General features: G+C 37.7%; 3 protein-coding genes across 5 annotated transcripts in view; all 3 read right to left on the reverse strand.

The window, feature by feature from the left end:
- Nucleotides 1-2,417, reverse strand: part of LOC133798755 (ATP synthase gamma chain 1, chloroplastic-like) — a 3,496-nt gene extending 1,079 nt beyond the window's left edge. The window contains exons 1-3 of one of the 2 annotated variants that reach the window (XM_062237223.1): nucleotides 1,919-2,417; nucleotides 1,577-1,649; nucleotides 1-509 (exon numbers count right to left, since the gene is read on the reverse strand). The exon at nucleotides 1-509 is cut by the window's left edge and continues 1,079 nt beyond it. In XM_062237223.1, coding sequence (XP_062093207.1) covers nucleotides 1-204 — 204 coding nt within the window. In that variant the 5' untranslated portion in view covers nucleotides 205-509; nucleotides 1,577-1,649; nucleotides 1,919-2,417. Of the gene's footprint in view, nucleotides 510-1,576; nucleotides 1,662-1,918 lie in introns of both variants that reach the window. The other variant, XM_062237224.1, reaches the window with a different exon arrangement.
- Nucleotides 2,418-11,275: 8,858 nt separating this feature from the next.
- LOC133798756 (transcription factor-like protein DPB) lies at nucleotides 11,276-15,882 on the reverse strand. Of its 2 annotated transcripts, none has more exons than XM_062237225.1 (10): nucleotides 15,783-15,882; nucleotides 15,395-15,651; nucleotides 14,981-15,060; nucleotides 14,729-14,772; nucleotides 13,110-13,172; nucleotides 12,806-12,952; nucleotides 12,628-12,696; nucleotides 12,363-12,461; nucleotides 12,176-12,246; nucleotides 11,276-11,904 (listed from the first exon to the last, which is right to left on the reverse strand). In XM_062237225.1, the coding sequence occupies exons 2-10, from the start codon at nucleotides 15,616-15,618 to the stop codon at nucleotides 11,655-11,657; spliced, it is 1,047 nt and encodes a 348-aa protein (XP_062093209.1). In that variant the 5' UTR covers nucleotides 15,619-15,651; nucleotides 15,783-15,882; the 3' UTR covers nucleotides 11,276-11,654. The 2 variants fall into 2 exon arrangements, with proteins under 2 accessions (XP_062093209.1, XP_062093210.1); XM_062237226.1 differs by having other exon boundaries at nucleotides 15,837-15,853.
- Nucleotides 15,883-59,251: 43,369 nt separating this feature from the next.
- LOC133798757 (uncharacterized) lies at nucleotides 59,252-60,249 on the reverse strand. The gene is made up of 3 exons (XM_062237227.1): nucleotides 59,980-60,249; nucleotides 59,795-59,890; nucleotides 59,252-59,685 (listed from the first exon to the last, which is right to left on the reverse strand). Exons 1-3 carry the CDS (start codon nucleotides 60,206-60,208, stop codon nucleotides 59,621-59,623), a joined length of 390 nt encoding a protein of 129 aa, XP_062093211.1. The 5' UTR covers nucleotides 60,209-60,249; the 3' UTR covers nucleotides 59,252-59,620.
- Nucleotides 60,250-72,089: the final 11,840 nt, after the last annotated feature.

The following is a 72,089-nucleotide window of genomic DNA, read 5'->3' on the forward strand; positions in this document are numbered from 1 at the left end:
TTCGGTTATCTTCTGGATATTCTTTATCGAATCAATTCGCTCTCTCAACTCTCGTATGCCACAATGAACTTTTGGGAATGAAGAAGATCGAGAGCCACCATTATGGAGAGGAATGGGAAACAAAAGAGGTTTTGGGTTTTGCAAAAATGTACTAGAAATGGAAGGTTTTGCACTGGACCAGATGGAGACATTGGATAAAGACATGGATTTTAATATGAATAATAAATAATAGTGAATAAGAACTGTGTAATGAAGAAATTTTTGTGGTCTTAGGATTTCTTTTTGGATATCTGCAAAACCAATTGCCTAAAACATTGCAAATAGCTTGAGAAGAAAAGGAGTGTCTTGAACGTTGAAAACCCAGGAGTTATATGAGTACTGGATTTGATTTCTGAGAGGAACCTAAGATGGCTTACGAAGATAAACAAACTTCAACTAAGACACGCTCCGAGATATCTTTGTGCAACAAAACTTGATAGGTTCATCATCCTCAAAGCAATCATTAGATTCTACAAAAAATATATACAATTAATCAGTACTAATTGCAGGGACGTCCTTGCAAGTTTTTTTTGGCTCATGATCTGGCATAAAATCCCAATATTGTACAAACAGGGCATGACTTCCTTAGTCAAAACAAGATCAACATATGTTACAAGATCTTCTTACACTATCCAAGCTTGTTTACTATTATCTACAACTGTTAACGCCACTATGAGAATAATTGATACTTGGCAGTTTATTGAGGGAAAATAATAAAATGCCAAAGAGTTTCGACTTTAGGATGTAAACAATTTATCCAGTAAATTACATAATAATTTACCATTTAAATGGGCCAAAAATGATTAAGGATAAAAATTAAATGGCATCACAATATTTAAGCAGTTTATTCCATGAACACAAATATGCAAATAGATAACAAAAAAAAATCACGAGAAATATGAAGTGAATTGAAAGCCATTTATCATAACTAGAAATAAGGTATCACCAGGTCTGACGCTAATAATATCATAGTTAAACTCAACTCAAGAAAGGTTCTTGATCAAAATCTACACTAGCATACAAGTTGATTCTATACAACTCAAGAATTATTCAAGAAACTACAAAAAGAAGTTTCAGAGACTTGTACACTATACAAAACCTTCCAAAGATCATGTGAAGCAACACCTAGTTGGTTGTTCATTTGTTTGAAACAAAAGTTGATTATGAGCCTCGTGTTAAAAAAAAAAACTGAATTGGGATTTCGTAGCAGTAACATTTTCAATTAGGATGGAGAGCCACATATACTTCAGAATTAGAGAAGTACCAAAATCACTTACATTCTTGATATAAAAAACTAACCTTCATAGAATATCTTTCTGAGTATCCAATTTCATATAAATTATAAAATTAATTTTGGTTTAAAATAATTGTTTTGTTTTAATTCAATATTGAGCGTGCAAACAAGCTAAACATACAATAACATAGTATTAGCAAGTAATATAAACATAGTATCCACCATCCAACACACCAATCTTAAAGCATAGCATAATAATGTACTTTAACTTAATAAGTAAAAATTGTAGTAAAAAAAGCTAACCAAAACAATATCAGTAAAGTCCAATAGCCCCTTCGAACAATGGAACGAGACACTCCAAAATATTGAGATATACCTGAAAAGTTCACTAGTAAACCAATATCAGTGGTGAGTTTGATAATTTGAGAACAGAAAATGTAAAAGAAACTTAGTCAATATCAAGTTTCAGTATGACACTTATATCAGTTTAAGACACCTTAAATATCATAATAATAATTATAACACATTTATTTTAACAAAATATAAGAAAGAGCTTGCTTTTGCTTAGTGTTCCTGTTAACATTGAAACTTAAAGAGAACAGAACATAAAAGCCGAAATGAATAAGACTATGAAAGATTCAGCACCGTTGGAGATAGTACAGAGGGAAACCACCGCGAGCGACGATGAGAGAAGACCGAGCACGAACTAGACCACCGTGGTGAACGCGAGAGGGAGAGAGAAGGGGCTGCTGAGTTTTAGGTTAGTCTGAACGAGAGAGAGAGAGAGAGGGTCACCCGTGCTTGGGTTGGGTATATATATATTTAGTGAGTGGGTTGGGTTTGAGTCAACAATACATTGATCGAATGAGGTTAGCTTAGAAAAGGAGGTAAAGATGGTGCTCGAAATTGGTGAAGATAAAACCCATCGTCATTGGTGGTGGTGATGATAGAGTTTGAGTTACGATGGAATGGAGGGGAGGGGAAGGGAGAGGACTGAGTAGGCTCTGATTGTTTCATCCATTGATGACATTGAGAGATGTTAGAACATGAATTCGGACATTTGAGCTTTTCAAACTCATTTTCAAAAATATCACTCTTCTAGAAAAATATCAGTTTATTATTTATGGACTCTCCCTGCCTCGCAGTGCCAGTATTATTCCATTTTTATTTATTATTGAATTTAATCTATATATATTCCATTTTTATTTATTATTGAATTTAATCTATAATGAGTTTGCTACGCATACCATTTCCAAAAAAAATAAAAAAAATTGTATAAGTCCGGCCCCGGGTGTGCACCTTTAAAGAATGTCATGGTTTAAACTTAAACACGTGACAAAATGCCATCCATCTCCATAGTGTGGCATGTTTGATGTAACTAAGTTTATATTATATTATTTCATTTGGAATTGGAACGTTAGATCTTCCCATTAGCCCTAAAGATTAAGACTATTTATATTTTAACTTGTTATATTATTTATTTAATTTATTAAAAATGCTAGTGTTAATACATAATAAATATCCTACCAAATATTATGTTACTCTAGTATTTCTAAAATTTATCACGTGAGGTGTTTTCGGACTACTTAATTGTCTTGGAATACGTGTTATGAGATACCTAGTTTTCGAGTAGATAACTAATGTTATTCGCAGCACGTTAAGTGTGAAGGTCGACTAGCTTCTCGATCAATAATTTTTGGGGCTAAGATATTTGTGTATGTGGCAAAACCTCAAATTCCTCGAAGGGACCAGTTTGTTGAGACTTTCAAATTATAACCTAGTCAAAAAGCAAGTATGCTCAGCTACCATTGACAACTTAGTCGTTGTACGAGGAGAGTAGTGGTCGGCTTTATACACTAAACAATTTAAAATGTCAAATACAGAATCACACTAGTAGAAGTGCGCCACTTAACACCTTCTAACCTCCTATCACACGTACATATGTAACTCTCCGACCAGCACTAGATAAGGCTACTCGGGAATGCGAGTAAGCCAATTTACTTCCTAAACACACAAAATCAATTATATTTCATGTACTCAATTTATTTTTCCTACTTTTCTTGATGTAAACATGTTATTAGGGAAAGTGATGTAATTAACTCTTATAAACAATGCTAATCATCCACAAATGCCTGTAAATAGGGTTGTGGAAGTCATTGCAAATGATATCACAACTTGAGCAAGCCAAAATATTGTCAAATTATAATTTTAAAAGGAATTTGAGATTTGCAAGTTCTTAATCAATACATTGATTTGTGGACTATGTCTCATTAACGGCTAAAACGCGTAAAAATCTCTTTGTTTAAACAATTTTAAATTCCATAATCTCGTTGACAAAAAACTAAATCCGCAAATTAATAAAAAAATTATTGATACATTTTACCCCTTTTATAGAAAATTTTGTTTATTATGCCCTTGCTTAAATTTATTTTATTTTTTTACATTTAATATAATTTTAATATGAATTTTTTAATTAATACATATATAAAAAAATCTTTTAATTCATTTATACGTATTTATATATAATCTAAAACTTTTTTTTACAAAATTATGGTTTTAACTAGAGTAATGATATCAATTGTTGACTTGCATTGTATCTCACCTTTTTTTATATATTAAAACACACATTATTATACATACTTATCTACGTAAGGGCTTTTTATTCACATGAAATTATATTAATAATTAATTTTTATAAATTGGGGTGCTTTTTTTTTAGGATAAAATGCCTAGTTTTAAGTGTTGTAAAGCTTTATTTTGCCCCAATTTTCTCTCAAAAATGAAGTATTCTATTACCAAATTGGTACTATTATTGTTAATATTTAATAGCCAAAAATATTCTCAATCAATAAATAGTCAAATAACCAAAATTTTAGAAGCATGCCTACTAAATCTCAAATTTTGTTTTGTAATTCTTACATTGACAATTGAGTAGATGATTATGTAGTTTTTTTTGTTTTTTTAACTGAAACTTGTAATCTTGTTTTAATTTGTAAGTTTATTAAAGTTTTTCTTGTTAACCATGCTACATTTTATATAGTTATTTATATTATTATTTTATTGATGTATTGTTAATGTTTTTTTTTTAAATCTAACTCTTTTTATAATTTTTCAATAATTTAATGTCTTTCTTTGATAATTTTCAAATTAAAATGTAAAAACAACCTAATAATCTTATTAAGCAAGCAAGTCAATTTGGAAAAGCAACTTAAAAGAAACAACCAAATCAATCTTAAAAATCTCAAACAACTCATAAAGCAATCTAATAAGCAATACATTAAGCAATTCATAAATCATAAAGCAAATGTTAATCACCTCGTAAAACTCTTTAAGCAACCATATATAGCAACTTATAAAACAGCATGTTAACCAATACTTAAAACTCCAAAACAACTCATAAAATAACCTATTAAACAATCATTCAAACTCCCAAGCAATTGTATACATAAACTTGTTAAGCAACATGATAACTCTACAAAATAGAGTTATTTTACCACTTTTTATGTGCTAATTGTTGCTTAATTCTTGAGTTTTTAATTGATTTATTAAGTTTTTAAGTAATTTTGAATTTATTAGATTTATTTTTATTTTTTATCTTTTTGTGTGTTTTTATAGTTATTTTGTTGTAATATATTGTAGTTTAATTATTTAAATTATTGTAGTTTAATTTGTGGTAAAAAAAAAAGTTATATTATTGAGCTTAAGTGTTAAATATAATTAAGTTATAATAAATATTTTCAAAAAATTAAATTGATTTATTTTATAATTGAAAATATTGTATTATAATTTATTTTATATTTATTTTGTAGGGAATTTAGGCTCTTGAAAAGCAATGAAAATGATGAAAAAATATGGCATTTTTGTGAAGAATAGCAAAAGAAATTGGTATTTTCCCAAACAATTTGGGCCCATAAGCACAAGGCCCAATGCCAAGCTTCACCAAGCATCTCACATGAGCTTCCTTCTCCCCAACGTGGCTGAAGCATTTCCCTCACATATGCCAATCACATATGCCAATCACCCCATTGCAGCCACCACACCCCATTGCAGCCACCACAAGCCGCCTGTCTCACAGCCACCACAAGCCGCCTGTCTCACAGCCACCCCACAGCCCCTTGAGCCCATAAATTGCCAAAATGTACCATTTATCCCCTACGACAAAAATGCCAATTTTTTACCCTTTTGTCTACACATTTTCACCACTATATCATCATTACACCCTATAATTTACCTCTACATACCATATTTATTTTATTTAATTAATCTAATCATTTTAATTAATTTAAATTGATTATTTTAATAATCTCACTTTGGCTATAAATATGGACTTTCAAGACCATTTTAGGGTGCTTAATTTTGGTTACTATCTTTTTTCTCCCATTTTCTCTCTACCATTCTATCTTCCATTTGGGTTTTTCAAGAGCATTTTGCAAGTATGTATGTTATTTATTTTGTAATTTCTATTCTAGTTATGTGCTTCTAATCTTTTTCATAAGATTATTAAGATCATGATGAAGCAACTTGTAACTAGGTAATATTTATGTTGTATGTTGATTTCCCTTGTAATGCAATAAGTTTATGGATTTTTCTTCTTCATATATTTCTTTCATCTTAAATATCTTGTATTTTAGATTGTTAGAACATATTTACACTTTGTTTTTCATTAGTGCATAAACATAATATTCTTTGTGTAAGATGTGTCATTAAATTGTACACATCCATGCTTAGAACAAAAATATTATGGTTTGCCTTATAAATAATGTTCATTGATTTATTTGTTATTTCATTAGATTGATTTACACTAAATACTTTGAGATTATAATTTTGAAAAGTGAAGAAAAATCCTATATTTTTATAAGTAATTTGTGCTTAAAATTATAAATCTTTTTTGGAAAATGATAGTTTGAATTATTTTAACTATCACTAAAACTTGGGAATCAATATACTAATAAATATTATTAAACATACATTTTGTGGATTCTAGTATCTTAATAATCTTTTCTTTTAACACTTATTGTCAAATCATTATTGGTTTATTTTCATTCTCTTAAATAGCTTTATTTTTCAATCTTTTATTTTATGTTCATAATATTAAAACTCATCAATCTTTGAAACTAGGTTAGAATTTATTACTTTTGATTTAAAATAGTTTTCTTTTTTATTTTAGACAACTCCTTTGGATTCGACCTCGTGCTTACACGAAAACTATTCTATAAATACGATTCGTGCGCTTGCGAGTTTAAATTTTAAAACATACCCGTTTTGGGTCCATCACAACACATAATCATCATAAGTAACATATAAAGCAATATGTTAAGCAACTCTTAAAACTCCTTAAACAACCATTGGAAATTCTTCAACAATCCATAAAACAACTTGATAAACAACCTATTAAGCAAAACTAGAAACTCCAATAAAACCCATAAAGCAACATGTGTAAGCAATATTTGAAACTCCTTAAGCAATTCTTAAAGCAACTTGATAAACAACCCAGTAAATCCATAAGGCAACATGTTAAGCAACTATTGAAACTTCTAAACAACCCTATATAGCAACATGTTAAAAGACCTTTGAAACTATAATGAATCCATAAAACAACATGTTAAACAACCCTTTAAACTCTTAAGCAATCCATAAAACAACATGTTAAGAAGCCTTTGAAACTCTATAGCAATCTTATATAATAACCCATAAAGCAACTCTTAATGAAACTCCACTCGACTTGGTGCTTCTTTATGGCAATGGAGGCTACGAGTTGTCATGAGTTGCATGAGGCTGTATTGGGATTGCATTGGGTTACATGGACTTACATTTGAGGTTGCAATGAGTTGCTAAAAGCATTACCACAAATTCAAATTGTTAATATTTTTTTCACAAAATTCTAAATATTTTATAAACAAAAATTGGTATTTTTTTATTATAAAGTCTTAATGATTTTTGGTAGTGTGTGTTGAGAAATGAAAAACAAAAACTTATGTGACTTTTCATTCTAGAGATTTTTTGTTTGATTGATGTTTGAAATAATTGATCTAAATTGCATCCAATGAATTGAGAAAAGACATCACACACATAGATAGAATAATCTTATTAGAATGAGACATACTTTTGAAATTTTTACAATCTTTGGAGGATATTTATATTTTTCGTTGAGCTATGAACATTAGGCAATATTTGAAGAATATTGTGGAAGTCACTAACTTTACTCACTTATTGCCTCTTGTTTTAGTTTGATTTTTATGATTTCTTTACTTTTTGAGGACAAACAAAATCTTAAATTTTAGGTTGTGATAACTCTATAAAAGTAGAGTTATTTGGCTCTTTTTGTGTATTAATTTAACTTTGTCCTCAAGCATTTTTAGTTTACTTTTGAATTTTAATTAGTTTTGAATAAATATTATTTTTAGTATTTTTAGATTAATTTTAACTAGTTTGTATATTTTTTTTAAAATAATTTTTTTTAGTTTTCATGAAATATTAATTTGCTCAAATTTGTGTATTTTGTAAGGGCTTAAATGCAAGTCTTGGAGACAAAATTGGGTCAAAATAGGAAGAAAAGTGATATCCACCCTTGCACCACACTTATTTTCCAATGTATCACCCGCCATCACTCAATCATTGCTCACCACATTCTTAAATATGTTCAATCAATTAAAAAAAAAGATATAAATATACATCACATGGAGATGGAGGATGGAGGGGGTCAACCTTTTAATCTGTTACGTTGCTCGGGTTTTTTTTAATAAAAAACCGTACAACAAAGAAGTGATGAAAAGGGAAGCTGTATTATTGCATAAAACTGTTATAAAAATGAAAAGAATAAAAAAAGACATAAAAATAGAAAATAAATGGTAAAAAAAAAATGTATTGGCTAATTTCCCTAAAAATTATGAGTTCGTCGCATAATGTAATAAAAGAAAAGCCATGCGGCAAATTCTCTTTTTGTATATGTAAAATTTTATCAACAAAATTATGAGATTATTTATATTTGGGATAATTGTAGCTAAATTAATTATGTAGTTTTATTTATTGCGGTTAACTATTTATGTAAAGAAAATTGCATTGAAAAGTATTTAAGTAGTATATTTTGTTACTGTAAACTACATATGTAAATAATTTGATGGCAAAATGCATAAATAATAGATTTTATTAGTATCCAAGTAATAGATTTTGTTGCTTAGTAACTCCTTAACTAACTATGATACTATAGATTTTTAATTAATTTTATATTTAAATTATTTTTACTTAAGTAATTAATTGTAATAAAATCTATTAATTAAGCACTTTTGCCGTCAATTTTTTTACTTAAGTAGTTAATTGTAATAAAATCTACTACTTAGATATTTTTACCGACAAAATTTGTACATCTATGTTAATTAGGTAAATGAAACTACATAAAAAGTTTAGCTACAATTATCCCTTTATATTTTCTCTTTTTTTTTTTTTGGTTTTGGCCTTTGAGTTTTTCTTGTTAAATTGTTTTTAAAGTTGTAATGGTTAAAATTGGGATAACCAAGTTTTCATTTATATATATAAAAAAAATTCTAATTGTCATATCTAATGTCTATAATCAAATATCCTTTTTAACATAAATAATTATTATCTTACCATATGAATGTCTAATTCTATGTACTTTTACATGCTTGGTTTAATAAAAATACAATTATATACTTGTGTATTACTATTAATTCAAACCTACACAATTTTTTTTCTTTTTAAAATAATTATGTTCATTTCTTATAGAATATGCTAGACACACTTAAATTGTATACATTTTTTTTTACACATAATTGATATATATTTAATTTTAGCAATAAATATTTTTAATTAGAGACTATATCACTTTTAATTGTGTAGATAAAATTATAAATGTCACCAATATAAATTAGCAACCACTATATATGTATGTTATTATACTTACTCATACTCTAATTAGTATAATAATTAATATATATTTATTTTCATAAAAAGTAAAGAAAAAATATTAATTGATTATAATTTTTCATTACATACACCATCACGGGGCGTGGTTAGCATGAACAAGGACTAGTATTAGAAAAAGAAAAAAAAAATTGAGCAAGAATCAACAACATAAGATGGTATTTCTAGAACCATTTGACAAATTTGGGAAATTTGAGTTTTTATGCTTGATGTATAGTCCCTTATAACAAAAAAAAAATACAATTTTATTTACACATCACATTTTCATGCTACTATTTCACTTATTTCAAAAAATGTCTCTCTCATTATTTCTTTCATCTCTCTTTCTAACTTTCTCTTCGACGACACGCCCCTCCATCACCACCCACCCACTCACCCACCTCCGTTTTTTTCTTAGTTTTCTCTTATCTCTTTCTCTTTTCCTCCTCTATTTCCCCTTCATTTTTCTTAACTCTTAAGACTATTTCCAATGCAATATGTAAATTGTGTGCCAAATTTATCACAAAAAATAAATTAATGTTATATTTGACCTAACATTTGCAATTATGTTCAAATGCACAAGGTGCAAATTAAAACAAAAAAGTCAATAATTTATTTAATATTTATTGAGAACATACAAAAATTAATTTTTTTTATTATCCAAATTATGTACTCCAAGAAATTTAACATTAAATAAATAAAAAATGATATATAGTTGGTCATTAATTGTCAACTACTAAATTATAATAATTAGTGGTAATATGGTAAATAAAAAAGTAGCATTTATTGATGTGCCAAATTTGGCTCATGCTATATTTTGTGCCAAATTTGGTATAATTTTTAGCATGTACCAAATTTGGCACACTTTTTGAAATACCATTGGAGTTATATTTTTTGTAAGATGTGCTAAATATAGTATGACACCGGCTTTTTGGCACTTCATTGGAGATGGTCAGATAAAAAAAAATTACCCATGATAGTTTTTTATGATCTAAAACTTAAACCCACTAAAAATTCAATTAAGACACTAGTTTATGTATTTCGAACAAATATTGGCATGATTTTTAGTTTTTTCATATCTGAAACGTAAAAATATGCAGAAAACTCGATCCACCTCGATATACATTGATGCCCAACTTGATGGGCACTTAAAAATCATGATTTTCATGAAAAAAATAATATGTCTTGATGAAATTCGACACACATTGATGGACCTCGATGAAACTCGATGGAATTCATAAAATGCATAACTTTTCACTCGGGTATCCGTTTGAGGTGTTTTTTTTTTTTTTTTAAATTTGGGTATTTTTTTGAGATCTACAAGTTTGACATATGTATATATACATCTGGAAATTTTAAAGCTTGAGAACACCCCAAAGTTTAAAAAAATACCCCAAGTTTTTTGAATTTGGTTATGTTTTTAAGCTTTAAACTTCACAAATATGTATATAAACATCTCAAACGTATGGATCTCGAAAAAAAATATCCAAATTAAAAAAAATCACCTCAAACGGACATCCGAGTGAAAAGTTATACATGTTCAATGAATTACATCGAGGTGGCATCGAATTTCATCGAGACATATCATTTTTTTCATAAAAATCTTGATTTGTAAGGCCTCATAGAACTGGGCATCAAAGTGGCATTGAATTTCATCAAGACATGTCGTTTTTTCTACAAAAGTCTTGATTGTAAGGCCTCATCAAGCTAGACATTGAGATCTATCGAGGTCATCAAGATTTTGCAAATTTCCGAGTGTTGTTCAAGGTCAGATGAGATGGTGTTAATGGAAGTCTACTTTCCACATTAATGTCAGACTTCATCCTCTTTTTTCACGCGAGTAGAAGGAAAGAGAGAGGAGAGAAATGAAAGAAAGAGAAAAAGAAAAGAATATAAGAGTGGTATTTAGGAAAGAATGACAAACAAACAATAGCTCTTCTTTTTTTTTTTGTCAAATGTGATGCATTTTTTTATTTAGCCCCCACATTATAAAAACTCAAATTTCCCAATCCTTTCTCCTCCCTACTTCCCTTCCAATATATAGTGTAAACACATCAATCACGATAACATACGATACGGAATCGATTTGGATAAATTCTGTGATTCTATTTATAATTGGACAATCTTCCAGAGAGAGACTAACATTATACCATTTCTACTACAATTGACACTAAAAAAGGCACAAGAGGAAGAGGGAGAGAGAAGGGAAGGGGAGGGGGGGTGGTTATAAAAATGACTTAAAACCAATATTACAAATAACAACATGATGGGCATCAACATGAAGCAAGGAATCTGCCACACCTACAACTGCAAGTCCAAATCAATTCAAGAGGGATCTGCTTGTCACCTAAACCTATATCAAAATTCTATGAGCTGGCCAATTTACTTCTTGGTAAATTACTCTACACAATATACAGAATCTAATATTATCAGCCAAGGCCAGGATGATCAAGCTTATAATTCTTTAGTGCTCATGTTTAACACGAGCTTTCAGAATCCCGGGAAGAGGGGGCGAGGTTGGATTCCTTACAGGTGTGTTTGACATTGAAGGCAGGGGGGGAATTTGCGTTTGATACATGCTCAGCCGGCTAGAACCCTCACCCCCATCTGCGGTAAAATTGTGTGCCATTTCATCATCATCCCCATGGGAAGATGTTTCACAGAATTTCATTGCTTTCAGGACATAATTATCATCATGGAGCTCAAAAGGTGTGCTGCACAGAGAAAACCAAACAAGTAGAAATTGTCATTCAGCAATGATTATTTTCTTTTCACAATAGTTCTATTAGGAAAAACCGTAGTTGCAAAACTGCTATTATTTTACTATCTAGTCTATATCCCACTAAACATAACTTGAATTACATATGCGATATAGCTAATCCTAGCATCCTCACAGCACAATGATATAAAGACAAGGCAAGTACATCTGATCAATACGTCAATGATAGCATATAATCAAGATAGCATGCTCACAGTATTCCTTACCTATTGAAATCAAAATGCACCAGCTGCATATCTTCTGATATTTCCACTTCAACAGTTGCATGAGGACGAGTCTGGAGTATCAATGGGTCATGACAAAAGAAAAGACGTCAGATTAAAGAAATGGAATATCCATGAAAGGCTCAACAACCTTATAGAAATCTATTTCTCAGAATGTAAGGAAACATACTTGCACAAGAATAAAAGGTAAAGCTACACCCCCACTTGGGGCATTCCCAGAGCTGTATAATTGTTCGTTACGCTGAATCAGGTTCTGAAGACCTACGTACTTGATGGGAGAAGATAAAAATTTAGAATACAGTAAAAATGATCACAATATCCTGTTCAGAATCTTTTCTAAACCATATATGCTTAAAAAATCATTTTCCCAGTTTTAGCCTGAGCAGAGATCTACAGTTTGCCAAAGCTACAAAAACAGATCAAGGCAAACATACTTGTTCCTCCAGTTCTTGCAAATATGCAGTTTTTTTCTCAATGCGATTTCTCAGACCAAGACGTTCTGTCTGCATCAAATATATTGAGGAGTCAGATTAGCTCAAAATTCAACGTAAACAGTTACATTATCTCAATCCACGCATTGCAAGAGATGCAGATTACAAGATGCTCTTAGACCTTTAATTCTTCAATATCATTGACGCTTGTGCGAGGGAGGCCTTTCCATTGTATTTCCTTTTTATCCTTTGATATTATATCCATTGCCATAAGAACATTTAGGGCATCATATACCCTTCGCCGGATGTTTTTCTCATCATATTGTTGCTGCCAATAAAATGTACCAAAAAGAAATTTCCAGATAAGTAGGTGTCCAATGAACCTGTTTCCAGTATACAAGTAATTTTGACTTTTGAACACAAATAAAGAATAAAAGAGCACAGATTAAAATAGATTCATTGGTGTCATTAAATAAAGGCAAAACCTGATCTGGTGTCGTAACACTACTGCCAGGGTCAGCAAACTCTGCTACTAGTTCATCAGCAACCTGGAAGGTGTTCAAAATGCTTAAATATATGGACATACAGTTAAATTAATAATAAGTACAGAAATGAGAAGAATGTTTCATCTCAAAAAAGAAAGAAATGAGAAGAATGTAACAAGAATCTCAGCAAGGCGAGGACAAGAGAATAATAACAGAATATAAAAAATTGACAACTTGCATGGCCATGGAGCTTTCTGAAAAGTCAAAAGAAGGCACACCAAGCATATAGGACCAATCACTGGTTGCATGGTACTCAACTCCCAGTTCAATAACATTTAGAATTTTATAACGCATTTAGATGACTCAACCCAAACGCAGAAACTAGTTTCCCATCACAATTTTCAGAAATTGTCATCAAAATCTAAATATCTTTTTTTTTAGAAAAAAAAAGAAACTGAACTTGTGTTACTATATGAAAAAATACGAGTCTGATAGAAAATCATACCAGCAAATTACAGCAAAAAAATCCACTCTAGCTAAATCAACAAATAAAACTCGTTTAAACTCTTTAATATTGAACAATTAAATTAGCTACCCAATATCTAACTTTATCCCATAGATGTCCTAGAGTACGTTAACATCCTCATAGAGTCTTCTATTCCGCTCTAACCAGATCACCCAACAGAGCCATTGTAGCTACACTCCATAACTTTTGATTCATTTTATCTTTGAAACAAAAGAAATCAAAAACTCAGAACAATGTTGCTGAAACACCCATTGCACCTTAAATTCTTTAAACAACATGTTCCATAACTGAGTAAAAGAATCAGTGTATTCCTCTTCATTCAATTGGTTGCCCCTTACCGTTATAAAGTGATTATTCTATTAATATCATCACGTCAGAAATTTACTTATTGGTTTTGTTTACTAAAAGAACAAGTGTTTTCCCCGTTTCAACTGATGGGTTCCCATAAAACCTTCAATTTTGTGTATATCAAAATTTAAAGATCACAATGATCAAAATACATAAACACAACTTTAATATGAAGTCAACAATTAACACTAAATGAGCAAAGAACAATATTCGATTAATCTTTAGATATTTGTCCAAACCTACACACGCATAAAACATTTATGAGCACACAATAAAACTAAAAAGTCATAAAAACCTAGACTCTTTGCCCTTAGCATTTTTTATGGCTCGTAGTGCATGCAACCCTATGGCCCTATGATCATGTTCGATACTCACTATATTCAATGGAAACCATCTTTAATGAGATTTTGTAAAGATTCCAAAACCATATACTTCAATCCCGTGTTGGAGTTCATATTTCTATCTAAAACATTTTTTTAACTACTTCTCGCCTATCTTTACAATAATTGAAAAATGCGAAACTATAGCAATTGCTATGTAGGTACCCTATCCTTACAATATTTGAAAAACACGAAACAATTGCAATTGCTATGTAGGTACCTAGGCAGAGCTACCACTCTAGGGTACAATCTAAAACATTATCTTCAATGGAAAGAATGCATACCGATATCAAAGAGAGAATAGCTTGTAAATTAACAATTAGAAATTGAGACAAAAATGATAACAATTTCAGAAGTCTCCTGACCTCATTATAAGTAGTCCTTCCCTTGCTTTCTACCTTCTCGCACACTGGACGCAACCAGCAAAAGAGCAACATGGGATCAGTAATGTATACACTAACTATATAGATAGATAGATAAATACATACATACATACATACATACATACATACGTATATATATACTTTAGAAGATTAGTTTCACATAATTACTATCAATCATCAACAGAAAGTATTTAATATTGAACTAAATAACATAAAATGGATCAATACACATACCTTTCATGCTGAATTGGCGGAGCCCTCTTCCACTCTTATCACCCCCAACAGCCCGTTGACCTCTCTTTTTCTTCTTGCTACTGTTTAAAACAATTCAAGAGTTTCAAGCAACACAATGGACGAACATCATTTACCATTCCTGAACTACTAGAATATCCAGACACAAAGAAAATTTTAAAATCAATGTTTCCATAAAAATGTGCATCATTAAAGCACAAAACTAAATAATAGATTTGTATCCCAGTGTAAAAATTCCAAGATGTAAAATCTAGAGCACAATTCCAATCATTAATGTAAAGTAAATCCATCAATATGAGCAATTGTCGTTGTGCCCTAACCCTCATGCACAAAAAAACCCCAACCAGAATTAAGCGCGGGATTTTGCAATTGAATGAGTGAAAGAAAAACACTGACCCAACGGCCCCTTGGGAACCGGCATCGTCACCATGAATATCGAGATGGTTCAATCTGAGGAAAGTGTTGTCGCTGGCGGGAGTAGCCATGGTCTGTTCGCTACGGCTAGAGGGGGAACCCACACTGCCACTCATGGACACCGACTGGCCGGAGACGGTGGTGGCTAGGCCAGGTAGGTCGTCGTCGTCGTCAGCTCGGGTGGTTGGCTGGGTTCGGTTGCCCATGTTGGTGGCGGTGAGTTAGGGAAACAACTACAACTGATTTTACAACCAAAATCTTAGATGGAAGATTGAATCAATCTGAATTAGCATTCACAGTTTGAACAGAATTCAGCTAAATTCTTAGTTTGAAGCCAATTTGGTAGGAAAAAGCAGGTGAATTTTCTTACTCGATTTTCCGTTGAACATTTTTTTCCTGGGAAAATGAAATTAGTCACACTTACCCAAACTCGTATGACCGTATTTGCTACTCTTTCCAAAAGCTAAGCTAAAAGTAATAATAAAAATAATGTCATGTAATAATTTTTCGAAGTAACATTTTCATGTAATAACGTTAGATTATTTTTTTGTGGTTTCATAATCTATTGTTTTAAATAAATATCAGGATTCTCTCAAAAAATAATATATATATATATGTATACTAGGGTTTTGTTTATTATTATTGATAATTGATAATAATAAATCTTAGTTTGTTACTAAAAAAATTCAGTCGGTATATTCACGAAAATAATAAATGTATTATAACTTATACTACTTTTATTTTAATGGTGTATTAAAATATATATATATATAAAGAAAGTATATTTAAAGTACTATAAATTTATATTTACATTCCAGACTAAATTTATAAAAAGATATTTATTTACAATTACATTTTATATATATTTTCTATATTAGGTATTAAATTGTGCTTTAATTTTACAACAAATAAATAAAATTGTACATCTCATACGAAGAATAGAGAATTAAATGACAACTTTTAATCATACAATATAAAATATCAATTAAAATTACAACAAACTTAATTTTATTAGGGTTATTTATCATAAAAATATTAAATATTTCATAATAATTGCACTTAAATAATAAATTATTTTTTTTGACGATAATAATATTAATTTTTTGTTAATAGTTTCACTTAAATACCAAATTAATTTTTTAAGGTAATAATACAAAAATTTGACTAACAGTTACACATAAATACCAATTTAATTTTTTCATAGTAATAATTTCTTAAACAAGTGTAATATTAACAAAGATTTGATATTATCACTATATAAAAAAATAATGTGGTACTTAAGTGCAATTTAACAAAGATTTTATATTAATGTCATAAAAGAAATAATTTTGTACTTACGTGTAATTATTAGTAAAAATTTGATATTAATGCTATAAAAAATTGATTTAATACTTTAGTATAATTATTATACAAAAAAAAAAATTAATAGTTTTGCCCCAAATATCTCATGGCAAACATCAAGGAATTGGACAACGTGCATATTCTATGATCCTATATTTTATTTATATGGGAATATATTTATTTCATACTTTGTATTTCATTGAAATATTGTTGTACCCTTTAATATAAAAAATTAATATTTGGTAAGTAGCTTATGTTGAATTGTAGTCAATTTTTATTTCATAATACCCAAAATAACCTCAATTATAACTACTTAAATAATTAAAATTGATATGTTTTTTTATTAAATTGATTTTAAAATTAAGAAATAATTTTTAATAAAAATAAAACAAATTAATAAATGATAAATAAATATTTTTATTTTCCTCTCTCAACCTTCGCTCTCTTGTCATTTCTTCTTCTTCTCATTCTATCTTATTCTTCACCGCCGAATATGTGGGGAGCTTAGATCTAAGTTTACATGGACTTGGTTATCACATGGGTGTTCATCGAGGGTGGGTTTGTTGGTATTTATAGATCAAATCAGAGATTATACGCAGCAGAACAACAATCGAAATTGTTAATTTAATCTCACTAGATATCTAGATCTACTTCTCACATACATATATTTATTGAATCAAAAATATGAATAGAAAATTGTCCTTCCTTGCTGCTATCTTTTTGTAAGGCAAAAATCATTTAGATTCCACACCAGGATCTTCCAAAATGTTCTCAATATTCAAATAACGAGTGTGGGCTCGCTATACAAAATAATAGGCAAAATCTATTTGTCAGATGCTCTTAACACATGAGATTTGATAAAGTTTAGACTAAGTTTTGAAGAACAGTGACCTATGCTTGTATCACTATTCTATTTCTCTCAGGGAGATTTCACGATCTGTTTTCTATCACCGAAAAGTATCGCTCTCAAAAAATTGATCTCATATATTTAATATATCCAATATATTAAAAATAAAATATTAGTTATTTAAAACCATTTAAAAATAACTAATCAGTTATCTGATTTTGTTTAAATAATAATATTTTAATCATACTACAATATCTCATTATTTATTTAATATTTAAATAACTAAAATTGTGAAACAAATAAACTTATAGAAGCTTCTTGTGTGTGTAGCACAGTGGTTGTGCAGTGCTACACGTGTACCACATGTCAAGGAAGGCATGTGATTTTTCCCAATTTTTCTTATTATTTAAATACCAAAATCCAAAAAATAAATTAATTATATTTTTGTTAAATCAAATAATTAATTAATTACACATAATTATACAATAATTATGTTTAGTGCATAGAAAAAAAATTACTTATCAAATAAGTCATTTTGCCCATTTTTGTATTTATCTTTGTCAGTGTTTGTTCGAGCCATTTTGAGGACCATGGACCTATAATATTAAGCTCCAATAAATTGAAACTAAATAATTAAACTCTTTAATTATAATAGTTAATTTATTAATTCTGATGTTTCTCCACTATAAATTCAGAATTGCACTATTTAAGTTATAGATAAACTTTTATAGAAATCTTATTTTAAGTCGTCCATTGATATAGCCATCTTACAATAGTTCAACCCTCTAATTAATTAGTTCATAAATTAGAATGGAATAATTACCATTTTACATTTCTAATTTACTTCTTATTCCTGAAGTACCATTAATTCACTAGTGAATAATTAATCTATAATCTAAATATAGATTTGAGCTCAAAATCATTCAGTTCCAGAACTAACCCTTAAGGGAACTAATATATGATTCGTTAGGAAAGATTAGATTGTGTATTGTTGATACATGTTCCCAGCCATCCATGATATTAAATCTCAAAAACAAAAGTCATTAGCCTCATTCTATGAAGAGACCTTAACGAATGAATCAAAAGATTTAATAAATATGAACAAGAGTTCATAAACACTTAGGATTTATGTTGATCTATAAATGATCATCAGTTATGATATGAATTACAAGTCTTTATTATTAAATGGTTTTTGGATAAAGACTTTTATTCATATCGGTCCATGTCATATATAATCATATTATATAAAAGCACATTTACCGAGATGTCTCACCACATCAATAATCCGAATATATATTATTTGTATCAACATGATACTAAGCAAACCGTACTTACAACCCCAATTAAAGAATTCTATAACTTCAATTTGTTGTTGTTGACTATTTTTATTCATTCACGTGATCTTAATTCTCTCGTACTAATACAAGATCACATCCTCAATAATGAATATGGAATTATTCTGATATTTACAAAATTATTCAAACAATAATTTAATAATCTAAATATAACAATAATAGACCATTGTATTTATTTATTCATCGAAATAATAAATATCTTTTACATGGCATTTCTCTCAATTCCATATTACGTACATGACCCTCGAATTGCTTTGCAGGAAGCCTCTTCGTAAACGGGGCTGCCAGGTTATGTTCTGATGTGATTTTCATAATGGACATATCTCCTCTATGTACGATTTCTCTAACTAAGTGGTATTTGCGCTCTATATGCTTTCCCCTCTTGTGGCTTCTTGGTTCTTTTGAATTAGCCACTGCTCCACTGTTGTCACAGTAAAGAACAAGTGGCTTCTCCACTTCTAGAACCACTTCCAGATCCGTGTAGAACTTTTTGAGCCACTCAGTCTCCTTAGCTGCTTCACAAACCGCTATATACTCGGCTTCCATGGTGGAGTCTGCAATGCTGGTTTGTTTAATACTTTGCCAGACTAATGCCCATCCTCCAAGAATAAACATTGATCCAGAAGTCGATTTTTGACTATCTTTGTCTGATTAAAAATCAGAATCAGTGTAACCAGTGGGGTTGTAATGCCCCAAATTTCCTAATAAGGTTTAGGACCTTGATTAGGAGGCTGCCATAATTGATTTATTATGATATTTAATGATTATATGCATGTTTATGTGAATTATATTATTATATGATGGTAAATGCATGCATATGGGTTCATTTTTAATTATAAGGGCATTTTGGTAATTTGGCCCGTTGAGGGCGTGATTGTGTATTTTCATGCATGTGGGTGAATTATAAATAATACCACATTATATGTGGATTGGTTCGAACCATTCAGCATGAGACAATCATGGAATGCAAGTTTTCGGTCTAGTCATAACGGGATTAAGTTCGGGGCTCAGAGTGAGTCTCGGGGTAATTTGGTGATTAGAACGTTGCCGGGAATTAGAGGGTAACGGGATATGAATTATTGGTGTTTGAGAATAACGAGAATTGGAGGGTGTTAATTATAATTAACGAGATAGGTGAGAAATGACGATTTTACCCTTAGGAGTCTTTAGAAGCCTTTATTTGACCTAGGGGCAAAATGGTCTTTTCACCCCTAAGATGTATATTAGCCTTTGAGTTTATAAGGTTGTGGAATTATAAGAAAACAGAGCATCATCCTCATCTCTTTCTCTCCCTCCCGTACATGTTCTTCCCTCCTTCTTCCTTTCAATTTTTGAGAGCCAACTTGAGGTAACAAGCTAGGAGATCAAAGGTGGGGGCTTAGGACTTTGGTTCAATCATTGAAGGGGATCTAAATCAAGCTTGAGGTAAGAATTCATCCTTGAATATAGGCTATACTCTATTTTTCCTTATGGTTTTCAGTTGAGAATTTGAGGTGTTAGTGGTGAGAATTCATGGAAGTTTTTGTGTAAGTTTGAGTGGGTTTTGATGAGGGTGTGATGTAGATGGGGATCGGGGGTTGAATTTGATGTTTTGATGATGTTTGGGATTGGTTTGGAGGTTTGTTTTTCAAGGGAAATCGCAGGGGAGAAGACCAGAAAAGTTTCTGGTCTGCTGATAGCGCCCCAGCGCCATTCCTAACGCCCCAGCGCCATTCCTGGCGCCCCAGCGCTAGGTAGGGCAGATTCTGGGGTTCTCTGACTTTGGGGCAGCGCCCCAGCGCTAGTGATTTTTCCAGAAACCTATTTTTAGGGCTCGGGAGGACTTTTAAGGCTCGGGGGTTGGTTCCTTTACCCCGTTTGGGTAGATTAAGAGTCCCGAGAGTGTGGGATGGATCCCGGGAGTGAGGTTTTAGATTATAAACCTTTTTATGATTTCTTTTATTGATGGGATTCCATATTTGGTTATGAGTAGGTGACCGCTAAAGGATCAAAGGATTGATCGTTCTTAAGGGTCGTTCTTTTACTAGTTCTTGCTCGAACTTGAGGTAAGAAAACTGCACCCTGTGTATGTGTGACATGCATGATTATTATTGATGCGTGTTGGATTATTAAATGTGGCATGCATGATTATTGTTGAGGCATGTCAAGTGGTTAAATATGATGCATGTGATGCTTGAGAAACATGTGATTAGGACATGCTTTGTATACTGAGTATGATATTGTTCAGAGCTTGAGCCTATGTGTTTATGCATGATCCTAATTGTGCTAGTAATTATTGAGTAAGCATGTTGAATGCCCTTTATTTGGATATTTGACATATGATATATGTTTGGTGGCACTGCTTACTTGTATATGTACTGACTAGTCAGGGATATTGACCTAAGAGTCAGAAATGACATAGCGTCATGAACGCCGAGCCAAATGAAGATTAGATCTAATCGATATCAGCGTTGAATGACTCATATGGGGTATTAATGCTGGACCGACCTGAAGGTCGATGAAAATTATAAGCGCTTGTCTAGTTATTCAGAGCCAGGGCCTAAGGCCTAGGTGACTGCTTGTCACATGGCTAGGGAACAGAGTTCCATAGTTATGACTCTAGGGTCAAGAGGAATGTTATGTTGGTGACTAATCATCATGCACCACTACTACAAAAAAGACTTTTTAAGACTCGCGGGACGCGAGTCCTCTATTTGAGAGCCTTAAAAACTAAGGTTTTTAGGACTCGCGTTGCAAGTCCTAAAAAGTTTTTACTACTACAAAAAAAAGTTTTTTAGGACTCGCAATGTGTGTCCTAAAAAATTTATTTGAGTACCTTTTAATTAATTATATAATTTTATTTTATAAATCAAAATTTGGGTAAAATGCCCAATTTTTTTTAAAATCTCAGTATTGCTGAATAAATAATAAATATATACTTATATATTTAAAATAAATAAATTATAAGAAATATTAGAAATATTATTATTATTAGTTGAATGAATATATTAAAGATACACACAAACAAAATCAAAGCAAAAATTAATCAATACCAATAATATTACATGATTATATACAATCAACCTGAATAACATATATGCAAACATTAATGTATACCAATAATATTACATGATTATATACAATCAACCTGAATAACATATCTGAAACTTTTCCATTGACACAAAGATCCAAACAAAACTTTTCCATTGACATAAAGATCAAAACAAATACAACACCTGAAAATCCAAACAAACACAACCAACCAGCCACCACCTGAAAATGAAGACCCACCTCCGAGCCACCGCCTCTGTGAGCCAACGTTGCAGCGAGCCCCTCCGCGAGCCCCTCCGAGCCATCGCCTCTGTGAGCCAACGTTGCAGCGAGCCCCTACGCGAGCCCCTCTGCAAGCAATCTCGTCGACGGCGTTGCAGCGAGCCCCACCGCGAGCCACCGCCTCATCTGCTTGAGCAAGCCATGGATCTCGTCGACGGCGTGAGGTTTGGGAGGGAGACAGGTGATGCATGGTCGGCTGGGGAGAAGAGGGTTGGGAGGAGGTTGAAACGTTTAGGGTTAGGAGACTTAAGTGTATTTGATCAGATTTTTTTTTAAATACAATATTCGGGCCCCAAATAAATAAAATAAAATTTTCTTTTCTTTTTAAAAAAAATAAAAATAAAAGAAATCTGTTTTTTTTTTTAATTTAGTTATTAAAATAAAACTTTAATTTATTCATTTATTTATCATTTTTTACTTAAAAGTTTTTAGGACACCCAAAGTGAGCCCTTAAAATTTACCACTAATATTACACTTAAATTTTCTATTAAGGTTTTTTAGGACCCACATATGTTTTTAGGACACTTATTGCGAGTCCTAAAAATAATTTTTAAGGAAAATTGGAGGGAATTTGAAATTTTTTTAAATTTAAACTTTTAGGATACACATAAGTTTTTAGGACTCGCGCCAGGAGGTGTTTGTTTTAAAAAAAAAACTCAAACATTTAGGATACACATAGTTTTTAGGACTCGCTAAAACAAATTTTTTAAGGACTCGCAACGCAAGTCCTAAAAATGTGTTTTTGTAGTAGTGCACCTATCCTGTTTAAGCTAGTGAAAGGATCACTTATTTATATTGGGAGCAAAACCCACTTTAGTGACTTGTACCACTGTCATTCTTTAATTCAGGGCTATCAACCCCGCATGGTTACCAGAACCACCAGTGTTGAATCACTTATCTGATTGAGACTGACTTGATAGTCATCCACTCAGAAGGGCATGATTCTTTATCCTGGATACCCATTGTTACGTGAATTTGTTTGCCTGCTTGATTAGGGCTATATCTACTAGGCATGTGCCTTATGATTTGATGACATGTTATTACTGTTCATGAGCATATTAAGTTTTCTTGCTGGGCTTCGGCTCACGAGTGCTATGTGGTGCAGGTAAAGGCAAAAGAAAGCTGGACCATCCTTGAGTTGGAGAGCTTAGGTGATGATGTATACATATGCAGCTGCTTGACCACCACGGCCGAGGTTTGAAGAGGAACTAGGGTTTAACCCTGTTTTGCTGCTTATATCGGCATGTTGTAAATATTTTCTTGTAGTAGACTTTGAAATTATATTTTGGGATCCCAATGTATATATTAAAACTTCTAATGAAACGTTATATCTTAACCAAAATTTTTAATCCCTAAACTGCTAATCATACTTAGTTACACGATTTTGGCCAAATAACTTGATTAACGAGTTTAGCACTGTTTACAAGGCACACCGTAACGGTCCCTGGAGTTAGGGCGTTACAGGGGTTCAGGTCTCGACCTAAATATACAAGCATATAATCTCTAGTATTTCTAAGATACTTGAGAATATTCTTCACTACAATCCAATGACTCAATCCAGGATTGGATTGATAACGGCTTACTATCCCTACTGCATAACAAATGTCAGGTCTTGTACACTACATTGCATACATTAGACTGCCTATTGCTGAGGTATAGGGATAATGTCTCATGTCTTCCTCTTCCTGAAGTGTTTTGGGACACTGCTCCTTGGAAAGTAATACTCCAGAAACGGGTTGGCATATCACCCTTTTTGAAGTTTTGCATATTAAAGCATTTTAGCACCTTATCAATATAAGTTGCTTGAGACAGTGCCAAAGTTTTTGTTCTGTCTATCTCTAAGAATCTTAGTGCCCAGAACATACTTGGCTTTTCCCAAATCTTACATTTGGAATTGTTCAGATAACCAGTTATTTACCTTTGATAATGATGTTACGCCATTTCCAATCAATAATATATCATCAACGTAAAGAATGAGGAATACTACTATACCATCTTTGATTTGTTTATAGACACAAGGTTCGTCAACATTTTGTTTAAAAAACAAATGTTTTACTTGTGTCATCAAATCTAAGATTCCAAGATCTAGAAGCTTGTTTGAGTCCATGAATGGACCTAAGAAGCTTGCAAACCTTTTGCTCTTGACCTTTTAATTCGAGCATTTTCTGGTTGAGACATGTAAATGGCTTCGTTAAGGTAGCCATTCAGAAGAGCTGTTTTGACATCCATTTGCCAAATCTCATAATCCATGCACGCAACTATGGACAAGAGTATACGAATGGATTTTAGCATGGCTACAGGAGAAAAGGTTTCTTCATAGTCAACCCCTTCTTTCTGTGTGTAACCTTTGGCTACAAGCCTTGCTTTGAAAGTCTATACTTTCCCATCTGCTCCTCTTTTCTTCTTGAATATCCACTTGCAACCAATGGGTTTGATATTCTCAGGTGGATCTTCAAGAACCCAGATATAATTGAAATACATCGATTCCATTTCTTGGTTCATGGCTTCTTGCCATTTTTCCTTGTCAGAATCATTCATTGCATCTTTAAATGTCAATGGATCGTTTTTGTTTATGCCAGACACAAGCATTTGAACTTCGTGTTCATAGCGTGTGGGTTGCTTACTAACCCTCCCACTACGACGAGGTTCTTTACTATTCTGACTAGAACTAGCAGTTTCCTCTTGTCGTTTCTCATTGGTTGTTGTTTGTGACTTTGCAACTTCATTCGAGATCATCTCCTCCAGAACAACCTTTCTGCGAGGTTTGTGGTTATTAACATAGTCATATTCAAGAAAAGTTGCATTTGTCAAAGTTTTATTTTCTTTTGGACTATAGAAAATTCCATCTCTAGTCTCTTTGGAATATCCCACAAACATGCACACTTCATAGCGTGTTTCCAACTTCCCGGTCTTTCCTTTAAGCACGTGTGCAGGACACCCCTAAATTTGAAAATGGTGTAAACTAGGTTTACAACCATTCCATAATTCTATGGGTGTCTTTTGGATAGACTTAGATGGAACAACATTCAATATGTCTAGAGCACATTGAAACGTATAACCTCAGAATGACAGTGGTAATGATGAGAAACTCATCATTGATCTAACCATATCTAATAACGTTCTATTCCGTCTTTCTGAAACACCATTTTGCTGTGGCGTTCCAGGTGCTGTCAGTTGGGATTGAATGCCATGCTCACATAGATGGTCCTCGAATTCAAAGTCCAAGTTCTCTCCTCCTCGATCAGATCGAAGTGCTTCTAGTGATTTACTTAATTGCTTTTCAGTCTCTGCTTGAAATTCTTTGAACTTTCCAAAAGTTTCAGATTTTCTTTGCATCAAGTATAGGTAACCATATCTTGAATAATCGTTAATGAAAGTAACGAAATATTCATAACCTCCTCTTGCTTGTACATTAAGTGGACCGCAAACATTCGTATGTACTAGCTGGAGTGGTTCCGTGGCTCTTGAACCTTTAGCAGAGAAAGGTCTCTTGGTCATTTTGCCTTCTAGACAGGGTTCACAAACAGGGAGAAATCCAATAGATAGTTCTCTTAAAGGACCATCCTTTACAAGCCTATTTATTCTGTCTAGACCAATGTGGCTCAATCTCAACTGCTATAGATATGTCTCACTATCGGAATCAGTTTTATAGATCTAGGATTAGCTGTTTTAAATAATTCAGAATTATAAAAAATTTGCCATTCATTATAAGTATGTAAACTTTGTTTATCCCAAAGCATTTGCATAACAAGTAAATAGATAATTTCTTTAAATAATAACTACTTTATTAATAAAGAAATAAATGTTATGCAAAAATAGAATTAAGTTTCTAAACATTAATAATCAAAATTACTAATAATAAACTAAATTTATAGATTGTAGTTTTCTTTGTTTAAAGAAATCTAAAATTTATAAAACAAAATAAAGAAATTTAAAATTTTCAACTAACAATAAAATTACTTAATAAAACTACTCTCCAACTCCTCCAGCTCTTTACTCGTTATCAAAATCCTCATCAATCTCTTCCTCCTTTTTAGGGTTCTGATTCTGCGAAAGGAAAAACAAAAGAAAAATAGATTAGTGGCATATATTTTTGAATCTACAATCCAAAAACGTGAATCTGATATTTATAGTATTTGAATCTACTATTCAAAGTTGAAAAATATATGTAAATCTTATTTACCTTTTTTGTTTGATATAAACGATGACACTCAGCAAAGACTTCCTCTGTCATTGCTCATCACATCTCATGTGCTGAGTCATAGTGTATATATTTTTCCTTGGTTTCATCAGGCATGGTTGAAAGCATGCAATAGCGTGCCAAGCGATCGAATTTCATCCAATTTGCATATTTTTCTTCTGCTTCATAGCTGGTAGTCAAAGGTGGTTCTATTGGAGGTTTTTCACAGACTGTTGACATCATCTTTTTATAAGAAAAAATGGTCAACATGTCTCAAAACCAGTGTTATATATTTTCAGGTTCAAAAACCAAGGATTTGAGAAAAGCATCAGTGTGTAATTCACCAATAGACATTTTTGCTGGGAATAAATAAATAAATACAAATATTATTATTATATTTAGAAAAATAAATATCAAAGTTTCAGAAATTAAACGTGATGCATGAGCACAATTAAAACACATAAAATAAAGTTTAATTTCTACGATAAAACTTTCTAACAATTAAAGTGTCGCCTTAGGGCCAGTCAAATTAATCTTAGAGAATTTATAAGACGTTCTTATCTTTATTGTTTAAAACTTAAAATAACTCATTATTTTCTCTTTTAAACATTAAAGTACCGCTTAGTTTGGTCAAATTATGATTATCCACTGCAAAAGCTTAATCATAATTTTGTGAGTGTAACCCATTATTTCGAAGTTCATGACTTAACTTAGGACATGCCGCCTTAGGGTCGATCAAACCTAAAATACATCATTAGTTCCTATCTTTGTAAGAAATATAACCTTGCCATTGACATGTCTAGACACCTTCCTTAGGGGGACGAAAACAAAGTTGTCGCGGGCGCTATTCATATCTCACATTGTTATATTAATAATGGAGACCACGGGTTATGTTGAGTTATCAACCCTCTTCCACTCACTATTTTGAAATAAGTATTTTTAACCTAATTAATTCCAAATTAATTATAGATTCTTTAAACTTTATGAGCATAATTAAAATTGGTAAGAAAGCAAGTTTCTAGGTCCATATCCAATTTTAAATTACTAATTATGTTCATCTAAACTTTACTAAAAAACAATTTTAAAATAATGTTGGTTTAAAGAAATTAAGTCATAAAGACTTAAAACCGGTGTGATATTTTACCAAGTTTTCAAAGAATGAAACTAAGTAATTTATATGCAATTGGTTTCTCAAAACAACTCATATAAACATATAGGACAATCTTAATAATCATGTTTTCACCAATGAGATGCATGATAATGATTGTGTGGGTTTTTTATGTATGGCACAGAATGCATGAGCAGTTATTAATCACATGAAAACAATTATTTAAATAGATAAATGACCAATAAATGTTGAATCGGGTGCTTTTGGGTATTTCTAATTTTACAACCACTTTATAAAATTAAAATAAACTAAAATAAAACTGCATTAATCTCCATCGGGCTTCTTTACTTTACTTTACTTTCGGTAGGATATGTGTCGTTGGTCCAAAATAATAATAATAAAAAAACAATTTTCTAATTATCTTGATTAATTAAAACAAAACTTTTAAATAATCATTATTTTATTTTCCTTCTAATTAAAACAACTTTTAATTAAAAAACATAAATGAATTTAATTAAAATTTGTTATTTTAAAATTAAATTTTTAAATAAGATATTCAAAAAAGTTTGTTAGGATAATAAAATTATCTCATTATTTAAATATCAAATTTCTAATAAATAGGATATTTAACATTTTAAAATTAAAAAAAAACAGATTAATTTAAAAAAAATTCTGGACCAGTAAGACGGGGACACATGGCATCAAAAAATGATATCGGGGCCCATTTGTATGGATCCGTACAGACCCGTCCGTACGACGTCCCTGACAACGGCTTGGAGGGTGGCCTCGGAGGAACGGTGGCTGAATACTGAATCCTGGGCTTCGTTTTGACTTTGTGTGATCGGAATTACAATTTTATGGTGTCAAAAACCAAATAAAATTACATAAATCCTATGCCCCTTTATGGCTTACACAATGATCTAATCATAAACAAATCATAACCCAAAAACAACATACAATTAACGATTCAACATTCTCATGCATTCAATCATATTAAGCCATCCTTTCATTCATAAAAAATAAATAAATGCATAAAACTAAACCCACATAGATTCAATATATATATACGTGAAGATGGCTCTGGTACCATTTGTTGGTATTTATAGATCAAATCAGAGATTATACGCAGCGGAACAATAATCAAAATTGTTAATTTAACCCCACAAGATTTATAGATCTACTTCTTCACATACATATATATATATATTGAATCAAAGATATGAATAGAAAATTACCTCAAGTCCTTCCTTGCTGCTATCTTTTTGTACGGCAAAAATCATTGAGATTCCACACCAAGATCTTCCAAAATGTTCTCAACACTCAAAGAACGAGTGTGGGTTCGCTATACAAAATAGTAGGCAAAATCTATTTATCAGATATTCTCAACACATGAGATCTGATAAAGTTTGGACTTAAGTTTTGAAGAATAGTGACCTATGCTTGTATCACTATTCTATTTCTCTCAAGGAGATTTCACGATCTGTTTTCTATCACTGAAAAGTATCGCTCTCAAAAAACTGATCTCATATATTTAATATATCCAATATATTAAAAATAAAATATTCATTATTTAAAACAATTTAAAAATAACTAATCAGTTATCAGATTTTGTTTAAATAATAATATTTTAATCATATTACAATATCTCATTATTTATTTAATACTTAAATAACTAAAATTGTGGAACAAAGAAAAGTATAGAAGTTTCTTGTGTGTGTAGCACAGTGACTGTGCACCGTGCCTACACGTGTACCACATGACAAGGAAAGCATGTGATTTTTCCCAATTTTTCTTATTATTTAAAAACAAAAAATTCCAAAAATAAATTAATTCAAAATTAATTATATTTTTGTTAAATCAAATAATTAATTAATTCTCAATTAATTAATTACACATAATTATACAATAATTATGTTTAGTGCATAGAAAAAAAATTACTTATCAAATAAGTCATTTTGCCCATTTTTGTATTTATCTTTGTCAGTGTTTGTTCGAGCCATTTCGAGGACAATGGACCTATAATATTAAGCTCCAATAAATTGAAACTAAATAATTAAACTCTTTAATTATAATAGTTAATTTATTAATTCTGATGTTTCTCCACTATAAATTCAGAATTGCACTATTTAAGTTATAGATAAACTTTTATAGAAATCTTATTTTAAGTCGTCCATTGATATAACCATCTTACAATAGTTCAACCCTCTAATTAATTAGTTCATAAATTAGAATGGCATAATTACCATTTTACCTTTCTAATTTACTTCTTATTCCTGAAGTACCATTAATTCACTAGTGAATAATTAATCTATAATCTAATTATAGATTTGAGCTCAAAATCAATCAGTTCCAGAATTAACCCTTAATGGAACTAATATATGATCCGTTAGGAAAGATTAGATTATGTATTGTTGATACATGTTCCCAGCCATCCATGATATTAAATCTCCAAAACAAAAGTCATTAGCCTCATTCTATGAAGAGACCTTAACGAATGAATCAAAAGATTTAATAAACATGAACAGGAGTTCATGAACACTTAGGATTTAGGTTGATCTATAAATGATCATTAGTTATGATATGAATTACAAGTCTTTATTATTAAATGGTTTTTGGATAAAGACTTTTATTCATATCGGTCTGTTGACGCGGTTCTTCGGCAACAGATAATTAATAGAATAAAGAGTGGGATTAGTGCTAAGTTGTGAACCGTAACAAATGAATGATCTTAAAGTAAAATGGTGACACGAATAGTTTTTTAGGTGGTTCAAAGGTTAAAATCCTTCTAGTCCACCAGCTAATATTATTGCTATTTTTCTGATATGCTTTACAGGGTATTTCTTTACACAATCGAATCCAACCCCTTGCAACTCCCAAGGTCTCCATATTTATAGGGAGCGGGCACCTGGGGGTTGGCAAGGGAGGTCATCCCGTGACCTTCTTACCCATCATGTCACTTCTGTGACATTCATGATTAATTCCTAAAACCTAACAATGAAGTGTGGTCTAATCAATAGGTAAGGGGGTAATGGGCCGCACGACCCAACCCAGTCGTGGGTGCCTGAACACGCACATTTATGCTGCGTGTCCGAGAATTCAGGGATATATCAGACATGTGATGTATGATATATGCACGTTTACATTGCGTGGTTGACTTTATAACGGGTCAGAGGTGCCAACTCACGCTCGTGCCTCGAGCTTGTTGTATTCTTAGCCCATGGTGTTCATACTTCTGACCCGACTCCTTAGTTATCTCATTAAGCCTTTGGTTACCTCAAGCTAAAGAGGTAGGACCTGGTGACAGCAGCTCCGGGTACGTGACATCCATGTGGCTGATATAATTATGTCCTTTTTCAGCTCGCTAATAGCCCGTGGATATTTAGGGTGTACATTTGCCCCCCAAGCCCTTGCTCGTGGCATATGACATCATCTGGGGCCACAATGGGGGCTTTTAGGCTTCCTTGTGGACTCTTCACATTCCGCCCATTACGCTGGTATCGAATATGTGGAGCATCGTGGTTGGTGACGGTACGTCTTCTGAGAACCGCATTAAATGGCCTAGCCTATACTCGGCCGTCGTTTCGCCTTTCGAGTAGTGATCCTCGTATCCTACATCAAGGTGATCCAACGGCCCTCCTCTTTTGGCCTTTTACGTATATAAAAGGGGTGGCCACCTTTCGCATGGGCTACCTGTTCATTTGAAAATTTTCTCATTTCTTCATCTTCTTCTTTCTTCTCAGTCTCAAAAACCCCCTCTTTCTTCCGGAAACTGTTCCCAGCATTCCAGAAATTCAGGCACAAGAGCTCCTTTGAGACTTTGGCACCAGCATTCCCAGCAGGACTCCAACCTAGACGATCCTTTCAATCTCACCACAGCAAAATACCCCTGTAAGTCCTCCGCTTGTGCATTCTTTAAATTTCTTCTTCACTGTTGCTTAGGTAAACTGTTTATGTAATAGCATGCAGTATTTTGCTGGTCTTTTGTTGGTATGATACGCGTAGGTTTTTTTCCTAGGGCATCGACCATAGAAAAAACCATTTAGAGACATGACTCATAGGGTACGCTTTCTGGGGAGATTTTCTAGGTAAAATTTTTGTATGCCTGTTTGAAATAACTAGTTTTTAGGGTGCAAAACCGGGTAGCTTAGGGGACACGCTTCACAGGCGGTTTTGTACTGTTTGCCTACTGAAACTTTCCTTCTAAGGAACACTTATATTTTGACCCTCCTGGCACACGGATTCCGAGTAATCGGGGACCCGTTGGGAGCACAGGCGCGTGTTCATAGAACCGCGTGGTCTCACTCTCCACGGGCTGAGATTACCTCAGCCCGTGTAAAGGAAACACTTCGCGTTAGATTCTTTCTTATGCTTAGGCCGCCCTTTCTCAATTTTCTTCTTTTGTTCGTTAGGCGACCAGATGGGACCAAAGAAAACCGCATCCAAGAAGAGTGCTAGCAGCTCGTCTTCCCAGCAAGCCAACAAGGGAAATGAGGTGGTCATAGACTCCCCAATCCCCGTCTTCGGTCCAGCTGTGGAGCAGGAGCTCGAGGTGGGGCCCGATGCTTTCTTTAAGGCCGAGAGGATCACCTCGAAGGTCACCACCCAGGGGAAAGTGAATAAAATATTCCTTTCCCACAACATTGAAATAGGGAGGGGCGCCCTAGATGCCTGACCTCCCCTCGAAGGTGAGCGGAGCTGCGTGCCGCTCGATGAGGAGTACGCCGCTTGGAGCGACGAGCACCTCAAGGCTGGGGCCTTCCTCCCGCTGGACCAGTACTTCGTGGACTTTCTTAATTACGTGAAGCTGGCTCCTTTCCAGCTCCCCCCTAACTCATATCGTTTGTTAGTGGGGCTGAAATACTTATTTCTGAAGCAGGAATGGGAGGTCCCCACGCCGGCGGACATCCTCTACTTTTTTTGCCTCAAGGCCAGCCTGGAGAAGCGGGGGCGAGGCAACGGATTCTACTATCTGACCCACTTTCCAAATTCGGCTGCGGTCATCGAGCTGCCCAGCCACCCCAATGATTTTAAAGACCAGTTCTTTATGTCCAAGGGGTTTCGCAACTGCGAACACCACTATTTCAACCGCCCTCGTAAGTATCTTCTACTCTTAGCTCGTAAGTTGATTACTGATTAGCTTCTTTTATTAGTTATTGACTTAGAAACAATCATGCAACCATTTTCGCGAGGACGGCTAAGTCTGTGACCCTGAGGGTCAATACGAGACCTTGGCGGGGCTGCCCCCAAGAGAAAAGGACTATCGCCAGCTCGTGTCCGACGAGACGAGGCTGGCGTGCAAGCTAATCTCCCCAGGCCAGACTTTGGCCTTGAGGAGGCCGCGAGGCCTCCCTCCTGCTCGCGAGATGGTGCCCATCCTCGAGGAGGAGGACGATGAGGACGAGGTGCCCCTCATGCGGCGGAAGCGGGCTTTGGAGGTCGCCCAGGAAGTGAACGTGGAGAGGGCCCAGTCTGGGGCAGCAGCCAGCCCCTCCGGCCAAGGTAATCCTTATCTGTTTAGGGACTTAGATAGGGCCACCGCAGATCTTCGGGTAGCTAGGTTCAATCCCAGCCAGCCCGTTCATCGCCATCGAAATGACCCAGACCGCGACATAACCCTACTCCAATGCGTCGACTAGCTCGTGCTGGGTTATGACATGAGTCGCCCTAGGGGTACTGTAGTCGTAGATAATACCCTAGCCTTTTGGTCGGCCTTTTTTGAGGAATACGGGACCAACCTTCGATCGTGGCCCTCCCTCCGGGAGGGCGTAGTAGCTCCGGGTCTTAGGCAGTACGTAGAAGAGTCTAGTCTCGAGCCAGATTCGGACCCAGAGCCTCTTCCAGCCCGCGAAGTCGTTATCTTAGACTCCCCTATTGAAGCTCCGGGGCCGGTGGTCGTGACCATAGATCCCTCCTCTAGCTTGGAGGGTAGGATCCCTTTCAATACATACTTGAGCTCTGTTTTCCCTTTTATTTTTGTTTTGCATAAATATTTTTACATGTATATTAATGCTTTGTCTTTGCTTCGACAGAGGAGATGTCTCAGCCCGGGAACAATGATTTGCGAGCTATGTTCCCTGGAGGGAACCCTTCTTTTGGGGCTTCCGGGCCCACGGTGAAAAAGCTCCAGATGGCGAAGAAGGCCATCAGGACTACCTCCAAGTCCCCTGCAAAGGGGAAAAACCAAGCCCCGACTGCTCAGGAGAAAGTGCCTCCGCCCCCTCCTGCAATGGAGAAGATGCCCCCGCCCCCTCCGCGAGCTCCCGCCTCTGTTCGGGAAACGGAGGTGCCCCCCAGGACCTTGTCGACCACAACCCCTGAGGTGCGCATTCCAGTTAACTCCCGGGCCTTAGAGAAAATCCCCAACATCTTCAGGGGTACGGTCTACGAGACTGCGACCTATATGGTGGACCATTGTTACAATGCCTCCGAGAGGGACCTGCGGGAGATTGAGACAAGGAGCCCGGAGAACGTGATGGAGTCTTCATTGGGGATGGCTCTCACGGTAAGTTGGCCTTGCCATTGGTACTCCTTGTTTGTATGCATCATATGTTTTTTTTCTTAAGGCAGTTGTCTTATTATCTTTTGGTCTTGCAGGGTGCTTTGGCCCTCCACCGGAGCATATCTCGGTCTAAGGCCAGGATCGAAGAGATCAGGGGCGAGCACCAGACTGTTCAGCTCACCCTCGCGACGGCTCAACAATAGGAAAGGGATGCCAAGGCAGCCCTGGCAACAGCGCGAACCGAGCTGGAGGCCTTCCGGACCAAGCTGCAGGAGGCCGAGGCCACCAAGGCCGCCCTAGCCGCTATGAAGATTGAGCTCAAGGAGGCTAGGGCTGCCCAGGCCACACTGGACGCCGCAAAAGTTGAGGCCGAGGAGGCCAAGGCCGCCCTGGCGGCAGAGAGGGCAGCTTCCAGCTCCTCCATGGAGGCTATGCTGTACCATTGTTGGGTCTTCAACCCAGATGGTGACTTCTCCTTTCTAGGGGCGAACGCGTGGGAGTCCTTCCTGGAGAAGTTCAAAGCTCGCCTTCAGCAAGAGGCGCCCTCCGAGACTGGGGAGACTTCCACAGCCACCGAGCAGGAGGGCTAGGTGGTGACCTCATTGCAGCAGCCTGGCGGGGCATAGGACTTCTTTCTTCTTTTTACCATTTACACAAATTTTTTTTAACCTCGAGACAATTGGCTTTATCAACTTTATTTTTAATTGATTTACATCTTTTTGCCTCTATCTCATTTTTCTTTTATGCATTCTGGTAATAATCTTAGTTTCTGTTGGTATTGTGATTGACATCTTACGCTTTTCTAAAAAAAAGACATCTGTTAACCAACTTGAACCAACTTCTAAGAGTTAAGTACTGGTTGCATCCAGGACGTTAATTTGAAAACTTAGTTCGCGTTAACCCTTTATTAATATCTCGTGCTTTTTAAGAAAAACATCGATCAATCAATTTGAATTAACTTCTAAGTTTTAGGACGTGGTTATATCCAGGACGTTAATTTGAAAACTTAGTTCGCGTTAATCCTTTATTAATATCTCGTGCTTTTTAAGAAAAACATCGATCAATCAATTTGAATCAACTTCTAAGTTTTAGGACCTGGTTATATCCAGGACGTTAATTTGAAAACTTAGTTCGCGTTAATTCTTTATTAATATCTCGTGCTTTTTAAGAAAAACATCGATCAATCAATTTGAATCAACTTCTAAGTTTTAGGACCTGGTTATATCCAGGACATTAATTTGAAAACTTAGTTCGCGTTAATCCTTTATTAATATCTCGTGCTTTTTAAGAAAAACATCGATCAATCAATTTGAATCAACTTCTAAGTTTTAGGACCTGGTTATATCCAGGATACGACTTAGTTCGCATTAATCCTTTATCAATATCTCGTGCCTTTTAAGAAAAACATCGATCAATCGATTTGAATTAACTTCTAAGTCTTTAAGATGACCTGGTTATATCAAGGCACCATATGCCCCCCAAGTAATTAGGGTCTTCCGTGGTTACTTGAGATTACATCCACAAATATACACAATAATGGAAGAAGATTTAATTCTCATTGCTTAATAAATAAAAGATGGCCTTTCTGACTAAGCCTTACAAAGGTATCACTGATAATATTTCTTCAAATGGATGGCGTTCCAAGTTCATGGGATTGCTTCTCCATTAAGCCGAGCTAACTTGTAGGTTCATTCCTTTATGACCTCGGTTATTTGATATGGCTCTTCCCATTTCGGTCCCAATACTCCGTCTTTGGGATCTTTACTGGCTAAGAAGACTCTTCTGAGGACCAGGTCACCAATGCTAAAGGCATGCTTTCTGACCTTTGAGTTGAAATAACGAGTGATCTTTTGCTAATAATGCGCGAGCTAGAGCTGTGAATCTTCTCGTCTTTCATCAATCAGGTCGAGGGATGCGCAGAGCAATTCGTGATTGCGGTCCTGGTCATAGGCCTGGACTCTATGCGAGGCTACCTTTACTTCGACAGGAAGGACCACCTCACTCCCGAAAGCTTGGGAGAAAGGAGTATGACCTATCGGCGTTCGATGCGAGGTCCGGTATGCCCACAATACCTGGGGGAGCTGTTCTGGCTAGACCCCCTTGGCTTCATCCAGTCTTTTCTTAAGGCTCACCTTTAGCGTCTTATTGATGGCCTCGACCTGCCCATTTGCCTAGGGATAGGCCACGGAGGAGAAGCTTTTTACAATGCCGTGCCTCTCACAGAATTCGGTGAAGAGGTCACTGTCGAACTGCGTTCCATTTTCGGATACGATCTTCTTTGGCAACCCAAACCGGCAGATAATGCTTTTGACCACGAAGTCGAGGACTCTCTTTGAAGTGATTATTGCCAAAGGTTCCGCCTCTGCCCACTTGGTGAAGTAGTCGATAGACGCCACAGCGTAGCGGACTCCTCCCTTTCCAGTAGGGAGGGCGCCAACCAAGTCGATTCCCCAGACCGCGAATGGCCACGGGGACGAGATCATCTTCAGCTCAACTAGGGGAGCTCGGGCAACTGTGGCAAATCGCTGGCACTTGTCACATTTCTTGACGTAAGAGATCGAGTCCTTTGATAGAGTGGGCCAGTAATATCCTTGCCTTAAGATCTTCAGGGCCAAGCTTTGCCCCCCAGTGTGATCTCCGCAAATACCCTCGTGCACTTCTTGCAAAATGGTCTTCACTTCGCCTGGCAGAACACATCGTAGGAGAGGTAGAGAGTTCCCACGCCGGTATAATATCCCATCCACCACTGTATACCTTGGATCCTGGTAAAGTAACCGCCTTGCGTCATTACGCTCTTCAGGTAACTTTCGTGCTGTGAGATATTCGAGGATGGGGGTCATCCAGGTCGGTCTGGCATCGATCATCTCGACCTCCGCCCCGACCTCTTCTATTCTTGGTTTCTCCAAGAACTCTACCGGTACTAACCCCAAAGTTTCCGTCTCCCCAGAGGTGGCGAGCTTTGCGAGGGCGTCTACGTTGGCATTCTGCTCCCGAGGTATCTGTTTGATTGATCCCCGTTCAAATGCAGACAGCTCGACTTTTACCTTGGCTAGGTAAACAACCATCTTGGTTCCCCGTGCTTGGTATTCACCTAGCACCTGGTTTACCACGAGCTGGGAATCGTTGTAACATTGAACAGAGCTGGCCTTCAGCTCCTGGGCCACCCTTAGTCCGGCCAGTAAAGCTTCGTATTCAGCCTCGTCGTTGGATGCCCTGAACCCAAATCTCAACGCCGAGTGGAACCTATGCCCTTCTGGGGATATCAAAATGATTCCAGCCCCGGAGCCGTTCTCGTTAGATGAGCCATCTACGAAGACCTTCCATGAGGCCTGGGGTGAATCTTCCACAGGATCTTCTCGGAATCCAGTGCATTCTGCCACAAAATCAGCCACGGCCTGGCTTTTTATTGTAGTTCGCGGAGTGTACAAAATCTCGAACTGGCTAAGCTCAATAGCCCACTTCAACAAACGTTCCGATGCTTCAGGTTTTTGCAAAACCTGCCTTAAAGGTTGATCGGTTATGACATGTATTGAGTGGGACTAAAAATACGGCCTGAGCTTTCAAGAGGCCGTAATGAGACAGAAAGCCATCTTCTCCATCAACGGATATCGGGACTCAGCTCCAAGAAGCCTCTTGTTGATGTAATAGACTGGCTTCTGAACCCGGTCTTTTTCTCGGACCAATACGGCACTAGCTGCGTCTTCTGTGACAGCTAAGTAAAGGAAAAGAGGCTCTCCTGCCGTTGGTTTGGACAATACGGGCAGCTCGGCTAGATGTGCTTTCAAGTCGAGGAAGGCACGTTCGCACTCCTCGGTCCACTCGAACTTCTTATTCCCCCGGAGCAGGTTGTAGAATGGCAGACACTTATCGGTAGATTTAGAGATAAACCGATTAAGGGCCGCCACCCTTCCTGTCAGGCCTTGAACGTCTTTTCGCGACCGAGGTGAGGGCAGCTCAAGCAACGACCTGATCTTATCGGGGTTCGCCTCGATTCCTCTGGTATTGACAATGAAACCCAGGAATTTTCCAGATGTGACCCCGAAAGTGCACTTCTGCGGGTTAAGCCTCATGCCATATTCTCTCAGTATCTTGAAGCATTCTCCCAGATCGGAAACATGGTTATCGACAGTTTTTTACTTGACCAGCATGTCGCCAACGTACACTTCCATGTTCTTTCCGATCTGGTTGGCAAACATCCTGTTTACCAATCTCTGGTATGTAGCTCCGGCGTTCTTCAGCCCGAACGGCATGACCTTGTAACAATAAACGTTAGTTGGGGTCATGAAGCTAGTGTGCTCCTGGTCTGCTGGATTCATGGCGATCTGATTATAGCCCGAGTACGCATCCATAAAGGACATGAGCTCGTGCCCCGCCATGGCGTCTACCAATTGGTCGATCCTCGGCAAAGGGAAACAGTCTTTGGGGCAAGCTTTGTTCAGATCGGAGAAGTCAATGCAGGTCCTCCATTTCCCGTTGGGCTTCGGGACCAACACAGGATTGGCGACCCAAACTGGGAACTTAGCTTCGCGGATAAAGCCGCACTTTTTGAGCTGGGCGACTTCCTCTTCTAGGGCTTCAGCTTGGGTTGTTCCTAGGCGCCTCTGTTTCTGGGACTTCGCAGGCACGCTCTTATCCAAATGGAGGGTGTGCATGATGACGCTCGGACTGATTCCCACCATGTCCTCATGAGACCATGCGAACACGTCCAGGCTCTCCTGGAGCAACTTAATCAGCTCCGCCTTCCTCTCGCCACATAGGTTTTTCCTGAGCTTTACCATCCGTAAGGGATTCTGTGGATCAATATTTACCTCCTTGAGCTCTTCGATAGCTTGGAGCTCGGATTTATCCTCGCCTATCTGATGGACCCAAAATGGATATGTTTTAAATATTTATAACTTGCAAGCGCACGAATCGTATTTATAGAATAGTGTTCGTGTAAGCACGAGATCGCTCCCAAAGGAGTTGTTTAAAATGGAAAAGAAAACTATTTTAAATCAAAATTAATAAATTCTAACCTAGTTCCAAAAATTGATGATATTTTTGTATAATGAAAATAAAATAAAAGACAATATATATTACTAAATTAATAATTGTAAACAAGATGGTAAAATAAGATTATTAAGGATTAGAATCCACAAAATATAAGTTCAATAATATTTATAAGTACATTGATTCCCAAGTTTTAGTGATAGTTAAAATAAATCAAACCATCACTTATCCAAACTAGATATTTTATTTAAGCACAAATTTTTATAAAAATATAGGATTTATCTTCACTTTTTAAAATTATAATTTCAAAGCATTTAGTGTAAATCAATCTAATGAAATAACAAATAAATCAATGAACATTATTTATAAGGCAAAACATAATATTTTTGTTCTAAGCATGGATGTGTACAATTTAATGACACATCTTACACAAAGAATATTATGTTTTTGCACTAATGAAGAACAAAGTGTAAATATGTGCTAACAATCCAAAATACATGATATTTAAGATGAAAGAAGATATTTGAAGAAGAAAATTCCATAAACTTTTTTGCACAAAATGGGAAATCAACATACAAAATAAACACTATCTAGTTACAAATTGTTTCATCATCACCTTAATAATCTTAAAAAGATTAGAAACTCATAACTAGAATAGCAAATACACACTAAAAATTACAAACATAAATAGGAAAATTTGGAGGAGAAACCCCCAAATTTTTCCTCTAAAAATACATAGAAAGTAACCAAAAAGAAGAAAAAGATGAAGATAATAGAGAGGTTTTGAAATGTGTAGAGTTTTTGGTATGGTAACCTCCTCCTCTCAAATGACACCCCTAAATGGTCTTCAAAACTCCCTATTTATAGCCAAAATGAGTAAATTAAAATAATCAATTTAAATTGATTAAATTAATTAACTTAATAATAATATGGAAAATATGGGTAAATTATAGGGTGTAATTATGATGTTTTGAGGTAAAATGTGTAGAAAGTGGGGTAAAAATGTGGTATTTTTGGCAAAAGGGACAAGGGTACAAAAGCATTTTTGTTGGGCTCAATAAGTGGCATGCATGGGTTTGGTGGCTTTGGAGCTGCTTTGTGTTGGCAGCTGGCTGGGTGCATGCCCAGGCGTGGAGACTTGGAGGAGGTGCACAACTGTTGGGGGAAGGGACTAAAGTGTGCTGGCAGGTTGGAGAGGAGTACACGACTGGGGGCTGGGTCGAAATGGGGCAGTGGAGCAGCTGAAATGGTTGATTGCTGGGAGGATGATCTTGGCTGGGACATCTTCATGGGATGAAGGTTGGGCCTGGCGTGTGGGCCTTGGTTATGGCATTTCAAGAATGCCATTTTTTCTTTCTTTCTTTACTTTAAAAATGCCACATTTTCTTTATTTTTCTTTCTTTTCAAGAGCAAAAGTGTCATAAATTTCCCTACAAAATAAATATAAAATAAATCATAATAAAATATTTTCAACTATAAAATAAATCAATTTAATTATTTGAAAATATTAATTATAACTTAATTTATATTTCACATTTAAGTTCAATAATACACAATTTTTTTACCACTAAACACAACAATAATTCAAATAATTAAACTACAATATATTACAACAAAATAACTATAAAAACACACAAAAATATATAAAATCAAAATAAGACTAATAAATTCAAAATTACTTAAAAACTTAATAAATCAATTAAAAATTCAAGAACTAAGCAACAATTAGCACATAAAAAGTGGTAAAATAACTCTATTTTGTAGAGTTATCACTATCCTGGGGTCAATATCATCACTTAGGACGATATTTTCCCCTTCGGCACTCTGAGGTTTTTCAATCTCAGGATTAGGCAAAGGTTCCTGAGATTCCTCATTTCCACCTTGGACGGTCATCGTTAACTGCCCGAGTTTTAATTTTCCCTTCATGGAAATGCTGTAGCATTCCCTGGCAGCAAGTTGATCGCCACGGACTGTGCATATCCCTGTGGAAGAGGGGAATCTTAGTGCGAGGTGGCGGATGGAGGTAACGGCATCAAACGCTATAAGTGTAGGCGACCCAAAATGGCATTGTACGCGGCGGGACATTCGATGACCACAAACTCGAGGAGTTTCGAGACTGTCCGAGGTCCCTCTCCCAAGGTGATCACTAGCTCGATCGTTCCTATCACTGCCGATCTTTCTCCAGAGAATCCGTAAAGCGTCATGGAGGCTGCTTTCAGCTCGATGACAGACAAACCCATCTTCTCCAGCCTGGACCGGAACAGTAGGTTTACCGAGCTCCCATTATCGACCAGCACTCTCCTAACCCTCCGATTAGCGAGCTGCACTGCTACGACCAGGGGGTCGTTATGAGGGAACTGGACGTGGCTGGCATCTTCTTCAGTAAATATGATTGGTTGCCTCTCCAATCGTTGCTGCTTTGGTAGATGCTGCTCGGGGATGAACTCCACTCCATTATGAGCCTTAAGTTCGTTGACGTACCTCTTTTGGGCACCTCTTCTCGTGCCAGCCAAATGGGGACCTCCAGAGATCGTGGAGATCTCTCCTCCTATCACGGGAGGAGGGACGTCCTGGTCTACCCGAGACCCGGGCTGACTGACCGAGACTTCCGGAGCTGGATGTCCTGCGGGAACTCTATTCCGCGCATATTGAGCCAAGGGTTCGGCTCTGATGAGAGTTTCGATCTCATCCTTCAGGTGTCTACAGTCATCGGTATTGTGGCCAATGTCGTTGTGGAACTGACAAAACTTGGAAGGGTCTCGCTTTCCCTTTTGGTGCTTTAACGACTCCGGCTTCTTCCAGGGGAGGCGAGCAGAATTTGCTAGGAAGATGTTCTCCCTAGAGTGGGTGAGCTCGGTATAAGTCGCGTATACCGACTTAAATTTTTCTGCGGACTTGTTCTTCTTTGGGCCGTGCTGGTTGACCTCACCATTCCCTTTCTCTTGCCTCCACCAAACTGGTTATTCTATGTAACGGTCTGGGTCGCTGTCACGACCTCCGTTCCCACTCCAGCGGGCTGTTCAAGGACCTGGCAGGTTCCTGCGTGTGACAGTCAGAATCCCGTGATCCGTAAGGGGAAAGACCGGGTAAGCTGTGCAATCCCACACCGCATGGGGAAGGTCAAGTGTGATGATTCTAAGACTGTGTAGGTATGGGACTACACAGTTTAAGAGGGCTCAAATGGATTGATGGGTACTGCCTATATCAACAAGATGCATCTTCTTTTCGGTAGCCCATCACTTGAGAACTCCAAAGTTAAGCGTGCTTGACCTGGGGTAATCTATGGATGGGTGACCTCCTGGGAAGTTTTCCCAGGAAGCATGTGAGTGAGGACAAAGCACGCTGAAAAGACTCGTGTTGGTTTGTAGGGTCAGTCGTCATTCCATAAAGCAGCCATAGTGACGTGGGGCGTCACACTGCGGCTGAGGCTTGCGCCTCCTCCAGGTTAATCCATCCCTGGGCCCTATTTAGGAATTCATTTACGGTGCTGACTCCCTTCCTTTGTATTTCTTTCCAGAGTCCCCCTTTGACGAGGATTCCAGTCCTCAAAGCCATGAGCTTGGAGCTGTCATCTGCGTCTCTGGCCCGAGCAGTGACATTCGCAAATCTGCTTAGGTAAGCCTTCAGAGGCTAGTCAGGTTGCTGCCTTATGTTTGCTAGGGTGTCGGTCTTGACGCGGGCAGCCTGGGAAGCTCGGAATGCTCTCTTGAAGTCAGCAGAGAAGGTTTTCCATGAGCTGATTGCCTGTTTCTTACTCTGTTTGAACCATTGTCTGGCCGGCCCAGTCAAGGTGGAGGGAAATATTAAACACCTCAGCTCAGGGCCAATGTTATGGGCCATCATCAGGGTATTGAACATACCCAGGTGATTTGACGGATCTCCGTCTCCGTTGAATTTGGACAAGTGCGGCATACGGAAACCAGGTGGATACGCTATTGCTGCTATGCCGGGGGCGAAGAGCTCGAGTTCGTCCCCTGAATCATATTCATCTTTTTCTTTTTCTGATAGGAGCTTCCTCATCAGCTCCTCCATCTGAGCCAAGCGCTCAAGGGTTTTGTCCTGATTTCCTTGGTTGTTCTGGGGCTGTTCAACAGCTCCGGATCCATTGTACGCGTTTGGCGGGTTATTGTCCCTCCTATCTTGAGATAAGTTATATGGGACGTTCCCGCTGTCGCGTACCTCAGACATGTCTTCCCTTTGGCGAGCACGGCTGCCGTTTCCCACCGGGTCTCCCCTCTGAGAGTTTAGACGATCTCGGAGGTCGCCCCTTGGGGCAGCCTGAGGACTTTGCACCGAGCTCAAGCGTTGGCGTAGGTCTCTGCCGGAGAGGTCACTTCGACGGCTTCCGGTCCAATAGCTCCCATTTGAGAAGCTTGGAGCCCGCCTCTGAGGATGAGGATCCGGGACTTCTCTGGGCCCGCCTCTGCTACGATTTGACAGTCCGATGGAAGGAGGATTTCTCAAACTGCTCCCATGAGCCGGAATGTCTCGGACTGGTTGGGGAGGAGACGGGTATCTTATTGGTGAAGGAGGATGCCTGACCGGGGATGCGATCTTGGTCCCGTTAGGGTGGATCAGGTTAGGTCGGGGCCGCTCGGCTCTACCAACCTCCGGGTCCTGTGCTCGGCAGTCTGAGCGGGGCGCAGGACGGCTGGCCGGGGCGGGCTGTCGCTGTGAGCCCTCCCGGATCTCCTTCGTGAGCTCCCTTGAGCCCTCTTAGGCGCACTCGAGGGTGGGAGTGAGCTGGGAGTTGAGGTCCGGACCGATTGGCTGTACTGTTGGTCGGCCCTAGGTAGTTCCTTAAAAGTGGTCTCCTGGTGGTGCGATGTGGGAGTAGAGTTTGATGTCGGGGGTCTGACCGACTGGCTAGGCCTGGACCGATTATGTAACGACCCAAATTCGCTAATGAGGCTTAAGGGTCTTGATTAGTGTGCCAGGAGGGCAATAATGGATTTAATGTGATTTAAATGTGTAATTATATGATTAGTAATGTTTGTATGATAATTGATGATAATATGATATATATATGTGATGAATGTGAGAACCACATTATTATGTGGATAACTCTGTAGCCGGCGACTCGAGGCGATCCTAGGGTTAGATAGCGGGAAAAGTCACAACGGGGCATTATAATTAACTTTGGACAAGTCAGGGGTATTTTAGGTATCGGGTAGTGATTTAGACTATCGGGTGATGGAAATAAATATATGGAGATATATTTGAGGTTAGAAAGTTTAGGCGGGAATATTGGGGAAATTTACTATTTTGCCTTCGGGGATGTTTCCGGTACCCTGAGCTTTGGGATTAGCTTAATAGTCTAAGGATAGACTTATGAAGATTTTAGAAAGCAGTAGACACAAAGTTAGAACCGACTCTTTCTCAGCCTTCTCTCTCTTCTCTCTCTTAAGGAAGGAAAACACTGAAATTTGAGGAGGAATTGATGGAATCAAGCTGAATCTTTGGGAATTGAAGGGATAAATTGGAGGTTTAGCTCAAGGACTGATCAAGAACTAAAACAGAGCTAAGGTAAGCAATGATTTTCGTTTCTGTGATTAGGAATTTTGAGAAAATGGCTGGGTTTTTAATGGTTGTGGTTTTGGTATTCAAGGTGGAAATTTGAGGCTGAAACTTTGAAGATAGGTCAGGGAACTCCTAGAGAAGTGATTCTGCAGCTGAGGTAAGCTTTAATCCAAGGTTTGATGGTTGAATTCTAGTATCTCCATGGCTGGTTTTGTGTTCTTGGGTTGGAAGGTTTCAGTAATTGAAATGGTTTTCTTTGGGTTTCTAGCCTAGGATTCAGCTGGGGTGTGTTGTTGGAATCTTGTGGGAAGTCTTTGGATAATTGAGTTATGGATTCGGGGTGGTTTTGTAACTCCCACTTCTTTCTACAAATGCATTATAACAATTATGAAAATAAGAGAAGATATTTTATTCATACTTTTGAGTGCATTACAATGTTAATCGAATGCTAGAGCTATTAAGTAAAGTGGAAGAATAACTAATGAATACGCAACTATAATATTCATGGGCATTTCATTAATATAATACCCATAGAATGATTTTAAGTACAAGAAAACAATCACTAAAGTTATGAACAATAAAGAGAAATTCATGTTTTAATGATGAATTCTATATAGAAGGTTAAGAGATGAAGAAGTTGTGCAAGCAAATGGTTGAAGGAACAAGTATTTATATGACAAAAACTAGCCGTTATGACCGTTGGTGAATAGTGACTTGATCGTTGGGGATATATGTGTATTCTATTGTGGGATTTTAACAATTCTAAGTTGTTGAAGTAACTAACACATAAGAATAATTAATTTATGGATGTTAGGGAAACTTTTTCAGAAAAGTTTGTGAGTAAAAAATGTTGGACTAGGTAATATAAGAAGATTGAGAAATTTTCATTTTTTACTATTCACCGGGTACTATTCATAGTGGGTCCCACAATGGGGTCCGCATGGGTCCTACAGCGGGGTCCACCCCATGGTTCCCACATGATGATGCAGTAGTGATACAATGATGACTTTAGCAAACCACCATGCATATATTTTGAATATTTTATTATTCCACTATGCTTGATATTTTAAATATTTTATTAGCATAGTAACCCAAAATTTTCCTATAAATAGCCCTTCCAAAACTCATCTTGAATCACAAAACCTCATTTTCTTACTCTACCCAAAAATCTTCTTAACACCCTTCTAAAGTTCTAAATCTCGAAGATCTAGGCGAAGTTCTGTCTGTAACGCTAGCCTACAAAAACCTTTTAGGTAAGCTCTTTCTCGAGCCTTTCATTTCAGTTATTTAGTTATTATATATACACAGATTATTTTACTATGTCGTTATAATGCCAAAATTTATATATAGATTAATTTATTTTGCCGTTATAATGCCAAAATTTATACATAGATTAATTTACTATGTCGTTATAATGCCAAAAGTTATATATAGATTATTTTACTATGCTGTTATAATGCCAAAATTTATATATAGATTATTTTACTATAATGTCAAAATTTATATATGGATTATGTTACCATGCCATTATAATGCCAAAAGTTATATATAGATTATTTTACTATGCCGTTATAATGCCAAAATTTATATATAGATTATTTTACTATAATGCCAAAATTTATATATGGATTATGTTACCATGCCATTATAATGCCAAAAGTTATATAGATTACTTTACAATGCCATTAAAATGCTAAAATTTACATATAAATTATTTTACCATGTCGTCATAATTTACAATGCCAAAAAAATTGAAATATAAACTATTTTTTATGTATCATTATAATACTAAACTTATATAGGCTATGGTCACACTTTGGACTATTTGGACTTTTATTATATGACCTTATTCCCTATTATTATGGACTGATACTATGACCTGGACATTTCCGTATGACCACGACCACGACTTTTAGACCGGGATCTTGCCATGGACAATTATAGTATGACCATATGCCTGGACATAAAATAAACAATAAAATAAGAAAAAAAATAGAATAACAACAACTATAAACTAAAATTACATCATGTAGATTTTATGCAAGTTAATAGTTTGTGTTTTTATCAGGAAGCTAACAATTTCGGTTGTTTTATCAAGACGCAAGGTAAGTAGAATCCTCATCTACAATACAAGTCTTTTATGTGTCTTATGTGTATTTATATGCTTTATATGTTATCCTGCCATGTTGTTATGCATAAGTTATTTTTAAGAATGTTATATTTCTTATGCATAAGCACGCTTAATGTTCACAAACAAGTTATTGAAAGCGTTAAAGTAGAGGTGCTGCTTGGGAGACCTACGTCCCAAAAATGTAAGGAAGGAGATGTATTTCCCTATATAATGAATGTTTATGAGGGAGAAATTCCCTATTATCATGTTTATGTTCAGGTGGGAATATGATTCCCTATGTAATGCCACCAGCAACATCCTCTAGGGCCCAAAAGAAAGGAAAGTGAAAGAAAGAAAGAAAATACATAGCATGTTGCACGTTTATTTTAATGCATATGAGGTAGTTATTCTGCTTACTGAGCCTTAGCTCATTAGAAAATGTTTTGTATTGTAGGTAAGAGGCCCCAAATATAAATTGTTGATGAGTATAAGTGGAGCCAACATGACTGTACATATGGGGCTGACCTGAAGGGAGTGGAGTTCTGCTATGCTATTTTATAAATAAACGAGAAACTTGATTCTATAATTATATTTCATAAAAAGTATTTTGTGAACTTTATAAATTACTTAAAGCTTTGAAAGTATTTCATGAACTTTGTAATTTACATAATGCTTTTCAATTTATCGGTTGGATACATCTTCATTTCTACGTTAAGGTGTAGTAACGCCACGAAAATTATTTATAAAAGTATCAAGATTTGTATGTAAGATAAAAATTTTATTTAGTTGTGAGTATTGTATGGATTGAAGTTATGAACATTAGTTTATGTATTGTTTAAAAAAGCTTTTGTAAATTCAGAATTTCAGTATTGTTATATTCAGGTAAAACTTTGTTTTTACACTATATATATGTATGTTAAGAAAGGAGGTCGTTACAGGTTTTGAGTGAGTTTGCATGAGGTTTGGGAGTTAAAAATGGTGGTTTTTCTGGGTTCGAAGGGGTCGGGCCGCGGCATAGTTCTTGGTGAGCCGCGACCCTTCGAATCTGAGTTGTGCTGAGGAAGGAGGGCGGGCCGCGGCATGGCCTAAGGAATGTCGTGGCCCTTACCTGTTTTTGGGCATTTGGAGGCCCCTGGTTGGGGTCATGCCGCGGCATGGATGGCCTATGCCGGGGCCCTTAAGGGATTTTGGGATTTTGAGATTTTAGGCTTGGGAATTTAACCTAGGGTGCTCGGGATTGAATCTTTTATCGTATTTGGTGAAGTTCAATGTTCCGGGGACTAGAACTTTGTCTAGAAGCTCATTTAAGATTGTTAATGGTATCCTTTATCATGGTTGTGACTAGGTGCTAAGCTAGGGCTCGGGGATCGGATCGCACTCAAGGAGTATCGCCCGTAGCTAATTCATCTAGAAGCCACAGGTAAGAAAACTACACCCGGTTGAATATTTGAACGGGACTAAGGGCTCCCTGATATATATGATTGAAAGAATGGTATTATGCCATGTAAATTGTAAACCAACGGCCTAAGCGTGCCTCAGTTAACTGTTGAGTTTTGTAAACCAACTTTTAAACATTGTACTTTTGGGGATCCCTTCAGTAAATTGTTTATAATTTATAAAATGTATCTTTTGAGGCCAAAATGTCTTTTAGTCCTAGAACACTTTAACTAATGGCATGTTTTGACTAAACGACTTGATTATCAAGTCTCACACCTTTATTAACACACAGTGTAGCAGTCTTGGCTATCCAGGGCGTTACAATACTAAGACAGGGAGAAGAGCGGTCTTGGCTAGGGTTAAAAAGGTTTTGGTCTCAAAAGACTCATTTATATAATTAAATTGTTATATACACGAGATCCCAAAAGAAACAGCGTTAAAAGTTGATTTACAGACTTCCAAAGGTACATAAACAAATGTTAGCCATACTAAGGAAAAATAGACAATCTCTGGGTTTTGCGTCCCTGCCTAAACCTCAACCGTGGCGGCTGAGCAGCTGGCTATGTACATTCCGCTCGTAGAGCTCTCCAATCAAGGCTGATCAAGCTTGCCCTTGCCTTTACCTGCACCACGTAGCACCCGTGAGCCAAGGCCCAGCAAGAAAACATCATATACAACACAATCAATGATAATAGTCAGTTAACTCATTAAGCATGTACTCTCATCAAATAATCCACATTAGTACCACTCAGCATATTTTTAGAATCATGGATGCAATCAAACACTTATAACATTCATATCACATAATAGTCAGGGCCGACAACTTAGGCCGCACCCTCTGTTTACCCCATTGACTCCGGCCCGCTTAAACCGAGCTCAGTGCATATTAAGCTGTCCTTGGCTACCGGTGGCCAAGCCGCGCCCTGTGCGCTAGTGTAACCCTTGGCACCCTTAGGCCGTTGGTTCACTAATTAGCTTGCATGGCATAATACCATCTATTCAAGCATACACAATAGGGAACCCTTAGTCCCATCACATATATTCAACTAGGTGTAGTTTTCTTACCTTTGGCTTCCAAGTGAACTAGTTACGAGCGATGCTCCTTGAGCGCGATCCGATCCTTGAGCCCTAGCTTAGCACCTAGTCACAACCAAGATAAAGGATACCATTAAAAATCTTAAATGAGCTTCTAGACAAAGATCTAGTCCCCGGAACATTGAACTTCACCAAACATGGTAAAAGATTCAATCCTGGGCACCCTAGGTTAGATTCCCAAGTCTAGAATCACAAAATCCCAAAATCCCTTAAGGGCCGCGACATTAACCAACCATGCCTCAGCATGGCCCCAACCAGGGGCCTCCAAATGCCCAAAAACAGGTAAGGGTCACGACATTCCTTAGGCCATGCCGCGGCCCGCCCTCCTTCCTCAGCACAACTCAGATTCGAAGGGCCGCGGCTCACCAAGAACTATGCCGCGGCCCGACCCCTTCGAACCCAGAAAAACCACCATTTTTAACTCCCAAACCTCATGCAAACTCACTCAAAACCACCCCAAATCCACAACTCAATTATCCAAAGACTTCCCACAAGATTCCAACAACACACCCCAACTGAAACCTAGGCTAGAAACCCATAGAAAACCCATTTCAATTACTGAAACCTTCTAACCCAAGAACACAAAACCAGCCATGGAGATACTAGAATTCAACTATCAAACCTTGGATTAAAGCTTACCTCAGCTGCAGAATCACTTCTCCAGGAGTTCCCTGACCTATCTTCAAAGTTTCAGCCTCAAATTCCACCTTGAATACCAAAACCACAACCATTAAGAACTCAGCCATTTTCTTAAAATTCCTAACCACAGAAACGAAAATCATTGCTTACCTTAGCTCTATTTTAGTTCTTGATCAGTCCTTGAGCTAAACCTCCAATTTATCCCTTCAATTCCCAAAGATTCAGCTTGATTCTAGCAATTTCCTCCTCAAATTCCAGTGTTTTCCTTTCTTAAGAGAGAGAAGGCTGAGAAATGGTCGGTTTAAGTTTTCTGTCTAGTATTTTCTAAAGTCTTCCAAAGTATATCCTTAGGTTATTAAACTAATCCCAAAGCTCGGGGTACCGGAAACATCCCCGAGGGAAAAATAGTAAATTTCCTCAATATTCCCGCCTAAACTTCATAACCTCAAATATATCTCCATATATTTATTTTCATAACCTGATAGTCAAAATCATTACCTGATACCTAAAATACCCTTGACTTGACCAAAGTCAATTATAATGCCCCGTTGTGACTTTTCTCGCTATCTAGCCCTAGGATCGCCCCAAGTCGCCGGCTGCAGAGTTATCCACATAATAATGTGGTTCTCACATATACAACATATTTATTTCATATTATCACATAATATCATCAATTATCATATAATATCATTTAAGCGTTATTAATCACATAATATCACATTCAAATAAATATTATTCACTCTAATCCCATTTATGCCTTCCCGGCACACTAATTAAGGCCCTTAAGCCTTATTAGCGAATTTGGGGTCGTTACAACTATCCCCTCCTAATGAGAATTTCGTCCTCGAAATTTACTTGAATAGCTCGGAATACTGATCCCACATCGCTGTCTCTAACTCCCAGGTTGCTTCCTCGACCTTGTTATTCCTCCATAGTACTTTCACTAACGGAATTATCTTATTCCGTAAGACTTTGTCCTTCTGATCCAAAATCTGAACTGGTCGCTCCTCATAGGACAAATCTGTCTGCAATTCTAAGTCCTCGTACTTCAGCACATGTGTTGTATCAGAAATATACTTCCGCAACATGGAGACATGGAACACATTATGAACTCTTGACAATGACGGTGGCAAGGCAAGCCTATAAGCCACCTGTCCAATCCTCTCTAGGATCTCAAAAGGTCCAACAAACCGAGGGCTCAACTTTCCCTTCACTCCAAACCTCTTCACCCCTCTCAGTGGTGAAACTCGCAGAAACACGTGGTCCCCAACCTAGAACTCCACGTTCCTACGCTTAGGATCAGCGTAGCTTTTCTGTCTACTCTGCGAAGCAAGCATCCTAGCTCGAATCTTCTCAATAACCTCATTAGTCTTCTGAACCATGTCTGGTCCTAAGTACCTCATCTCATCCATCTCATCCCAATGTATGGGTGATCTACATTTTCTCCCATATAGCATCTCATAAGGGGCCACCCCAATCGTGGACTGATAGCTGTTGTTATATGAGAATTCAATCAATGGTAAGTACTTACTCAAAGACCCCTCAAAATCAATCACACATGCCCTAAGCATGTCCTCCAACACCTGAATCGTCATCTCAGACTGTCCATCAGTCTGAGGATGGAAAGTTGTGCTAAACTTTAGCTGAGTCCCCATAGCTCTCTGTAGAGCTCCCCAAAACTTAGAGGTAAAGATAGGGTCTCGGTTAGATACAATAGACTTTGGAACCCCATGGAGATGAACTATCTCCCTCGCATACAGTTCTGCATATTGCTCCATTGTATAGGTCATCCTTACTAGTAGAAAATGAGCTGACTTGGTGTATCTGTCCACTATCACCCACACCGAGTCATGAAGTCCAACTGTCCTGGGTAATCCTCCCATGAAATCCATTGTAATGTCCTCCCACTTCCACTCTGGGATACCCAAAGGCTGAAGCAATTCCGCTGGTCGCTGATGCTCAGTCTTAACCTGCTGACATGTCAAACATCTAGCCACATACTCTACCACGTCCATCTTCATCCCGGGCCACCAATATAATGTCCGTAGATCCTTATACATCTTTGTGGTACCCGGATGAAGTGAGTATGGCGTAGTGTGAGACTCATCCAGTATCTCTTGTCTGATCCCCTCATATGCCGAAACACAAATCCGCCCCTGATACCGAAGCAAACCTGTCACAGAAATAGAATAATTCTTAGGTGTCCCCACTAAGACCTGCTGCCTAGCTTCTTGCAACTGCACATCTGTCAACTGACCCTCCTTGACCCGCTCTAACAGGGTCGACTTCAAGGTAATACTGGCTAACTGGCCTACGACCAGTTCTATCTTTGCCCTAACCATCTCATCAGCTAATTCCCTCGAGATCTGGGTGGAACTATACAACTGTCCTGGGCCCCTCCGACTCAACGCATCTGCCACCATGTTGGCTTTCCCAGGGTGGTAAAGGATGTCACAGTCATAATCCTTAACCAACTCCAACCAACTTCTCTGCCTCATATTTAGATCCTTTTGGGTAAAGAAATACTTCAGACTTTTATGATCAGTGTATATCTCGCACTTCTCTCCATACAGATATGGACGAAGCTTTTCTCCCTGTCTTAGTATTGTAGCCTGCAGATCACTTACTATCTACTGCCAGTTTACAGGAGCTGGTTGTGGAATCTGAGACTGGTCATTCTCCTTACCCTCACTATTATTATTATTCTGGCCCTGATCACTCTGGCCAGCTGAAGTATCTGTCTGCCCTGGATTCATTCTTATATGTTACCTTGCTGAAACAATGATCAATACGGCCAGTCAGGTAGTAATAACTAAACCTCTTGCCGCCTTACGGTCCAAGAACAAGCAGACAATTATCATATTCCACAGTCATACAATATACAAACAGATACATGTTTATAGCATTTAACACTTAGCATGTATCGCATAATAGCTCACAACCAATCATACTTATAAGTATGTTCCAGTAATCCCAGTACTAATTAGCACACCTTTGTTGAGGATATAATATTTTAGGGCACAGGTTTAACATAGTGTCTCATGCATACAGGTAAAACATATATACCATATTTAAGCAGTTATGCATATAACTACATAAATAGTTACCAAACCATGAGTCGAGCTTGACTTCAGTGATGTGTGTACATACACAGCTAGTCTACAAGAACCCTAACCTTGGCATGCTCTGATACCAAGTTGTAACGCCCTGGTTACCCCAGAACAGTTACGGTGAACCAGAAATTTGACCTGCTACCCGAGTCCTTTGGTTAAAAATGTGTTCTAAGTGTTATTAACAGGTTAAGGTAGAAAATCAATAAAAAGGAAAGATTATATTTTATTAAATACATAAAACTGTACATGGGCCCATAAAAACATTTACAAGTTATTTACAACTCAAAATGGTCATTACAATTTCTAAATTACAAACCCGTCGACCTAGGCGGCAAAAATAGGGTAAACCCCCTAGTTCCTCTGAGAACTCCTTGGCCGTGGTGGTCAAGTAGCTGCATATGTACACATCACCACCTACGCTCTCCACTCAAGGTTGGGTGAGCTTTTCTTTCCCTTTACTTGCACCACATAGCACCCATGAGCCAAGGCCCAGCAAGAAAACACAATAAAGCATGATATAATATCAACAATGATCATAATAATCTTTCAGGACTATCAGTCCAAACAAATAGGTGACAGTCGCAAAAGTCACTAAGTAGGGTCCAACTCCCTTTAGCCTTGTGATGATAGGGTCACCAGGGCTTAATAAGTAAGTGAACTTTTATTAGTTCGAACAGGATAGGTGCATGGTGACTATTCACCAACATAACCTTCCTCGTGACCTTAGAGTCATAACCCTGGAATAGCGTTCCCTAGCCATGTGACAAACAGTCACCTGGGCCTTTGGCCTTGGCTCTAGTAACTAGTCTTAGACTAGACAAGCGCTTATAAGTTCATCGACCTTAGGGTCGGTCCAGCGTTAATGCCTTAGAGCCATTCAACGCTAATATCGATTAGATCTAATCTTCATTTGGCCTTGCGTTCATGACGCTATGCCATTTCTGACTCTTAGGTCAGTGTCCCTGACTAGTCAGTACATATACAAGTAATCAACATTCGCTAGCGTTTAACAGGAAATCCATGTCCACATTTATCAATCAATATGCCTCAATACAATCACGCATGTCACATATACACAGGGTGCAGTTTTCTTACCTCCTGTTCGAGCGAAAGATAATAATAAAAACGACTCCTGAGAACGATCGACCTTTTGGTCCTTTAGCAGTTACCTGGTCATAACCAATTATGGGATTCCATCAATAAAATAAATAATAAAGGGTTCCCAAACCAAAACCTAGCCTCCGAGACATCGAGTACTACTAAACTGGGTAGTAGGATCGATCCCGAGGCCTAAGGCTAGAATCCCCAAGCCAAAAACCCATTTCTAGCCAAAATGCCACTAAGGGCCGCGACCCTCCTTGGCCATGCCGCGGCCTGCCCCTCAAACAGAGACGGCCTCCTTCAACATCCCTCAAGGGCCGCGGCCCTCCCTGGCCATGCCGCGGCCCAACCCCCTGTTCAGCCAATACCCTGGTTTTTCTTCCCCTGCGATTTTCCTTGGAACCAACCTTTCCAACCAAGTTCAAACACCACTCAAACATCCAATACAACCCCTAAACTTGATCTATAGCACTCCCTCATCAAAACCCAAGTTAAACCCCAACCAAAACTTCCATTAATTCCAACTATCCACAAAGAAATCACAAGTTGAAAACTAAAGCCAAAACAGAGCATACCAGAAAACTAATGGCTGGAAACTTACCTCAAACTTTGGTTGTGATGCTCTTCAATGGTGGAACACTCTCCCAAACTCCCAAGGTCTACTTCCCAAGCTAGAATCCTCAACAAGAGCTCAAAAATCACAAAGAAGATGAAGGAGAAAGAAGGAACGGGTAAGCTTCAAGACTTGCTCTGTTTTTCCCTCTGTTTCACAGCCTAAAGGGTTTATATCTATCCTAGGGGTAAAAAGACCATTATACCCCTAGGTCAATTAAGGGTTTCTAAAAGCTCCCAAGGGCAAAATTGTCCTTTCCAACCTATCTCGTTAATCATAATTAACGCTCTCCAATTCCCGCTATTCTCGTTAATCTCAAACACCAATAATTTATATCCCATGACCCTTAAATTCCCGGTAACGCTCTAATCATTAAAATCACCCCGAGACTCATCCCGAGCCCCGAACTTAAACCTGATATGACTAGACCGCTAACTAATAATCCAAGATCGTCTCATGCCGAATAGCTCGAACAAACCCACATTATAATGTGGTCTCAACAATATACCACCGACATGCATACAAATATATAATTATGCCCTCAACGGGCCAAATTACCATCACACCCTTGTAATTAAAATGTGGACCCACATGCATGCATTTAACATCATATTATAATATAATTCACATAAACATGCATATACTCATTTAATGGCATAATTAAACAAGTATGGCCCTCCCGGCCTACTAATCCCGCCATTAAAACATATTGGAGAATTTGGGGCATTACACCAACGACCTAAGAGTGCCAAAGGTTGCACTTGCGCACAGGGTGCGGCTCGGCCACTGGTAGCCGATGACAGCTTATTATGCACTGAGCTTGGTTTAAGTGGGCCGGAGTCAGTGGGGTAAACAGAGGGTGCGGCCTAAGTTGTCGGCCCTAGTTATTATGTGATTTTACTATTATTAATGATTGGTTGCATCTTTGATTTCGATTACATGCTATGTGATTAATGTGGAATGTTAAGTGGTTGATCATGCTTGATGAATTATTCTCTTGATATGATTGTTGAGATGTGTAATATGTTTTCTTGTTGGGCCTTGGCTCACGGGTGCTACGTGGTGCAGGTAAAGGCAAGGGCAAACTTGATCAACCCTGACTTGGAGAGCTCTGTGAGCGGAATGTACATGACCAGCTGCTCAGCCGCCATGGTTGAGAGGATAACAGGAACAAAAAAGCTATAAATGTCTATTTTTCCTTAGAGTGGCTGATGGTAGTCTGTATTTTGGAAATTTTGCAAACTAACCTTTAAACACTGTTCCATTTTGGGATCCCATATGTAAATTTGTTTAAGTATATGAAATGTATCTTTTGAGACCAAAACCATTTCATCCTTAGCACATTTATGGTTTAGTGACACGTTTTGACTAAATGACTTGGTTAGCAAGTCTTGCACCTTTATAAGTATACAGTGTAGCGGTCCTGGCTATCCAGGGCGTTACATTCATTAAACCAAACTGGAGACCATAGAGTCACACAAGTGCATGTTGCACTCTCTTTCAAGTTGTTGGCATCCGAACTAGTCAAGTGCATGTTGCACTCCCAGGGTGGCCCAACCATGGTGGCCTGCACTCTGCGTGCATTATGCCAATCTTAGCTTATAAACTAAGTTCTTTAAGCCCTTGACTTATAAGTTAAGCCACCACGTGCCTCCAACTTATAAGTTGAAGCTTTGGGACTCTCAACTTATAAAGCGAGTCTCCCAGAGTTCAATATATTCTCAACTAATAAGTTGATCCCCACTTAACACCCTAATAATCCTTTAGTTTACAAACCAAGCTTCACAGGCATAACAGACAGTCACATGTTTCACGTAGCATACCTATCAAATAATCACACAATGCATTATAATACATTCACACAACAGTCATAAGCATAATCATAATTATGCATGTTACAGTGTACCTAATTAGATATTCGCAACATAATTATAATCATGTTCATTGCCCTAGCTAAGCTCTAATCATGCATTCACATAACAGGTGTAGTTTTCTTACCTTTGGTCCGTATGCGGGTTATTAGCGACGACCCTCTGAGTACGATCCTCGATTCAAGCGCTTAGCGAAAACCTAGTCACAACCGTAATAAGGAAGTTCCCATCAATAACAGGTAAATAATAACTTGCAGACCAACTCTTAGACTCCGAGACATCGAATTCCACTTAACAAGGAAGTAGAATCGATCTCGAGCCCAAATGGTTAGGTTCCCAATCTAAAAATCTCATTTAAGCCAAAATTCCCCTTAAGGGTCGCGACCCCTCACACCCGAGTCGCGGCCTGCCTCTAATTCCAGAGGCTCGGCCTCCTTGGAAACCAACACGCGTCGTGGCCCGCCCCTGCCTCCGAGCCCTGTTGGTTCAAAATTCTCTTCGCAGGCCGCAACTCACCAGAAAAGAGCCGCGGCTCAGCCCCACGAACCCAGAAATTATTGGGTTTTTCTTCAACCGAACCCAGCCAAAACCTAACCAATTTCATCCCACTCCTCCAATTTAATTCCCACAACTTATATATTCATCCTTACCAACAAAACCCAACCAATTATCACAATAAAGCTTATCAAACTACCAAACCCAACCTCTCAATCATCAAGCATGCATAGACACCTTTACTCTAAATATCTCAGCATAATAAACCAAACAATTTTACAGTTCAAAACTCTTACCTCAGCTGAGATGAACCTCTTGAGCTTAACCTCTGTTTTCCCAAAGCCTAACACCTTGATTCCTAGACTTTACTCTTCAATTCCTCAAGAACAACTTAAGCATCCATGGCACCTAGAGAAAACGAGGGAGAAGAAGAGAGCTGCTGAATTTCTTTTCTTTTAGTTTCCTGTAATTTCTCAAACCTTCTGAGTATAATCCAGCCAGCCAAGTCTTAAACCCCAAGTGGAATTGACTAAACTTCCCCTTGCCCTTAACCTATACAACAAGTACTCACAAGGGCAACTTTGTCATTTGCCTTAAATCCCGCTATCCACAATTTACATCCTATAATTCCCGCCACTTCCAATTTTCTCACACGGTTACCAATAAATTTTCCCATTACCCACTAATTCCTGGTAATGTACTAAATCAATAAAATACCCCTAAGCTTACCCCGACCCGGGTATTAAGACCCCATTGTGGCTTTTCCGCTAACTTGCTCATCGGGATCGCCTCTCGTCGAGTAACTCAAATATATCCACATAACAATGTGGTCTCAATCACACAAACACATATTTGCATTTATTTCCCCGAACGGGTCAAATTACTAAAATACTCTTCTTATAAGAAACAGGCCCACATACACATATTTAATATCTCTAACATGCTAGCATAATTATATGATAATATAATTCACATAATAGCTCAATTATTGCTTCCCGACCCCCTAATCTAGGCACTAAGCCACATTAGGAAATTTGGGATGTTACAATAATATTATCACTCAGAATTAAGATTGACTTATCATATGGTCAACGTTGTGACATTGGTTAGATTTGATAACAACGATACTTATTTATCAATCAATAATCAATATCGGTCCTAGTCCGATGTAACCAAATACATCCGATCTTATCTACTTGGTCAATGCCTTGGACAAGACATCACACTCCAAATGTGTAAGTAGATCATATCGTAGATTGCCTAATCAGTGAAAATACAATGCACTGATCTAATCTTAGGACTTGTTCTTTTGAACATATAATTATAATTAAAATCCACTGTGACTTAGTCACTATAATTATAATTATCTATATGTTCGAGATTTTATAAATGTTTGTATTATTTCAATAATCATGTCATAAAATAAGCAAGCAACACAGTTGTCAAACTAAATGATTTCTACTACTTTTATTGACAATATGAAATCGTGTTACATGTCCGACATGGTTTTACAAAGACATAAAACCCAACAAAATCTTACCCGAGGAAATATATTTTTCTAAAATTTCTTAATAGACTTTTTATTTAAAAAAAATATTGGATTTATTTACCATTGTTTTGATATTATAAAACTACATTAAAATTTTAATTCTTACTTTCTTAAAAAAGTATACCTATTTTTTTCGACTCTAAACAGAAAATAAAATCTCTTCATCTAAAAATATAAGGGGAGAATTGTTAAAATATATATATAGGGGGAGAAATTGAATTCCAAATAACTAAACATATTAAAAAGTTCCCTTCTAAGAAATTTGTTTTCCTTCTAAGAAATTTGTTTTTTTTTTAATTTTACTGGAGACATTTTCAATATATTTTTTCTTATTCTAAATATTATAAAATTGACATTTTCAATATATTTTTTCTTAATATTATAAAATTAAAAAATCTCATTCTAAGATCCAAAGGTTAGGTTTCTGCAGGGGCACGGTATTGTAATGCTGAACCTCTATGCCGACCACAAACATCATATTGCAGAAATTGAATACACCAAATTCCAATTCCCGTAACGATGACCGAAGGAATTTACAACTTTTACTATGCATATATAGTGTTTATATGGTTATTCATTTTTACAGACTTTCAGGGTTATATGTTTCTTAAATCATCATCACATTATTCATAGAGCAGCCCACCTAGTAGAATGCCAAGCCACCATCAAAGAAATATGAACTTTCAAATTCAATATTTTAGAATAAGAAGATACTCAGTCACGAGCACCAACCAACCAAATAGTCATCATCGTCTCACTTAACTTTCCCACATAACAAACAAGAGTAAAGACACATAATTGAATGCAAAAAATTGCAATGCTTTATATAGAGACTAGAGACTAGAGAGACCAACTAAAGAGTTCACTCAAAATCTTGACTTAAAATTATATAAACTTCCTCATTTTTCTACTTTGGAAAAAAAAAAACCAAATAATCTAGTTATAACTGTAAAGGGAAAATGATTTTACATCAAGAAGTTAAAATTGAAGCAACCCCTAATAGGCATTTTATGCTTGGTTGCTACTTTGATCAACTATTCAAGCATGGCATCAGCTGAAGCTTCAGTAGTCGCCTTGGATGATTTCTTTTTGTTCTTACCTGTTGTTTCATTGATTAAAAGAATATTAGTTTCATATTTATAGTAACAAAACAAGTAATTTGTATTCATGTAAATATATTGTGCATATGACAATTTAAACAAACTTGCCTTTGCCTTTGTGCTTGAGCTGTTGTTTAAGTTTCAAAGCCCTCTTCATGGGAAACTTGGTAGAAGTTTTATCGGCAGTTTTAGATGATTCTTCTCCTACAACAAGCACATAATTTGAATTCAAATGAGAAGATTAAGAATCAGATAAACATATATAGAAATAAAAGGTTGGGTTAGTGGGTTACCATCAGCAGCAGCCATTTCAACATCTTGCATAGTCAAAAGGCCTTTGTCGGCGGCGTCCTTCTGGTCTCGGCGCCATTTTTTTAAGAGCTTGCGCTTGCGCTTGCCGGAGACACTTTGGTTCTGGGGCTTCACCTTCAACTTCCGACTAGATGGGTCTCCATGAATGGCTCTCTTCCGCTCTGCCGATTGCGCTCTCTTCTTCTTCTGGATCACATTGAACTTCGCCATCTCTCTCTCTCTCTCTCTCTCTAAACCCTAAAAAAACACAACCACAAACTCAATTTAACTCCTTTATTTTTCATTTAACAAGGATAATGGGCTTAAACGGGCCTTCCCTCTCTCACCGAGAAAAGTGCCACTAATTTTTCAAAATAATGAATCATACCACCCCATCAATAGTTGAAGATATGTACCACTTTTTTTGGTTTACTTGTAAATTAGTTTTCTAGTTTATCTTAATATATAATAGATTGGTTTATTAAAAAAAATGATGTAAATAAAATAAAAGCATAGTAGTGGTATAAATAATAAAATGTACACTCAAAATGACAATACATCTAAATAGTAATGAGTTTACATAAGACAGTGTTGAACAATATGAAAATTTTGTTTATTTTGAAAAATACAAGAATTTCTTTGGTGTTCGTGTTTTCACCAAGGAACATGTGGCTGTAATGCCCTAGTTCCTTAGAGCCGTTACTAAGTGAGTTAAAAAACGTACCATTAGCTCGCTAATCGAGGTTTTAGATTAAAAGTGTAGCTAAACTGTGATAACAGTCGTTAAAGAAAAATTTAATATAAAAATGTGGTCATTCATTGAAAACATAAAGAATTATACATTTGGGATCCAAAATACTGTTCAAAAAATACTTTACATCTTAAAATACATTTAAGGTCGACCTAGGCGACAAATCAACCAAATACATTACATCATCTAAAAATAACCCTAGCCATGGCGGCCAGGCAGGCTGAACATGTACCCGTCACTCCACGCTCTCCATACTCATGGTTGGTCGACCTTTACCTTGCCCTTACCTGCACCATAGAGCACCCGTGAGTCGAAGCCCAGCAAGAAAACTCGACACAAAACATATAACATATGCATATCTATCAACAACATATAACAAAGTAGCCGACAGGCTAAACACATAGCGGCCATGCCGTCCCAGGTGTTTTACCAGGCCCTGGGTTCGCGATCTTCACCGAGAGGATGTCTCCAGAATCCTAGGAGGGTCTCACCCTAACGGCCTACACTCCGCGTGCTCAACGCCTGTAATGCCCCAAATTCTCCGATGTATTTAACGGCGTGAACAGTAGGCCGGGAGGGCCGTACTTGTTTAATTATGTTATTAATTGATAAAATGCATGTATATGTTGATTATATTATGATATGATGTGAAATGCATGCATGTGAGTCCATATTTCTTTATACAGGGGTGTGATGGTAATTTGGCCCGTTAAGGGTGAATTGATTATTTATTCGCATGTTGGTGATATAATTTGAGACCACATTATGATGTGGGTTTGTTCGAGCCATTCTACAGGAGACGATCAAGGAATGTTGAATATCGGTTTGGTCATAACGGGCTTAAGCTCGGGGCTCGGGGTGAGTCTCGGGGTATTTTAATGATTAGAGTGTTACCGGGCATTAAAGGGTAACGTGATGTGAAATATTGGTGTTTGAGGATATTGAGATTAACGGGAATTGGGAAGCGTTAGTTATGATTAACGGGATTAGTGGAAAATACCAAAACTACCCTTGCGTTGGTTTTAGAAGCTTTATTATACCTAGGGGTATAATGGTCTTTTGTGTTTTGGATATATATGATGTATAGATGGCTGTGAAACAGAACCCAAAACAGAGTTCTCTTCTTCTCCTTCCCGTACCTTCATTTTCCTTGCTTCTTCTTTGGAGATTTTGAGCTCAAGGGGTGGAACTAAGCTAGGAAATCAAGGGGCTTAAGTTATAGACTTGGTTCAGCCATTGAAGAGGGTTTGGTTTCGAATTTGAGGTGAGTTCTATCCATTGTTTTACTGGTTTTGCTCTGTTTTCGTTCATAGTTTTCAGCTTTAGATTTTGGCATGGAAAGTTGGAATCAAGGGGAGTTCTTGGGATGTTTTACTTGGGTTATGTTGAGGGATAGTTAAGGGTGATGTTTGGAGGTTTAAATGGGTATTTGAAAGAGGTTTAGGTGGTGTTTAAATTGGGTTTGAAGGGTTGGTTCCAAGGGAAAACGCAAGGGAAGAAAAACAGGGGTTTTGGCTGAACTGGGTGTTGCGCTGCGGCATGGTCAGGGTGAGCCGCGGCCCTTGGGGGCTGCTGGGTTTAGGCGCCTCTGTTTGAGGGGCGGGCCGCGGCATGGCCAAGGAGGGCCGCGGCCCTTAAGGCATTTTTGGCCAAAATTAGCTTTTTGGCTCGGGGATGCAAGCCTAAGGCCTCGGGATTGAACCTACTACCCGGTTGAGTAGTGTTTGAGGTCCCGGAGGTTAGGTTTTGGTTTGGGAACCTTTTATTATTCATTTTATTGATGGAATCCCATGATTTGGTTATGACCAGGTAACCGCTAAAGGACCAGAAAGTCGATCGTTCTCAGGGTTATTCTTTTATTCGTTCTTGCTCGAACCAAAGGTAAGAAAACTGCACCCCAAATATGACATGCGTGGACATTCATGAAGCATGTTGATTGTGAGAATATGGACATGGACTGAATATAGAATGCTTAGCAGATGTTGCTCATTTGTGCATGATACTGACTTATTAGTCAGGTTTGGCAAGGGTGCTAGTATCAACTGTGAAGCTGTGACTTATTAGTCAGGTTCGGCGGTGGTACTGGGCACTGATTATGTTGAGCTGACTTATTAGTCAGGACGGCCATAGCGTGTGTCACGCAAGCCAACAAGATTTGATCAAATCAATTATCAGCATTGAAGGGCTCAGAGAGCATTAATGCCAGACCGACCCCGAGGGTCGACGAATGAAATAAGCGCTTGGAGGCTAGTGGCTTACTCAGCAGCCACTCTCCCATTTGAATTAGTGACTTGCTTGTCAGTCACTCAGTGTGGTTTGTCAGGACCTCATGTGGTGTTTACTCATTTGTTTGATAGCTTTATGCTCAGTGTGATTATAATGATAATCATTTGATAATATTTCTATAAAGTGTTATGTTTTTCTTGCTGGGCCTTGGCTCATGGGTGCTATGTGGTGCAGGTAAAGGGAAAGAGAAGCTCACCTAGCCTTGAGTGGAGAGCTGATGTGGTGGTGTGTACATATGCAGCCGCTTGACCACCATGGTCAAGGTGTTCTCAGAGGAACTAGGGGGTTTACCCTATTTTTGCCGCTTAGGTCGGCGTGATTGTAACTTTACAACAGTAGTGACCATTTTGTACTGAGAACAGCTTGTAAACGTTTTGTTTAGCTCTGCAGAGCAGTTTGTAATAAAATCTCCATTTCCTTTTTATTGGTTTTATACCTTAACCTGTTAATTACACTTAGAGCACGTTTTTGACCAAAGGACTCAGGTAGTGAGTCAAATTTCCGGTCCACCGTTCACCGTAACTGTTCTGGGGTAGCCAGGGCGTTACAACGCCGGTCCCGTCCCCTTGCCGTTCTCGGCATTCAACGTTGTCGGCCTTCGCCGTTCCCGGCCTTCATCGTTCACTCACAAATATGCATTACATAGCATAATATCAAACATATATTTAAACATAAACTAAACATAAACAATAGGGCTATGCCCTGCAATTCAATCAATAGGGCCACGCCCTGCAATACAAACAATAGAGCCACGCCCTGCTCTACGGGTACAGCAGTTTTCTTACCTGTGTCCAAAGCTTCTTGAGCACCGCAATCCCGAGCATAGTCCTCTAACTTGAGCCTCGTTGAAAACCTAATCACAACATATTCATAATAGATGTTGATGCAGTTCTTCACCAACAGGTAATTAAGAAAATAAGAGAAATGGATTAGTGTTGAATACTGAACCGAAACAGATGAATGATCTTAAAATGAACTGATGACACGACTCCGTTTTTAGGTGGTTCGAAGGTTAAAATCCTTCTACTCCACCAGCCAATATTATTGGTATATTTCTGGTATTCTTTACAGGGTATTTCGTTACACAATAGAGTCCAACCCCATGCAACTCCCAGGCTCTCCATATTTATAGGAGAGGGCACCAGGGAGTTGGTAAGGGGGGTCATCCCGTGACCTTCTTACCCATCATGTCACTTCTGTGACATTCATGGTTAATTCCTAAAACCTGACAAATGAAGTGTGGTCTAATCAATAGGTAAGGGGGATAATGGGCCGCACGGCCTAACCCAGCCGTGGGTGCCTGAACACGCACGTTCCTGCTACGTGTCCGAGAATTCAGGGATATATCAGACACGTGATGTCTGATATATGCACGTTTACATTGCGTGGTTTACTTTATAAAGGGTCATAGCTTCCAACTCCAGCTCGTGCCTCGAGCTGGATGCCTTCTTGACCCGCGGTCTTCATATTTCTGACTTGGCCCTTGAATAATCTTGATATACCTTTGGCTACCTCGAGCTAAAGAGGCCGGACCTGGCAACAGCAGCTCCGACCACGTGGTGTCCACGTGGCTGATGTAATTATGCCATATCTCAGCTCGCTAATAGCCCGTGGAAAATTAGGGCGTACAATAGCCATCCATCAAGTTCTAATCCAATAAATAACTTCGGAATATAATTCTAGCCTCCGGGTTCTTAGATTCTACCAAACCGGGTGGTAAAATCTTTCCTGAGCCTTAACATTTGGGTTCCCGAGCTAAAAATGTAACGCTCTGGATAACCAAGGTCGTCACACTGTGTGTTTTAAATAGTGCAAGACTTGCTAATAAAGTCATTTAACCGAACATGTGATCCTCGAATCATAAACAAGTTAGGGTTAAAATATTTTGGCGATAAACAGACAATTTCTCATTAAAACAAATGTTTGGTACATGGGATCCCCAAAACAGGGCTTAAAGGACATATATACAAAATCTCCAAAAGTTATAAATAATCAAGGCCAATCTAATGGCAAAATTACATTTTAGGTTTCTGTCCCTGTACAAACCCTCGAACGTGGCAGCCGAGCAGTTGACAATGTACACCTCGCCCTCAGAGCTCTCCAACTCATGGTTGAACCATCTTACCCTTGCCATTACCTACACCACGTAGCACCCGTGAGCCGAGGTCCAGCAAGAAAACCATAATACCATAGCATAAACATTCCAGGCAATCAAATGATTCATAAGATATTAACCAGATATATAGCAGACCATAATAAGCACAAAATCAGTGACGACAAACAAAGAAGCATCAATCTATTATTCAGGCATTCAACAAGCCACAAGCATCAGATTAATAACAGTAAACACATTCATAGTCAACAGTTTATCACAATCATTATATAGTACTCAGAGTCGACGCCCTTAGGCCGCACCCTCTATTTAACCCATTGTCTCCAGCTCACTTAGGCCGAGCCCAATGTTTAACCCACTGACTTTGGCTCACTTAGGCTAAGCTCAGTGATTATTTAATGGGAATTTACTCATTTGGTACCTTTTTTTTTTAAAGTATCGTTCTGGTACCCTCTGTTTTCAATAATACTAATATGGTACCATGTATTTTGAAAACATAGATATTTTGTATCCTAATTGATAAAATTTTGTCAATATGACCAAACTGTCTACAGTTATATATAATTTGTAGCTCGTATGATTGAGAGTAATTTGATTAAATTGGTAAAATTTTATTAATTAAATTTGAGTTTAGGGTACCAAATATGTACAATTTTAAAATACAGGGTACCAAATATGTACAATTTTAAAATGTAGGGTACCAAATATGTACGATTTCAAAATGCAGGGTAGCAAATGAGCATTATTTGTAAACACAAGGTACCAAGATGATACTTTGCAAAAACACAGGGTACCAAATGGTTACTTACCCTTATTCAATTAACCTCAGCTATCAATGGTCGAGCCGCATCCTGTGCGCAAATATCAATTCCGACACTCTTAGGCCGTTTATTTCATGCTCACACACATGGCATATCATAATCATACAACAATTGTAATCAGATATAGGGAGCCCTTAGTCCCATCACAGCCACACAAAAGGGTGCAATTTTCTTACCTTTACTTTCCAATCGAAGAAGATGAAATGGTTTCGAGCATGATCCCTAGCTCCGAGCCTTGGCGATAAACCTAGTCACAAGCCATAAATAGAACCCTCATTATAATTTGATTCCGTAAACCAACTTTGGGGCCAATCCCAAGCTCTTGGGGAGTCCAATTCCACCAAACGGGGTGGTGGAATCGACCCCCGAGCCCCTGGACTAAATTCTCAAAAATTGGAAAAAAAAAAGCCCTCCTGAATCCTGCCTAGCGCTGTAGCGCCCAAGTAGCAGCGCTACTTACAGAACCGAGAGACGAACTCTGGTTTTTCCACCATTTCTCTGAACCCAAGCTTACCCAAATCACTTCCCAAGTGTACCCAAGTCCCAAATTGACCCAAAACTCCCAATAAACAACATAGACAGCACATATGTATCAAAATTAATCCCAACCTCACCTCCAAACTCAAAATCACTCAATGACCCAAAATTGCTCAAAGCTTGAACTAAACTAGAAACTTCTCAAGAAACAATTAAAGGAATCCTTACCTTTAGAGAGGAATTCAACCCTAGCCTGCCTCCAATGCCACTCCAAGCTTCAATCCTCAAGTTCCCAAGCTTAAGTTCCTCAAAACTTCATGCCAAAACCCAAATTTCATAAATCTAAATCACATTCCTCAAGAACAGCAAGCAATACCCAAAATCATAATAGGAAACTCTTACCTTTTCTTGAATTTCGAAATTCCTAAGGATTGATGGCTGTTAATTCTCCTCTACAGCTTGTTTCTATTACCAATTTCCTAAAAAATTCAGCTACCTCAGGCTTTGTTGTTTATTTCTCCTCTAGAGCTTTTAGAACTAAATAGTTATGGAGATAAGTGAAAAAAACGTGAAATGGTTTCTTTCATCCATGGGTTTTCTAACTCCAAGCCCAAAAGACTACTCTACCCTTCCCTCTAACCTAGTTCTAGGCTAACCCATAAGGGTATCTAGGTCCTTTCACCCTTTTGCAAAAATACCACCTTTCCCTCAATATTTCAGTAACATCACTAATACTTAGGTTACTAATAGCTACTAGTTTCCCAATTAAATACCAATTAATCCCGTCATCCAATTAATTACCATTTTATTTTCCCAATGTTTAAAAATCCCAATATATTTTCCAAATTCCCAAAAACATCCCAGGCTCCCCCGAGCCAGGAATTAATCCCCACTGTGACTATTTCTCCAATCTGCCCACTAGGACTGTCTCGAGCCATATGCTGTAAATATTTTCACATAATAATGTGGTCTCAACAATTTATCACATATAATTAGGTTTATGCCCTCAACGGGCCAAAATTACAAATATGCCCTTATAAGCAAAACAGGGCCCACATGCATACTCAGTATTCATAACACATGCTTTTAATCATATTCACATAATCATATAATCATTTATTTACATATACCAATTATGCCCTCTCGGCACACTAGCCATGGCCCTTAAGCCTTAATAGAAATTTTGGGTCGTTACAACTATCCCCTCCTTATTACAATTTCGTCATCGAAATTTATTCGAATGCATCAGGTAAGAAATCTCATACACCTGACCGTAACTTCAGAGTCCTACTCTTTACCTTTAATCCTTCAATAACACTCTTACTAGAGTGTCAATCTTGTTCCATAAGATCTTTTCTTATAACTATAATCTCATTAACCTTTCCTTACCTAATAATTCTACTGGAACCCTAGGGTCTACTTATCTCATCAACGATTGTTTTTCCCGTCTGGTCATTGGCACCAATAATACCCATAAGCCATCACCCATGCCAGAGTAAGGCTAACTTGTAGGCCCTCGACCTAACCTTGTTACGATCTCAAAACTCTTATTAAATCAGTAGTCAAAACTTCCCTTTCTTCCCTGAAATATCATACCTATTTCTTGTTTGCCATATGTGGAGAAATACAAATCTCTCGTCCTGGAACTTCGTGTTCCGATACTTGAAACTTGTTGTAATGCCCTAAACTCCAGGGACCGTTACGGTGTGCCTTGTAAACAGTGCTAAACTTGCTAATCGAGTCATTTGGCCAAAATCGTGTAACTAAGTATGATTAGCGGTTTAGGGATTAAATTTTTTGGTTAAGATGTAACGTTTCATTAGAATGTTTATTATATACATTGGGATCCCAAAAATATAATTTAGAGGTCTATTACAAGAAAATATTTACAACCAGTCGATCTAAGCGGCAAAACAAGGTTTAACCCTAGTTCCTCTTCAAACCTCGGTCGTGGTGGTCGAGCAGCTGCATATGTACATGTCATCACCTAAGCTCTCCAACTCAAGGATGGTACAACTTTCTTTTGCCTTTACCTGCACCACATAGCACCCGTGAGCCGAAGCCCAGTAAGAAAACTCAATATGCTCATGAACAATTATAACATGTCATCAAATCATAAGGCACACTCCTAGCAAATATAGCCCTATTCAAGCAGGCAAATAAATTCACGTAATGATGGTATCCAGGATAAGGAATCCTGCCCTCCTGAGTGGATGACTATCAAGTCAATCTCAATCAGATAAGTGATTTAACACTGGTGGTTCCGGTAACCATACCGGCTGATAGCCCGGAATAAAAGAGTGACAGCGGTACAAGTCACTAAGGTGGGTTCCGTTCCCTTTATAAATAAGTGATCCTTTCACTAGCTTAAACAGGATAGGTGCATGATGATTAGTCACCAACATAACCTTCCTCATGACCCTAGAGTCATAACTATGGAACACCGTTCCCTAGCCATGTGACAAGCAGTCACCTAGGCCTTAGGCCCTAGCTCTGAGTAACTAGTCCTAGAATAATCAAGCGCTTATAATTTTCATCGACCTTTGGGTCGGTCCAGCATAAATACCCCATATGAGTCATTCAACGCTGATATCTATTAGATCTAATCTTTTATCGGCCCTGCGTCCTCGATGCTTATGCCATTTCTGACTCTCAGGTCAGTAATACGCGCCTAGTGCCGATCCTGAATAGTTGATGCCACACACAAGCAAGCAATGTTACCAAACATATATCATATGTCAAATATCCGAATATAGGGCATTTAGCATGCTTACTTAACAACTGCTAGCATAATTAGGACCATGCATAAACACAGAGGCTCAATCTCTGAACAATCACATATTCAATACTCATAGCATACCCTAATCACATGTTTCTCGTGTAGCACATGCATCACATTTAATCACTTGATATGCCTCAACAATAACCATGCATGTCACATTCAAACATCCAACATGCATCAAGAATAACCATGCATGTCATATATACACAGGGTGCAGTTTTCTTACCTCGAGTTCGAGCGAGAAATAATAAAAGAACAACCCTTGAGAACGATCAATTCTTTGATCCTTTAGCGGTCAACTAGTCATAAACAATTGGAATCCCATCAATAAAATAAATCATAAAAACGTTTATAATCTAAAACCACTCTCCCGGGATCAATCCCGCACTCTCGGGAATCTCAATCTACCCAAACGGGGTAAAGGAACCCATCCCCGAGCCTTAAAAGTCATCCCGAGCCCTAAAATAGGATTGCTGGAAAATGGACCAGCGTTGCAGCCCTATTAAGTGGTGCTAAGGCGCTATTTCAAGTCAGAGAGGCCTAACTCTCTGCCCTGCCTAGTCCTACTGCGCCCTGAATGGCGCTGCTGCGCCAACCACAAACCAGAAACTTTCTGGTTTTCCCTCCTTGCGTTTTCCCTTGAAACCAACCCTCCAAACCAATCCCAAACATCACCCAAACATCCAATTCAACCCCTAAACTTCATACATATCACAACATCTTCAAAACCCAATCAATCTTACTCAAAAACTCCCATTAATTCCAACTATCCACATCAAAATCTATAGGCTGAAAACTAAAAAGAAAAATAGAGCAATACTTGAAATTCATGGATAAAATCTTACCTCAAGCTGGTTTTGAATCCCCTTCAATGGATGAATCAAGTCTATAACCTCCAAACCTTGTGTTATCCAAAAAACAAGCATGGATGACATGGCAAGCATTTAGTACACGTGGCTAACATCTGGCAGAATTCATGCTCGACTATCGACCAGGAAGACATCTAGTGTCACGACGTTCGATCTCTTCATATGACCAGCCTAGTCATACGAATGCTATGCGCGGAAAAGATCTTATGCAGTTATGATAGTATCCGAAATTATCTCCCATGATTTCCTGAATATCCGATTATTTAGGAAATGATATTTGTAACAAATTAATGTAAATCCTCCTTGAGCCTATAAATAGAGAAGGAGGGCTCAAGGGATCGGGATCTTATTCTTCTTCTATTTTATTTCTTTCTGATCATTAGAGATTAGAGTTACCCTATTTGATATATTGTACTATTCTTCAGAGGTTAGTGAAACTCATTGAACCCAAGGTCTTTGATCACTCATTTGAATCCTATATTAATAACAATTCAAGTGGACGTAGGTTATTACTAGATTCTGGTGCCGAACCACTATAAACCCTTGTGTTCTTTATTATTTCGCCATCACATTCTTTCCAACGTGTTTGTCCACATCAAGAAAATTTGACTCCGTGTCAGTTGGCCAAAATCAAGGTCAACATTCTGGTGCTTTCATTGAGATCTTGATACATTATCGTTGAAAGATCAATGACAAAAACTACCAGGAAAACTGGACAGGCGGCCGGTGCTGCACCATCTAACCCGCCTCCTCCTCCTCCCAACGTGGCTGAGGATGAGTCACATTTGGAATTTGATGAGGAAGAAATGGACGACGAGACGCTGAAGAATACCCCTAGGGGTATTGCAGGAGGAGCTGGCCAATCTGAGGGCCGGCCAGGAAAGTGCTGCCGAAATCATGGCGCGGCAGCAACAAGAAATTGAACGGCAGCGCTTGGAGCTGAGTGAAAGGCAGGCGGAGATGGACCGTTGCCAGAGGGAGGCCATGGCAGCCCTCGAGCCAGCCTTGCAACTGGCTAGGAATCAGGCTGCACCTGCCTCGTAGCCTGATCAACCTGCGAATGGGCCACCCCACAGGGGTCCCAATCCTAGCTCGCTTATCCAACCCTCAAGCCCACATAGGCCCGAACATCCACCGGCACCTCAGGAAGATGTCCCGCAGATGGACCCTGAGGCACAACCTCTATCCCAAGCTGGTCGCGGCAATCCCCCGCAGCAGAGGTAGAATAGGGCCGGGCAGCCGCCTCGCAGTCCTAGACGCCACAGGGGCGACGAACCAAACCCTCCGAGTAGAGGACACCGTCCACTTGGTAACAGGAGGAACTCAGAGTTAGGCTCTGCGGTCCAAGGCCCCCCACGACATGATAATGCACGAGGACCTACCAACCAGCGCAGGCCACCCTCTAACGCTCAAGAGTTTCCAGCCCGGGAAGGCAATCGAGGGAACAGTCGATCCCACCATAGCCAATCAAGATTCAGAGATGGCCATGGTTATAACGAGGCCGACTCAGGCAGGGGAAATGTTGGTCAAAGGAATGAAGAAAGAGGTGGAGGCAGAAGCCAGCCACCTTGGGATGACCAACCCGACAGACGGGACGCTAGGGGGCAGCCCAGGCAAAATAACGTCTTCAACCGGCTCGGAGCTAGCGAGCAGCGGAGGAGAGACGAGGATTTGAGAGATGTACTCAACGATCGCCGCGAGCGGCATGACGAGTACGTCCCCCCAGCACCAGAGGCCACGACGATTCCTGGCGCCATGCAAGCCTAGATAGTTGCCCTCAACCAAGCAGTGCAGCAGCTAGTCAGTGGAAGAACATCTTATATCGACCACGATAGGAGAGAAGGCACTCCTTTCGTCCAGAGGATAGCTATGGCAGAAACTCCTAACAAGTTTAAGATGCCTACGCTTCCAAACTTTGATGGGTATGGTGACCCGGTATCTCACGTCAACAAGTTTGAGATACAAATGGACATTCAGAAAGTGTCCGAAGACGCTCGGTGTAGGATCTTCCCT

This window comes from Humulus lupulus, chromosome 8 (genome assembly GCF_963169125.1).
Source record: "Humulus lupulus chromosome 8, drHumLupu1.1, whole genome shotgun sequence".
NCBI lineage: Eukaryota > Viridiplantae > Streptophyta > Magnoliopsida > Rosales > Cannabaceae > Humulus > Humulus lupulus.

Coding starts and splice junctions, on each gene's coding strand:
- LOC133798757 (XM_062237227.1), bottom strand. CDS start 60,208: ATGGCGAAGTTCAATGTGATCCAGAAGAAGAAGAGAGCGCAATCGGCA. Junction 59,891..59,979: donor TGAAATGGCTGCTGCTGATG/GTAACCCACTAA, acceptor TGCTTGTTGTAG/GAGAAGAATCATCTAAAACT. Junction 59,686..59,794: donor GCTCAAGCACAAAGGCAAAG/GCAAGTTTGTTT, acceptor ATGAAACAACAG/GTAAGAACAAAAAGAAATCA.
- LOC133798756 (XM_062237225.1), bottom strand. CDS start 15,618: ATGGGCAACCGAACCCAGCCAACCACCCGAGCTGACGACGACGACGAC. Junction 14,773..14,980: donor CCGCCAATTCAGCATGAAAG/GTATGTGTATTG, acceptor GGTTGCGTCCAG/TGTGCGAGAAGGTAGAAAGC. Junction 12,462..12,627: donor TGCAAGAACTGGAGGAACAA/GTATGTTTGCCT, acceptor TCTCCCATCAAG/TACGTAGGTCTTCAGAACCT.